This window comes from Hordeum vulgare, chromosome 2H (assembly GCF_904849725.1).
Source record: "Hordeum vulgare subsp. vulgare chromosome 2H, MorexV3_pseudomolecules_assembly, whole genome shotgun sequence".
NCBI lineage: Eukaryota > Viridiplantae > Streptophyta > Magnoliopsida > Poales > Poaceae > Hordeum > Hordeum vulgare.
The window spans coordinates 279,353,091-279,425,179 of NC_058519.1; the positions used below are offsets into that span (position 1 = coordinate 279,353,091).

At 44.0% G+C, this 72,089-nt stretch overlaps 1 protein-coding gene across 3 annotated transcripts; it reads right to left on the reverse strand.

Moving 5' to 3' along the window:
• Positions 1–37,463: 37,463 nt before the first annotated feature.
• On the reverse strand, positions 37,464–41,231 carry LOC123426084 (pentatricopeptide repeat-containing protein At5g03800). Of its 3 annotated transcripts, XR_006622007.1 has the most exons (4): positions 38,828–41,231; positions 38,232–38,260; positions 38,085–38,144; positions 37,464–37,726 (listed from the first exon to the last, which is right to left on the reverse strand). XR_006622007.1 is itself a non-coding variant. In XM_045109859.1 (1 exon), the coding sequence occupies exon 1, from the start codon at positions 41,191–41,193 to the stop codon at positions 38,608–38,610; it is 2,586 nt and encodes an 861-aa protein (XP_044965794.1). In that variant the 5' UTR covers positions 41,194–41,231; the 3' UTR covers positions 38,469–38,607. The 3 variants fall into 3 exon arrangements, 1 of the variants encoding a protein (XP_044965794.1); XR_006622006.1 differs by having other exon boundaries at positions 38,085–38,260; XM_045109859.1 differs by lacking the exons at positions 37,464–37,726; positions 38,085–38,144; positions 38,232–38,260 and having other exon boundaries at positions 38,469–41,231.
• Positions 41,232–72,089: the final 30,858 nt, after the last annotated feature.

Sequence of the window (72,089 nt, forward strand, 5' to 3'; positions counted from 1 at the left end):
ACTTCATGTTGAAGTTGTTTGACTATAGTGGTCAACTCAGTAACCTTCACATCCAGGTCATGAAACATTGTTTCCACGACTCTCTTAAGGCTTTTCTGACTTTGCAGTATCTCCTGGATGTTCTTCACCATGCCTAGAACAGAGCTAACTAGAAGTATCATTTGCTCAGCTTGAGTTTTGAGTTGTGGAACTGGTGATGGACTATTTCTAGCAGCCTCAGCTTTTGCTGCCTCTACTCTTATTCTTGCTGCAGCCGAGGTGGGATCATTGTCATCCATTACTACTTCATTGTCTTCAAACTCTGGCTGAAGAGGTAGATGGGGACGATCAAGTAGATACACATGCTTGCCTAGATTGGCATTGATAAGCATCTGAATGTAAGGGGCATATCCACATGATCTCTTCTGGTCAGCAGCAGTCCTATAGATAGTCTCTACTATCAAGTCCATCACGCTGAATCTAGTGTGGGTGTCCAAAAGGTGCAGCAGGTTGATGGAGTGTCCTCTGATCATCTTATCATCACCTGATTTAGGCATCAAGGTGTGTCTCGAAATAGTGTTAGTAGTGGGAATTCCTGCTTGCAAAAAGTACACTGAGCCCATCTTGTGACTAGCCGAATACTTGTGAGAAATTGGCTTGTACATATTGGCCATAGAGTTGTGGCTCTTCTTTGCTTCAGAATACACATCAACATCTCCATCTTCCTGCTTTGGGGCACCAATGATAGTGGCCCACTCATCAATCATAGACTCGTACCTGTGACCATCAGTCATCCAAACCAAAGAACCATCTCCATAGAAATGAACAGTTGCGTAAAATTGCATGATCAGCTCATCATTCCATGGGGTCATCTCCTTTCCAACAAACTTTTCAATGTCCACTAACCTGAAATTTTCTCGGACATGGGGAAAGAAGTCTTCTTTCTCCTTGATATATGCCCAGTCAACATACCTCATATCATTGATAGCTGGACTCTGGTCAAACAAGACAGTCTCAAAAAATCTTGTTGTTCTTTGGTGTGAAACCTTGGATCAACAGCAGTTCTTCTTCTGACAGCATATGGGTCAACAACTCTCCACTTGCCCAACCCGACATCCTTTCTCTTCTTCATATCCCCTGCTACTAGATGAGCATCATTGTGAATTGGCAAGGTTGGTCTAAGCTTCCTGAGAACTGGTGCATTCTCATCTTCCACCTCCTCCGCAGTAGGGGCACTGGATGCAGGGCCTTTCTCCTTGGAAGGTACAGGAATATCCTTTGTAATCTTTCTCCAATCTATAGCCTTCTTTGCCTTGGCAAGAGGCTTAGGAGCAGATTTCATGGCATCAACCATAAGCTTCTTCTTAGGAGGAGGAGCTGGGATCTCATCTTCACCAGCATATTCATCGGGGTCTTCAAACATGGAAGTCCTTCTCCCAACAAGATGAAATGTCCGCTTCCTCGGTCTCTTTACACCAGCCTTCTTGACAAGTTTGTCAGTGGACAGTGTTGTGCTCTACCTTGCAGATTCAGGTGCTCTCAGATCAACAGGTTTAGCGTACTCTTTCCTGATAGTCTTCCTTGGAGCCTTAGGAGGAGCTGAATTTCCTCTGACACAAAGTCTGAGTCCTCTTCATCAGAATTCAGTTTCTTCCTCTCCCTGGTGCCTGCCTTGGGAAAGCCATGGGAGTTGTAGGATCCAGGGTCAGAGTCAGACTTCTCTCGACTAGTGCCTGAGTCCATCTCAACACTTTGTTCTGCGAAATCATTTTGGCTATCATATGATCCAGACATCTTGACACACAGACAGAAACTCAGCAGCAGACAACAAAACCTGTGAAGTAGATATAGGAAATACAGAAGGGTTGATCATCACAAAATTCATATGTTTTTGAAAAATTTGAACAAAGAAATCCTTAGTTTTAGCTTTCTGCAGATCACATTTCGGGAGCACCTAGTTTGAACTTTCGGAGTCACCGAGACACATGAACTCCTTCACAGAAACTTGGTCGTCATTTTGATGGAACCAAAATTGACAACTTAGTTTCACTGAGTTCATTCTCAGGAACCCTAGGTTCAAAATCGGTGGAACCGACTTTTGCAAACCGGTGTCACCAAGATGAGGTATGCGGACAGCTAACCCTAAATATTTCCTCTATCTCTGATCTACAGGAGCATCTGGTGGATGGAGAGATTGCACACGGTGGCTTGTGGATGAATCTTCTAATGCGCACGAGATAGATTGGGGAGGCGCAAAAGAAAGGGGTTGATCTGTACCCTAACTTGGCGACCGTCTAGCTAAGACGATGATGGCGGTGAAGAATCCCTTAGCGACAGTGATTCCTAGTGGCGGAGATGCATGGGGAGTCAAGGGCGACGACTAGTGGTCTAGTGGGCAGTGTAGGGTTTGGGAAACGATGAATTTTATGATTCGAAATCAAAGATTCCGTCCGCTGGAATATATACTCGTTCGCTATCGGTGTCACGGAGATTATGAAATCGGTGTCACCGAGTTCCTCTACTATCAGTTGACAGGGAAACTTGTTGTAACCGAGATTGTGATTTTGGTGGTACTAAGATGGAAAACTAGATCAGGTTTGTAAATTCGGTAGAACCAATTTTAAGAAGTTGGTTTCACCGACATTATCAAAGAGGTTTTGGATGTCAGCCTTTGGCGATATGGAACTCCGAGTGCACCTTCACACAAAGGGATCGACAAGTGCTTGTTCAAGTTTTGTGACAAAGCATGAATATGACTTGAGATAGCATAGATAGCTACAAAAGGGTCCTAGACATTCTTGTCCATCCAATTGGCAAAAGATAAATTAAGAACTAAATAACAACAATTGGATGTTCTCAAATGATCAAATACATGCAGACTAACATGCTCACACAATAAGAATGACAGATAAAACAAGGTGAACATGCACAAACATCCTAGCAGCTATCAAGCACTTGGGCGATGACAAGTCATCTATATATGAGTATATTGACATAGGAGCCAAGTAAGAATACTTGATCATAGGTCAGACTCATCGTTAAGAACAAGTGGGGTTACCAATTTTACATAAGCATTAACGTGTTCATATCCTTAGGAGATGTTTATACTCAAGTCTTACAGTAAAGATTTGTAGGGGAATGTTGCATGTGAAACAAAAAAATGCATACGCACACGCAAAACCTATCATGGCGATGATAATCTACGAGAGGGGATATCGGATCCACATACCCTTATAGATTGCTAAGAGGGAAGCGTTAAGAAATGTGGTTCACGTAGTCGAACGTATTTGCAATCCGAATCACAGGCATCCCACGAACTCCATCCCGATCTAGCGTCGAACGGACGGCACCTCCCCGTTCAGCACACGTACAGCTCGAGGACGACCTACGCCTTCTTGATCCAACAAGAGGGGCGGAGAGGTTGACGAGTTTCCCGACAGCACGACGGCATGGTGGGGGTGGTGGTGAACTAATCCAGCAGGGCTTCGCCAAGCTATGCCGGACTAATCTGGACGAGGAAGACGATCTGTGGAGAAGAGGGCAACATGTGGCTTTTTCTGGTGTTGTTTGCCCTCAAAACCTCCACTATATATAGGAGGAACAAGAGGGATGGTTGCCTTGCCTCCTATTCAGAGTAGGAAGGCTTTGGTGGAGCCAACGGGAGGAGTCCTCCTCCAATTTGGTTTGGTGGAGGACTCCCTTCCCACTTGTCCACCTCCTTCCCTTTTTTCCTTTTCCTTTTATTTTTGCCTTTGGCCGAAATAGGTTATTGGGCTGGCCTCACTAGCCCACTAAGGGCTGGTGCGCCACCCATAGGCCTATTAGGTCCTCTCTCGGGTGAGTGGCCCCTCCCGATAAAACCACGGAACCCATTCGTCACTCCCGATACTTTATCGGTAATGCCCAAAATCTTTCCCGAAGACAAATGCAACATTCCTATATATCAATCTTTACCTCTGGACCATTCTGTAGCTCCTCATGATATTTGGGATCTCATCTGGGACTCCGAAGAACTTTCGGTCACCAACATACATCACTCAATACGACCGAAATGTCACCGAACCTTAAGTGCGCAGACCCTGCGGGTTCGAGAACTATGTAGACATGACTGAGACACTCTCCGGTTAATATCCAATAGCGGGACCTAGATGCCCATATTGGATCCTACATATTCTACGAAGATCTTATCGGTTGAACCTTTATGTCAAGGATTCAGTTAATCACGTATATCGGTCTCTTTGTCCTTCGGTATGTTACTTGCCCGATATTCGATCGTCGGTATCTCCATACCTATTTCAACCTCATTACCAGCAAGTCTCTTTACTTGTTTCGTAATACAAGATCCAGTGGCTAACTCTGTAGTCACATTGCTTGCGAGGCTTGTTTGTGATGCGTATTTACCGAGTGGGCCCCGAGATACCTCTCCGTCATATGGAGTGAAAAATCTCAGTCTTGATCCATGCTAACTCAACGGACACCCTTGGGGATACGTGTAGAGCATCTTTATAGTCACACAGTTACGTTGCGACGTTTGATACACGCAAGGCATTCCTCCGGTGTTAGTGAGTTACATGATCTCATGGTCATATAAATGTATGCTTGTCATGTAGAAAACAATAGCAACAAAATGACACGATCGCATGCTATGTTTATAGTTTGGGTCTTGTGCATCACATCATTATCCTAATGATATGATCTCGTTATCAACTGAAAACACTTGTCCATGGTCAGGAAACCTTAACCATCTTCGATCAACGAGCTAGTCAACTAGAGGCTCACTAGGGACATTGTTTTGTCTATATATCCACACATGCATTTGTGTTTCCATTCAATACAATTATAGCATGGATAATAAACAATTATCTTGAAATAGGAAATATAATAATAACTATTTTATTATTGCCTCTATGGCATATTTCCAACAAGATCTCCCTTGATATGACATCCCCACTAAGAGGGATCAACTAACCTTGGGTTTTGTTGTACAAGACTTCAAGTAAGTGAAGTATTGGATGCTCGAAGTTGATGAAGATTATCTTGAGTTGGGAGAAATCCTTGTTGTTTTCTTAGTCTTCTCACCTACATGGGTTAGTCCCAAAGCGCAAGGAACATATGCAAGAATATCTATGGACATGGAGTGAATCACATATGGGATAATGTCCAAAGATGCATTAATTACCTTGTCCCTTACTTACCTTTGAGGGAATGTGTGACTCCTTGAACTAATGCATATGGTTGAGGTTGTTTGCAAATAGTTCTTGCCAAAATAAATAAGAGTGAATTTCATTGGCGGAGTCACCCCTCAAGAACTTCCTAGTTCTTAATCTTGGGGATCCACACCAAATTGATGGGAATCCTTGGAGTTGTGGTAGTAGTAGTTGAGGTAGAGCTAGTAGTGTCCTTGGGAACCCACTTGACCTTGGCTTGGGTTTCTTCTTCAAATAGGTCAATGTCATCTTGAAGATTTCCCTTGGCTTTGTGGTCTTGTGGTAGAAGGCCATCTTGTGAGCTTCTTCCTTCGGGAGGAGTAGGATCATACTTCTCTTCTTGGGGAACAAACTTAGGAATGGGGTATGGACCTTTTTCCCAATCATCATCGTTGACGTTGAAGTAGCCAACACCTTGCTTCTTCCGATGTCCTCCTTGCTTGCGCACAATTTCATCAAATTGTTTACTTCCGGCAAGACTCTTGAAGACACCTCTCTCTATAATACCTTTCAATAGATCGTTTTCTTGTTCAAGTGTTACTTGGCTAAGAGAATCATTAGTGGAATCAATAGAGCTACTAGCAACAACATTATTGGATTTAGCTTTAGCATTGTTATTACTAGATGAAGAAACTTCCTTGCCTTTGTTACTAGTGTTCCTAGGTTTAACTCGTGGAACAAAATTAGACAAAAGTAATCGTTTAGCTAGATAAGAAGAACTCTTCTTTCGAAGATCATCATTGATCGCTTTTCAGAACGCATGCTCTAGCTTCAAGTTGAGCTTCTCGAAGCGTAGCTTCTCATGGGTTCTTGCAAGATCTTTATGATCTTCTAAAGTAGTCTCATGAACTAACTTAAGAGTTTTTAATTCTTGAGTTAGTCGTTCAATTTCTTTTTATTGTCATCACTCGATTTCTCTTGACTAGCATGATAATTAGCAAGTTCATTTTCATCGCAATCACTAGTTTTATAAAAGAGCAAGTCATCTTCTCCTAACAAGTGATCCTCATCACTATTGAAATCAAGATACTTGGGGTGCAATACCTTGGGGCCTTTAACCATGAAGCAGTTTCCGAACCCCTCATTTGGTGAGTCAAATAGGTCGTAGGAGTTTGAGGAAACAAGTGCAATGCCGGCAACACCTTCATCTTGACTATAGTCGAAGTTGGGATGATAGCTTCTCTAGGAGTGGTGATCAGATTTGGAGCCAGAAACCCATTCACCAACATGAGCTTGATGTCTTCTTCTTGAGCTGCTCTTGGTGTATTTGTCCTTCTTCTCCGATTCCTTGCCTCTCCATGAGTGTCTTCGTTCATAGCAATCTTCTCTACTCCTTCTATCTCTGTGAGGTGACTCATCTCTTGAGCTTCTTCTTCGAGGTGACTCTTCTCTTCTTTTTGTAGGGAGTCGAGCACTCATTGGAGTAGTGTCCGGGCTTCCCACAATTGTAGCAGTTTCGATCACGACTCGACGAACGCTTCTCATCATGTCTTGAGCTTGAGCTTCTCTCTTTGCCTCTACTCTTGTAGAACTTGTTGAATTTTCTGACCATGAGGCTTATCTCTTCATCAGTGAAAAGATTGTCCTTTGAAGTAGCGGGAGCATCACATGAAGCTTTGTAAGCACCGCTTGACTTGTTGTGCAGCTCATCTTTGTCCTTGAGTGACATCTCATGACCAACAATCCTACCAATGACTTTAGTTGGCTTGAGATCTTTGTAATTTGGCATTATTTGGATCAATGTGCACACTGTGTCATACTTGCCATCGAGAGTTCTAAGTATATTCTTGATGATGAAATTGTCGGTCATCTCTTCGCTTCCTAAGCCGGCAATCTCATTGGTGATGAGAGCTAGCCTAGAGTACATTTCAGCGACACCTTCACCATCCTTCATCTTGAACTTGTCAAGCTGAATTTGAAGCACATCCAACTTAGATTCTCTGACAGAGTCAGTACCTTCGTGCATATCAACCAAAGTATCCCAAATTTCTTTTGCGTTCTCAAGACGACTGATTTTGTTAAATTCTTCGAGGCATAGACAATTGAAGATGATGTCGCAGGCTTGAGCATTGAGTTGCAACATCTTCAGTTCATCAGGTGTCACATCACGATCAAGTTCATGTCCTTCTCCAAAGAAGTTACCTTGCACACCAGCACGAATAACAACCCAAACATGAGGATTAAAGCCAAGGATATGCATTTTCATCTTATGTTTCCAACTAGCAAAATTAGTGCCATCAAAATATGGACCTCTACGATGATAATTTCCCTCACTAGACGCCATACTCTCCTAGGTTGTTAAACCAATGAAATGCAGACCAAAGCTCTGATACCACTTGTAGGATCGAAAGTATGTCTAGAGGGGGTGATTAGACTACTTGACAAGATAAACTTTCGCCTTTTCCCAATTTTAGTTGAGAGGAAGCTATGGGAGTTATAGCAAGTCAAGTACACCCTACACATGCAGTTCTAAGAGTATAGCAATGGAATGTAAAACATGAAAGTGTAAAGTAGAGGAGTAAGGTAGGGAGATCAAACGCATGAGGTTAAGACGGTGATTTTTGGCATGGTTCCGATAGATGACGCTATCGTATGTCCATGTTAGTGGAGACTTCAACCCACGGAGGTAACAGATACGAGAGTCCATGGAGGGCTCCACACACAGAGGGTCCACAAAGAAGCGGCCTTGTCTATTCCACCACGGCTTCCGCCCGCGAAGGACTAGCCTTACTCACCGTAGATCTTCACGAAGTAGGCGGTCTCCTTGCCCTTACAAAGATCTTGGTTCAACTCCACAACACGAAGTAGGAGGCTCCCAAGCGACACCTAACCAATCTAGGAGGCACCACCCTCCAAAATGTAATAGATGTGGTAGATCAATGTGTTGGGGGACGTTGCATGGGAAACAAAAAATTTCCTATGCACATGAAGACCTATCATGGTGATGTTCATCTACGAGAGAGAGATCGGATCCACATACCCTTGTAGATCGTAAGCGGGAAGCATTAAGAAACGCGGTTGATGTAGTGGAACAGCTTCGTGATTCAAATCACCGTCGTCCCACGATCCGTCCCGATCTAACACCGAACGGACGGCACCTCCGCGTTCAGCACACGTACAGCTCGATGACGATCTCCGCCTTCTTGATCCAGCAAGAGAGACGGGGAAATAGATGAGTTCTCCGGAAGCGTGACGGCGTGCCGGTGATGGTGATGATCAATTCCTGCAGGGCTCCGCCCGAGATCCACAGAAAACCGATCTAGAGGAAGAACTACGAAGTAGAGGTTTAGGGTTGCACGTGGCTAAAGTTGTGTCTCAAAAACACTAAAACCTCTAGTATATATATAGGAGGAGGGGAGGGGCTAGCCTTGGGGCTCAAGAGAGCCCCTAGGGCGTCGGCCCAGTGGAGGAGGAGGGGACTCCAACTCCAATTCAGTTTGGGGAAGGAGTCCCTTCCTTCCCACCTCCCTCTTTTTTTTTCTCCTTGATTTTTTCCCTTAGCCAAAATAGTCCACTTGGGCGGGCCTCACTAGCCCACTAAGGGCTGGTGCGCCACCCATGGGCTACTAGGTTCACTCCCAGGGGGGTGGGCCCCTGATGTCCCACAAGCGTATGGGATCGCAACAGTTTTCGAGGGTAGAGTATTCAACCCAAATTTGTTGATTCGTCAAGACGGGAAGCGAAAGAATATTCTCAAGTATTAGCACATGAATGTGTTAGACTCAACCACACCTAAAAGAGTAGTGTCTGCAAGCAAAGTATCTGTAGCAAGGTAGTATGATAGCAACAGTGCCAGAAAAAGCCTTGTTGACGGGATGTTAGTGCCGCTTACCTAGCCTCCCCGGCAACGGCGCCAACAAAGTCTTGCAACAAGTAACAGCAGAGTAGTAAGGAATAGTAGTAGGAGCAGCAGCAAAGTAACAAGTAACAACAGTAGTGACAGCAGCAACAAAGTGGCCCAATCCCTTTGGTAGCAAGGGACAAGCCTAGGCAAAGTAACGTAGCGAGAACCAGTAGTAGAAGACTCGTAGGCAATGGATCGGTGATGGATGAGTGTGACGGATGTGATTCATCATGTAACAGCTATAACATGGAGATATATGTAACTAGCTCCCGTTCATCAATCTAATGTAGGCATGTATTCCGTATGTAGTCATACGTGCTTAGGGAAAAGAACCTGCATGCCATATATTGTCCATCCCACCCGTGGCAGCGGGGTCCTAATTGAAACTACGGGATATTAAGGTTCTCATTTTAATAAAGAACCAGATCAATGCATTAACACGCGGTGAATACATGAAATCCTCATACTATGGTCATCTCCGGGAGTGGTTCCGGCTATTGTCACTCCGGGGTTGACGGGTCATAACACATAGTAGGTGACTACAACTTGCAAGATAGGATCTAAAACACACATATATTGGCGACAACATAATAGGTTCAGATCTGAAATCATGGCACTCGGGCCCTAGTGCAAGCATTAAGCATAGCCAAGTAGTAGCATAATCAATCTAGAACATAGTGGATACTAGGGATCAATCCCCGTCAAGAACTAACTCGATTACATGATAGATCTCATCCAACTCAGCACCGTCCAGCAAGCCTACGATGAGATTACTCACGAACGATGAAGAGCATCATGGAATTGTCGATGGAGAAAGGTTGATGATGACGATGGCGACGATTTCCCCTCTCCGGAGCCCGAAACGGACTCCAGATCTGCCCTCCAGATGAAGAACATGATGTGGCGGCGCCTCCGTATCACAAAACGCGATGAAACCTTCTCTCTGATTTTTTTTCCAGGCGAAACGGAAGATATAGATCTGAGATTGGGGGCGGTGGTGCCACGTGGGCCCCACAAACCTGCATGGCGCGGCCATAGGGGGTGGCCGCGGCCTGTGGGCTTGTGGCCCACTGGCATGCCCCCTCCGGTGGATCTTTGCGCAGGTATTTTTCTTTTATTCCAGAAAAAATCTCCGTAAATTGTCAGGACGTTCCGAGAACTTTTATTTCTGCACGAAAACAACACCATGGCAGCTGTGCTGAAAACAGCGTCAGTCCGGGTTAGTTTCATTCAAATCATGCAAATTAGAGTCCAAAACAAGGGCAAAAGAGTTCGGAAAAGTAGATATGTCGGAGACGTATCAACTCACCCAAGCTTAAAGCCTTGCTTGTCCTCAAGCAACTCAGTTGACAAACTGAGAGAGACAAAACAAAAACTTTGACGAACTTTGTTTGATCTTATTGGTGCAACTATGTCTAACTCACAACCAGAATTTCAGCAAGATCACAATCCAACCACATAAGAAAATGACATCTAGGTCTCACGGTAAACTCATATCAATGGCATAATCAACTAGCAAGCAAATAATAATAAGTCTCAAACGTCAACACTTCAATCAAAACAACATGAAGCAGTACGAATAGATGGTATCTCGCTAGCTCTTTCTGAGACCACAAAACATAAATGCAGAGCACCTTTAAAGAACAAGGGCTGACTAAACATTGTAATTCATGGCAATGAAGATCCATTCATAGTCATACTCAACACAGTTAAAAGCAAAGCATAAAAATGACAGACGTGCTCTCTTATTGGTGCTTTTGTAAGAGGAGGATGACTCAACAGGAACATAAATAGACAGGCCCTTCACAGAGGGAAGCATTGATTTTCATAGGTGCCAGAGCTCAAGCTTTGAAAACAAAGATAATAATTTTGGGTGGCATGCTTTCATTGTCAACGCAATGACTAAGAGTTCTCAACATCTTCCACACTACACATGCTATAGGCGGTTCCCAAATAGAAAAGTAATGTTTTGACTCCCCCACCACCAATCAATCACACTCCACGGCTAGCCGAATCCTCGGATACCGTCCATACCAACAACAACCCTGGGGGAGTTTTCTTTGCAATTATCTTTTCGATTTGAGCATGGAACTGGGAATTCCAATTACCGGCCCCTTTCTCGTGAATGATAGTGAATAAACACATATCGAGGATAACATGCCTAGCATGGAAGATACCAATAGCCCCCTGTCACCACATGAGCGGTTCGGGCATGCAAAACAGATTATTTCTTGAAGATTTAGAGAGTGGCACATGCAAATTTACTTGGAACGGCAGGTAGATACCACACATAGGTAGGTATGGTGGACTCATATGGAACAACTTTGGGTTTATGGGAGTGGATGCACAAGCAGTATTCCCGCTTAGTACAAGTGAAGGCTAGCAAAAGACTGGAAAGCGACCAACTAGAGAGCGACAACAGTCATCAAAATGCATTGAGAGTAACTAACATTGAGTGCAAGCATGAGTAGGACATAAATCACCATGAACATGAACATCATAGGGGCTATGTTGATTTTGTTTCAACTACATGCGTGAACATGCGCCAAGTCAAGCCACTTGAAACATTCAAAGGAGGATACCATCCTATCATACTACATCATAGTCATCTCAACATTCATGTGGGCAACCAAGACAGACCATTATAAGCTCCTAGCTAAATAAGCATGGCATAAGCAACTATGATCTCTAAGTTGTCATTGCACACATGTTTCTCTCACAACAAAGCTGAATCAGGCATGATGAGCTAGTCATATTTACAAAAACAAAATAGATTGAGTTCATACCAGCTTTTCCAGGCTCAGTCACTTCATCATATATCATCATTATTGCCTTTCACTTGCACGACCGAACGATGTGAACAATAATAAGCATGCTCGTGCATTGGACTAAAGCTGGAATATACAGGCAAACACAAAGGAGAAGACAAAGTAATATGGCTCTTTGAAAGCTAAACAGGTATGCATGCAAGAGCCACTAAACATTGTAACCAATATCTTCTATCTTGACCCAAAGAAAAATAAAACTATCTACACGGGAAATCTCCCAACAAGCAAAAGAAGAAAAAGAAAATCTTTTTGGTTTTTCTCAAACTAGACAGACACACGAAAAGAAAACGAGAAAAAGAAAATAAACTAACATGGATGATACAGTGGCAAAGTGTGAACACCGGTTAACAAGGTGAAAGCATAAGCAAGAATATAAAGTCGGTGAGAACACGTACTCCCCCAAGCTTAGATTTTTGGCCTAACTTGGTCTACTCCCAAGGATGGTCCTGGCGAAACCCAAAATCATAATGGGGGTTATATGGGAGCGCTGCAGCCACTGCCTGAATAGCTGCCTCACGGAGACGAGCAGCCTTTGCCTCCCTCTCATACTCCTCTGCCTCTCCTCTGGTTATGTAGTATCTCTGTTTTACCTGAAAGTCAAAGAAGGCAGGAGCAGGAAGCGTAATATGGAAAACACGCTGCCGGTTAAATATCAATCGGTATAGGAGGGATTCATCATCCCTCTCAAGGAACTGGTAGCGTGTCAAAGCGACGCGGCCAAGGAAAGTTGTATGGAGCAGGGGATCTCCTTCGCGGATGGGTACTCCAAGGAAATTTGCTATGCGAGTGGCATAGATCCCACCAAAGAAATCCTCTTCAATAGCATTTTATTCAACCTCCTTGCTATAATAGCTCCCATGTTGAAGCTTTTGTCACCCGTCACTGCGCTCTTAAGGATACTAAGGTCGGGTGTGCAGAGGTGACAATGCTCAATCTTGCCATTGATGCATCTGCCTATGAAGAGAGCAAAATAATGCAAGGCAGGAAAATGAATACTCCCCATGATAGCTTGCGTAATGTCTCTAGTTTCTCCAACCGTAATACCAGCGCAAAAATCTCTAACCGAAGATATAGGAGGATCATTGAGGCTACCCCAAGTAGGTATTTTGCAAATTCTACTGAAATCCTCTAAATCCATGGTATACGATTTATCATACAGATCAAACAGTACGGATGGCTCACGGCCAGCTGAAAATTTGAATCTATGGACAAAAGAGGCAGTGAGAGCAACATATTGTTCACATTTATCGGAGATGAATTCTTCGAGTCCGACGTTGTGAACAAATGCATCAAACTCATCTTTGAAGCCTGCCTCAATCATAAATTCATCAGAAGGCCATTCACATAGTTGTACCTGCGCGTCCCTAGGTTGGTAAGGATCAGGCTCCCGAATCGCAAGACGGGGACCTCTCTTGCTTGAGGAACCACCATGAAAGTTTCTCCTGAACATCTTCCTTTTCTGAAATTTTTAGTGACCCAAAGGAAAGGTGAACAAGGTTCAACTAAACTAGTAGCAACTACTCCAACAAGTGCCTAGAGACCATATTACGCATCAAACTACTTGGAACCAGCTAAAATCAACATGCAAAGCTCAAGAACATGGTCACCAAGGCAGCAAAAATACGCGGAGTATAAGGCACTAGAGCAAAAACTAATTGGACCAATGGAGGAGTCACTTACGAAGGAGTAATTTACCCAAAACAGTTCAGAGAACGGTGATTTGAGCAAAGATATCGAAAATCCCAGCAAGAGGAGCAAGAACACGGGTTTGAGCTACGAAACGATTTTTTCTGGAGGTAGGAGAAGCAGATAGGAGCAAGAATGAGTGGAGGGGTGCCTGTGGGCCCCACAAGCCTGGGTGGCGCAGCCAGGGGGGTGCCCGCGCCCCTAGGGCTTGTGGCCCACTGGTGTGGCCCCCAGACAGACTCTTTTACCCAGTATTTTTCAAATATTCCAGAAAAAATCATACTAGATTTTCACAGCATTCCGAGAACTTTTATTTTCGGGGTATTTTTCCACCGGACGCTAAAACAGAAAATAGGGAAAACTAAACTAAATCTATCATTTTTCTTCTAAGCAACCTAAAGTGAAAGCTTGGAACAAAGGTTTGTGACTCCTCGATTCATCCATCTCATGGTCATCGAAAGAATTCCGTCAATGGGGTTGATCAAATCCTCTCGACAAAACTTTCTCGAATCGCAAAAGAGAACGGAGAATTTTCGAATAGTCACTAGGTCACCTCAATGGGGATGTGTATCTCCCCAACAAGCAAATCATACTTCATCTTGACACGAGGAATAGGGCATTCAAAGCTCCCAATGAGAGTCGATGAAGTTTTTTCGATAGCATTGATGCAATGTACTCGATATTGTTTCTTAGGAAAGTGCACCGTATGCTCATTACCGTTGGCATGGAAAGTGACATTGCCTTTGTTGCAATCTATAACAGCCCGTGCAGTGTTTAAATAGGGTCTTCCGAGGATGACTGCCATGGCATCGTCCTCGGGAATATCCAAGATAACAAAGTCTGTTAAGATAGTGGTGTTAGCAACCGCAACAGGCACATCCTCACAAATGCCGATAGGGAAAGCAGTTGATTTGTTGGCCATTTGCAGAGAGATTTCAGTGGGTGTCAATTTATCCAGTTCAAGCCTACGATAAAGAGAGAGAGGCATAACACTGACACCGGCTCCAAGGTCGCACAACGCAGTTCTAACGTAGTTGCCTTTAATGGAGCAAGGTATAGTGGGCACACCGGGATCACCTAGTTTCTTAGGAGTTCCTCCCCTGAAGGTGTAATTGGCAAGCATGGCGGAGATCTCAAGATCAGGTATCCTCCTCTTATTAGTCACAATATCTTTCATGTACTTAGCATACGGAGACATCTTGAGCATATCCGTCAAACACATCTGCAGAAAGACAGGTCTGATCATCTCAACGAAGCGCTCAAAATACTCATCATCCTTTTTCTTGGATGGTTTGGGAGGAAAGGTCATAGGTTTCTGAACCCATGGTTCCCTTTCTTTACCATGCTTCCTAGTAGAGAAGTCATTCTTATCGTATCTTCTATTCGTAGGCTGTGGGTTATCAAGATCAGGTTCAATTTCCACATCCTTTTCATTGCTAGGTTGAGCATCTGCATGAACATCACTATTGATATCATGATTAGGCTCATGTTCATCACCAGATTGTGTTTCAGCATAAGAGATAGAGGCGTCGTTTGGACTCTTAGGTGTAGCAGCAATAGGGTTGCTAGCGTGCAGGTTCCTATCATCTTTCTTCTGCTTTCTAGGATGACTAGGTGCATCAGTGCTAATTCCTTGAGAATCTTGTTCAATTCTCTTCGGATGACCCTCAGGATACAAAGGTTCCTGGGTCATTCTACCGCCTCTAGTGACGACTCTGATGGAATTGTCATTCAACTCATTAAGCAAGTCATTTTGAGCTTTAAGTACTTGTTCTACCTGAATAGTAACAATAAAGGCATGTTTACTCAGAAGCTTAAGATCATTGATGTTTCTGTCCACACAAGCACTTAAATGACAAAGCATACGAGCATTCTTTTCCAATTGTCTGCTAACATAATCATTGAAACTTTGTTGTTTGGCAACGAAGTTATCAAATTCATCGAAGCATAAGCTAGCAGGTTTATCAAAAGGAATATCACTCTCATCAAACCTACGCAGAGAATTTACTTCTACTACATGTATCGGGTTATCGAGACCATGGATCTCTTCGATAGGTGGTAGATTTTTGACATCTTCAGATTTAATGCCTTTCTCTCGCATAGATTCCTTGGCTGCTTGCATATCTTCAGGAATGAGGAATGGAATACCTATTTTCTTCGGAGTTGGCTTAGGAGGTGGTTCGGGAATAGTCCAAGCATTCTCATTGCACAAGATGTTATTCAACAGAATCTCAACTTGTTCTACGGTCCGTTCCCTTAAAACACTACCGACACAACTATCTAAGTGATCTTTAGAAGCATCGGTGAGTCCATTATAGAAGATATCAAGTATTTCATTCTTCTCAAGAGGGTGATCAGGCAAAGCATTCAGTAGCTGGATAAGCCTCCCCCAAGCTTGTGGGAGACTCTCTTCTTTAGCTTGAGCAAAGTTGTATATTTCCTGCAAGGCAGCTTGCTTCTTATGGGCAGGGAAATATTTTACACAGAAGTAGTAGACCATATCCTGGGGACTACGCACACAACCAGGAGCAATAGAATGGAACCGGGTCTTAGCATCATCCTTTAGTGAGAAAGGAAACAACTTGAGCATATAGTAGTGGCGGATCTTTTCCTCACTAGTGAATAGGGTGGCTATATCGTGCAGTTTGGTAACATGGGCTACAACCGTTTCAGACTCGTAACCGTGAAAGGGATCAGATTCGACAAGAGTGATTAACTCAAGGTCGATAGAGAATACATAATCCTTATCGGTCACAAAGATAGGCGAAGTAGCAAACTTCGGGTCGTATTTCATCCTAGCGTTCAGAGATTTTTCTTTCCACTTGCGCAGTTTCTCAACATCATAGCTATCCTTACACGCAAGAAAATCCTCAACTATCTCTCCCTGTATAACATAGCGCGTATCAGGCATAACAGGCATAGGAGAGCTAGTTCTAGCAGGCAAAATAGCATGCTCTACTTCAATAGTATCAGCAGTTTCAGAAGTATCATCACATCTAGCAGCAACTCTAGAAATATGTGCATCAAGGAATGCACCAAGTGGCAAAGCAGTATCAGGCATAGCATCATCAGGCATAGTATCAAGCATAGCATCATCAGGCATAGTATCAAGCATAGCATCATAAGCAGCAGAAGTAGCATCATCAAGCAGAGGCGACATATCAAGATTTCTAGCAAGAGGCGAAGTCGCAAACTTACTCAGAACTGAAGGTGAATCAAGTGCAGAGCTAGATGTCAGTTCCTTACCTCTCCTCGTAGTGGAAGGTAGGATTTTAGTTCTTGGATCTTTTGGATTCCTCATAGTGATCAGCAGACGTCAATCCCAAGTGACTCAGAGAATATAGCTGTGCTACCCCGGCAACGGCGCGAGAAAAAGCCTTGATGTGCCACAAGCGTATGGGATCGCAGCAGTTTTCGAGGGTAGAGTATTCAACCCAAATTTGTTGATTCACCAAGATTGGAAGCGAAAGAATATTCTCAAGTATTAGCAGCTGAATGTGTCAGATTCAACCACACCTGAAAGATTAGTGTGTGCAAGCAAAGTATCAGTAGCAAGATAGTATGATAGCAACGGTGCCAGAAAAAAGCCTTGCTGACGGGATGTTAGTGCCGCTTACCTAGCCTCCCCGGCAACGGAGCGAACAAAGTCTTGCAACAAGTAACAGCGGAGTAGTAAGGAATAGTAGTAGCAGCAGCAGCAAAGTAACAAGTAACAGCAGTAGTGACAGCAGCAGCAACGTGGCCCAATCCCTTTGGTAGCAAGGGACAAGCCTAGGCAAAGTAACGTAGCGAGAACCAGTAGTAAGAGACTCGTAGGCAATGGGTCGGTGATGGATGAGTGTGACAGATGTGATTCATCATGTAACAGCTATAACACGTAACTAGCTCCCGTTCATCAATCTAATGTAGGCATGTATTCCGTATGTAGTCATACGTGCTTAGGGAAAAAAACTTGCATGACATCTATTGTCCTTCCCTCCCGTGGCAGTGGGGTCCTAATGGAAACAACGGGATATTAAGTTTCTCCTTTTAATAAAGAACCGTACCAACGCATTAACACGGGTGAATACATGAACTCCTCATACTATGGTCATCTCCGGGAGTGGTTCCGGCTATTGTCACTCCGGGGTTGCCGGGTCATAACACATAGTAGGTGACTACAACTTGCAAGATAGGATCTAAAACACACATATATTGGCGACAACATAATAGGTTCAGATCTGAAATCATGGCACTCGGGCCCTAGTGACAAGCATTAAGCATAGCCAAGTAGTAGCAACATCAATCTAGAACATAGTGGATACTAGGGATCAATCCCCGTCAAGAACTAACTCGATTACATGATAGATCTCATCCAACTCATCACCGTCCAGCAAGCCTACGATGAGATTACTCCCGAACGATGAAGAGCATCATGGAATTGTCGATGGAGAAAGGTTGATGATGACGATGGCGACGATTTCCCCTCTCCGGAGCCCGAAACGGACTCCAGATCTGCCCTCCAGATGAAGAACAAGATGTGGCGGCGCCTCCGTATCGCAAGACGCGATGAAGCCTTCTCTCTGATTTTTTTCCAGCCAAAACAGAAGATATAGAGCTGAGATTGGGGGCGGTGGTGCCACGTGGGCCCCACAAGCCTGCATGGCGCGGCCATAGGGGGTGGCCGCGGCCTGTGGGCTTTTGGCCCACTCGCACGCCCCCTTCGGTGGTTCTTTGCGCACGTATTTTTCTTTTATTCCAGAAAAAATCTCCGTTAATTTTCAGGACGTTCCGAGATTTTTTTTCTGCACAAAAACAACACCATGGTAGTTCTGCTGAAAACAACGCCAGTCCGGGTTAGTTCCATTCAAATCATGCAAATTAGAGTCCAAAACAAGGGCAAAAGAGTTGGGAAAAGTAGATACGTCGGAGACATATCAACCCCTCCCGGTAAAAGCCCGGAACCCATTCGTCACTCCCGGTACACTGTCGGTAATGCCCGAAATCTTTCCGGAGGCCAAATGAAACAATCCTATATAAAAATCTTCATTTCTGAACCATTCCGGAAACCCTCGTGACGTCATTGATCTCATCCGGGACTCCGAATAACCTTTGTTCACCAACACCTATAACTCAACTATACCGAAACGTCACCGAACCTTAAGTGTGCAGACCCTGTGGGTTCGAGAACTATGCAGACATGACATGAGACACTCCCCGACCAATATCCAAGAGCGGGGCCTGGATGTCCATATTGGATCCTACATATTCTACGAAGATCTTATCGGTTGAACCTATGTGCCAAGGATTCATATAATCCCGTATATCATTCCCTATGTCCTTTGGTATGTTACTTGCCCGAGATTTGATCGTCGGTATTGTTGGGGAACATCGCATGGGAAACAAAAAATTTCCTACGCGCGCGAAGACCTATCGTGGTGATGTCCATCTACGAGAGGGGATGAGTGATCTACGTACCCTTGTAGACCGTACAGAACAAGCGTTAGTGAACGCGGTTGATGTAGTGGAACGTCCTCACGTCCCTCGATCCGCCCCGCGAACAATCCCGCGATCAGTCCCACGATCTAGTACCGAACGGACGGCACCTCCGCGTTCAGCACACGTATAGCTCGACGATGATCTCGGCCTTCTTGATCCAGCAAGAGAGACGGAGAGGTAGAAGAGTTCTCCGGCAGCGTGACGGCGCTCCCGAGGTTGGTGATGATCTCGTCTCAGCACGGCTCCGCCCGAACTTCGCAGAAACGCAATCTAGAGGAAAAACCGTGGAGGTATGTGGTCGGGCTGCCGTGGAAAAGTCGTCTCAAATCAGCCCTAAAACCTCCGTATATATAGGTGGGAGAGGGGGGGCCTTGCCTTGGGGCTCAAGGAGCCCCAAGGGGGTCGGCCGAGCCAAGGGGGGAAGGTCTCCCCCCCCCAAACCGAGTTGGACTTGGTTTGGTGGGTGGGAGTCCTTCCTTCCCTTCCCACCTCCTCCTTTTTTTTCTTTCTCTTTGATTTTTCTTCCAATGCGCATAGGGCCCTTTTGGGCTGTCCCACCAGCCCACTAAGGGCTAGTGCGCCACCCTCAAGGCCTATGGGCTTCCCCGGGGTGGGTTGCCGCCCCCCACCGGTGAACTCCCGGAACCCATTCGTCATTCCCGGTACATTCCTGGTAACTCCAAAAACCTTCCGGTAATCCAATGAGGTCATCCTATATATCAATCTTCGTTTCCGGACCATTCCGGAAACCCTCGTGACGTCTGTGATCTCATCCAGGACTCCGAACAACATTCGGTAACCAACCATATAACTCAAATAAGCATAAAACAACGTCGAACCTTAAGTGTGCAGACCCTGCGGGTTCGAGAACTATGTAGACATGACCCGAGAGACTCCTCGGTCAATATCCAATAGCGGGACCTGGATGCCCATATTGGATCCTACATATTCTACGAAGAACTTATCGTTTGAACCTCAGTGTCAAGGATTCATATAATCCCGTATGTCATTCCCTTTGTCCTTCGGTATGTTACTTGCCCGAGATTCGATCGTTAGTATCCGCATACCTATTTCAATCTCGTTTACCGGCAAGTCTCTTTACTCGTTCCGTAATACAAGATCCCGCAACTTACACCAAGTCACATTGCTTGCAAGGCTTGTGTGTGATGTTGTATTACCGAGTGGGCCCCGAGATACCTCTCCGTCACACGGAGTGACAAATCCCAGTCTTGATCCATACTAACTCAACTAACACCTTCGGAGATACCTGTAGAGCATCTTTATAGTCACCCAGTTACGTTGCGACGTTTGATACACACAAAGTATTCCTCCGGTGTCAGTGAGTTATATGATCTCATGGTCATAGGAACAAATACTTGACACGCAGAAAACAGTAGCAACAAAATGACACGATCAACATGCTACGTCTATTAGTTTGGGTCTAGTCCATCACGTGATTCTCCTAGTGACATGATCCAGTCATCAAGCAACAACACCTTGTTCATAATCAGAAGACACTGACTATCTTTGATCAACTGGCTAGCCAACTAGAGGCTTGCTAGGGACAGTGTTTTGTCTATGTATCCACACATGTAAATGAGTCTTCATTCAATACAATTATAGCATGGATAATAAACGATTACCTTGATACAGGAAATATAATAATAACTATATTTATTATTGCCTCTAGGGCATAATTCCAACAGTCTCCCACTTGCACTAGAGTCAATAATCTAGTCCTCACATCATCATGCGAATTACATTGTAATAAATCTAACACCAATACAGTTCTGGTGTTGATCATGCTTAGCCTGTGGAAGAGGTTTAGTCAGCGGGTCTGCTACGTTCAGATCTGTGTGCACTTTGCATATATTCACGTCCTCCCCTTCGTCGTAGTCGCGGATGAGGTTGAAGCGTCGTTTGATGTGTCTGGACTTCTTGTGAAACCGTGGTTCCTTTGCTAAGGCAATGGCACCGGTGTTGTCACAGAACAAGGTTATTGGATTCAGTGCCCTTGGCACCACTCCAAGATCCGTCATGAATTGCTTCATCCAGACACCCTCCTTAGCCGCCTCCGAGGTAGCCATGTACTCCGCTTCACATGTAGAATCTGCTACGACGCTTTGCTTAGAACTGCACCACCTTACCGCACCCCCATTAAGAATAAATACGTATCCGGTTTGCGACTTAGAGTCGTCCGGATCTGTGTCAAAGCTTGCATCGACGTAACCTTTTACGGCGAGCTCTTCGTCACCTCCATATACGAGAAACATCTCCTTAGTCCTTTTCAGGTACTTCAGGATATTCTTGACCGCCGTCCAGTGATCCACTCCTGGATTACTCTGGAACCTACCTGCCATACTTATGGCCAGGCTAACATCCGGTCTAGTGCACAACATTGCATACATGATAGAACCTATGGCTGAAGCATAGGGGACGGAGCGCATATGCTCTCTATCTTCATCAGTTGTTGGGCACTGAGTCTTACTCAATTTCGTACCTTGTAAAACTGGCAAGAACCCTTTCTTGGACTGTTCCATTTTGAACCTCTTCAAAACTTTATCAAGGTATGTGCTTTGTGAAAGTCCTATCAGGCGTTTTGATCTATCCCTATAGATCTTAATGCCTAGAATGTAAGCAGCTTCTCCTAGGTCCTTCATAGAGAAACTTTTATTGAACTAATCCTTTATGCTCTCCAAAAACTCCGCGTTGTTTCCAATCAGCAATATGTCATCCACATATAATATTAGAAACGCCACAGAGCTCCCACTCACTTTCTTGTAAATACAAGATTCTCCAACCACTTGTATAAACCCAAATGCTTTGATCACCTCATCAAAGCGTTTGTTCCAACTCCGAGATGCTTGCACCAGTCCATAAATGGATCGCTGGAGCTTCCACACCTTGTTAGCATTCTTAGGATCGACAAAACCTTCGGGTTGCATCATATACAATTCTTCCTTAAGGAAACCACTAAGGAACGCCGTTTTGACATCCATCTGCCAGATTTCATAATCCAAAAATGCAGATATTGCTAACATGATTCTGACGGACTTAAGCATCTCTACGGGTGAAAAATGTCTCATCGTAGTCAACTCCTTGAACTTGTGAAAAACCCTTTGCCACAAGTCGGGCTTTATAAACGGTCACATTGCCATCAGCGTCCGTCTTCCTCTTAAAGATCCATTTGTTCTGAATAGCCTTGCGGCCCTCAGGCAGTACCTCCAAAGTCCACACTTTGTTCTCATACATGGATCCTATCTCGGACTTCATGGCTTCTAGCCATTTGTTGGAATCCGGGCCCACCATTGCTTCTTCATAATTTGCAGGTTCATTGTTGTCCAACAACATGATTGATAACACGGGATTACCGTACCACTCTGGAGCAGCACGTGGTCTCGTCGACCTGCGTGGTTCGACAGAAACTTGAACCGGAGTTTCATGATCACCATCATTAACTTCCTCCTCAGCCGGCGTCGTAACGACAGAGGTTTCCCCTTGCCCTGCGCCACCCTCCAGAGGGATGAGAGGTTCGACAACCTCGTCAAGTTCTATCTTCCTCCCACTCAATTCTCGAGAGAGAAACTCCTTCTCGATAAAAGCTCCATTTTTAGAAACAAACACTTTGCCCTCGGATTTGAGATAGAAGGTGTACCCAACTGCCTCCTTTGGGTAACCTATGAAGACACACTTTTCCGCTTTGGGTTCTGGCTTTTCAGGCTGAAGCTTTTTGACATAAGCATCACATCCCCAAACTTTAAGAAACGACAACTTTGACCTTTTGCCATACCACAGTTCGTATGGTGTCGTCTCAACGGATTTTGATGGTGCCCTATTTAAAGTGAATGCAGCTGTTTCTAATGCATAACCCCAAAACGATAATGGCAAATCGGTAATAGACATCATAGATCGCACCATCTCTAATAAAGTACGATTACGACGTTCGGACACACCATTACGCTGTGGTGTTCCAGGCGGTGTCAACTGTGAAACAATTCCACATTGTCTTAAGTGAGCACCAAACTCGAAACTCAGATATTCACCCCCACGATCAGACCGTAGGAACTTGATCTTCTTGTTACGATGATTTTCAACTTCACTCTGAAATTGCTTGAACTTTTCAAATGTTTCAGACTTGTGCTTCATCAAGTAGACATAACCATATCTACTCAAATCGTCAGTGAAGGTGAGAAAATAACGATATCCGCCGCGTGCCTCCACGCTCATCGGACCACACACATCGGTATGTATGATTTCCAACAAGTCACTTGCACGCTCCATTGTTCCGGAGAACGGAGTCTTAGTCATCTTGCCCATGAGGCATGGTTCGCACGTGTCAAGTGAATCAAAGTCAAGTGACTCCAAAAGTCCATCAGCATGGAGTTTCTTCATGCGCTTTACACCAATATGACCTAAGCGGCAGTGCCACAAAAATATGGCGCTATCATTGTTAACTCTAACTCTTTTGGTCTCAATGTTATGTATGTGTGTATCGCTATCAAGATTCAATATGAACAATCCTCTCACATTGGGTGCATGACCATAAAAGATGTTACTCATAGAAATAGAACAACCATTATTCTCTGACTTAAAAGAGTAACCGTCTCGCAATAAACAAGATCCAGATATAATGTTCATGCTCAACGCAGGCACTAAATAACAATGATTTAAGTTCATAACTAATCCTGATGGTAACTAAAGTGAAACTGTGCCGACGGCGATTGCATCAACCTTGGAACCATTTCCTACGCGCATCGTCACTTCATCTTTTGCCAGCCTTCGTCTACTCCGCAGTTCCTGTTTCAAGTTGCAAATATGAGCAACAGAACCGGTATCGAATACCCAGGCACTACTACGAGAGCCGGTTAAGTACACATCAATAACTTTTATATCAAATATACCTGATTTTTCTTTGGCCGCCTTCTTATCTGCTAGATACTTGGGGCAATTGCGCTTCCAGTGACCCATACCCTTGCAATAGTAACACTCCGTTTCAGGCTTAGGTCCAGCTTTGGGTTTCTTCGTCGGATTGGCAACAGGCTTGCCGCTCTTCTTTGAATTACCCTTCTTGCCTTTGCCGTTTCTCTTGAAACTAGTGGTCTTATTCACCATCAACACTTGATGCTCTTTACGGAGTTTAGACTTTGCGACTTTTAGCATCGCAAACAACTCGCCGGGAGACTCGTTCATCCCTTGCATGTTGTAGTTCAACACAAAGCCTTTATAGCTTGGCGGCAGTGATTGAAGGATTCTGTCAGTGATAGCCTCTTGCGGGAGTTCAATCCCCAGCTCAGCTAGACGGTTTGAGTACCCAGACATTTTGAGCATATGTTCACTGACAGACGAGTTTTCCTCCATCTTGCAAGCATAGAATTTATCGGAGGTCTCATACCTCTCGATCCGGGCGTTCTTCTGAAAGATAAACTTCAACTCCTGGAACATCTCAAATGCTCCATGACGCTCAAAGCGACGTTGAAGTCCCGGTTCTAAGCCATACAAGACTGCACATTGAACTACTGAGTAGTCCTCCTTACGTGCTAACCAAGCGTTCTTAACATCCTGATCAGCCGTAGCGGGTGGTTCATCTCCTAGCGCAGCATTAAGGACATAATCCTTCTTCCCAGCTTGTAAGATTAGCTTAAGATTACGAGCCCAGTCTACAAAGTTGCTTCCATCATCTTTCAACTTAGCTTTCTCTAGGAACGTATTAAAATTCAGGGTGATTGTCGCGTGAGCCATGATCTACAACACAAATATATTCAAAGTGGACTTAGACTATGTTCAAGATAATTAGAGTTTAACTTAATCAAATTATTCGCTAAACTCCCACTCAAAAAGTACATCTCTCTAGTCATTTGAGTGGTTCATGATCCACTTACACTAGCTCAAGTCCGATCATCACGTGAGTTGAGTATAGTTTCAGTGGTAAGCATCCCTATGCTAATCATATCATCTATATGATTCATGATCGACCTTTCGGTCTCATGTGTTCCGAGGCCATGTCTGCACATGCTAGGCTCGTCAAGCTTAACCCGAGTGTTCCGCGTGCACAACTGTTTTGCACCCGTTGTATGTGAACGTTGAGTCTATCACACCCGATCATCACGTGGTGTCTCGAAACGACAAACTGTAGCAACGGTGCACAGTCGGGGAGAACACAATTTCGTCTTCAAATTTTAGTGAGAGATCACCTCATAATGCTACCGTCGTTCTAAGCAGAATAAGGTGCATAAAAGGATTAACATCGCATGCAATTCATAAGTGACATGATATGGCCATCATCACGTGCTTCTTGATCTCCATCACCAAAGCACCGGCACGATCTTCTTGTCACCGGCGCCGCACCATGATCTCCATCAACGTGTCGCCATCGGGGTTGTCGTGCTACTCATGCTATTACTACTAAAGCTACATCCTAGCAAAATAGTAAATGCATCTGCAAGCACAAACGTTAGTATAAAGACAACCCTATGGCTCCTGTCGGTTGCCGTACCATCGACGTGCAAGTCGATATTATCTATTACAACATGATCATCTCATACATCCAATATATCACATCACATCGTTGGCCATATCACATCACAAGCATACCCTGCAAAAACAAGTTAGACGTCCTCTAATTTTGTTGTTGCATGTTTTACGTGGTGACCACGGGTATCTAGTAGGATCGCATCTTACTTACGCAAACACCACAACGGAGATATATGAGTTGCTATTTAACCTCATCCAAGGACCTCCTCGGTCAAATCCGATTCAACTAAAGTTGGAGAAACCGACACTTGCGAGTCATCTTTGGGCAACGGGGTTACTCGTAGCGATGAAACCTGTCTCTCGTAAGCGTACGAGTAATGTCGGTCCAAGCCGCTTCAATCCAACAATACCGCGGAATCAAAAAAAGACTAAGGAGGGCAGCAAAACGCACATCACCGCCCACAAAAAACTTTTGTGTTCTACTCGAGAAGACATCTACGCATGAACCTAGCTCATGATGCCACTGTTGGGGAACATCGCATGGGAAACAAAAAATTTCCTACGCGCACGAAGACCTATCATGGTGATGTCCATCTACGAGAGGGGATGAGTGATCTACGTACCCTTGTAGACCGTACATCAGAAGCGTTAGTGAACGCGGTTGATGTAGTGGAACGTCCTCACGTCCCTCGATCCGCCCCGTGAATAATCCCGCGATTAGTCCCACGATCTAGTACCGAACGGACGGCACCTCCGCGTTCAGCACACGTACAGCTCGACGATGATCTCGGCCTTCTTGATCCAGCAAGAGAGACGGAGAGGTAGAAGAGTTCTCCGGCAGCGTGACGGCGCTCCGGAGGTTGGTGATGATCTCGTCTCAGCAAGGCTCCGCCCGAGCTCCGCAGAAACGCGATCTAGAGGAAAAACCGTGGAGGTATGTGGTCGGGCTGCCGTGGAAAAGTCGTCTCAAATCAGCCCTAAAACCTCCGTATATATAGGTGGGAGAGGGGGGGCCTTGCCTTGGGGCTCAAGGAGCCCCAAGGGGGTCGGCCGAGCCAAGGGGGGAAGGCCACCCTCAAGGCCTATGGGCTTCCCCGGGGTGGGTTGCCCCCCCCGGTGAACTCCCGAAACCCATTCGTCATTCCCGGTACATTCCCGGTAACTCCGAAAACCTTCCGGTAATCAAATGAGGTCATCCTATATATCAATCTTCGTTTCCGGACCATTCCGGAAACCCTCGTGACGTCCGTGATCTCATCTAGGACTCCGAACAACATTCGGTAACCAACCATATAACTCAAATACGCATAAAACAACGTCGAACCTTAAGTGTGCAGACCCTGCGGGTTCGAGAACTATGTAGACATGACCCGAGAGACTCCTCGGTCAATATCCAATAGCGGGACCTGGATGCCCATCTTGGATCCTACATATTCTACGAAGAACTTATCATTTGAACCTCAGTGTCAAGGATTCATATAATCCCGTATGTCATTCCCTTTGTCCTTCGGTATGTTACTTGCCCGAGATTCGATCGTTAGTATCCGCATACCTATTTCAATCTCGTTTATCGGCAAGTCTCTTTACTCGTTCCGTAATACAAGATCCCGCAACTTACACCAAGTCACATTGCTTGCAAGGCTTGTGTGTGATGTTGTATTACCGAGTGGGCCCCGAGATACCTCTCCGTCACACGGAGTGACAAATCCCAGTCTTGATCCATACTAACTCAACTAACACCTTCGGAGATACCTGTAGAGCATCTTTATAGTCACCCAGTTACGTTGCGATGTTTGATACACACAAAGTATTCCTCCGGTGTCAGTGAGTTATATGATCTCATGGTCATAGGAACAAATACTTGACACGCAGAAAACAGTAGCAACAAAATGACACGATCAACATGCTACGTCTATTAGTTTGGGTCTAGTCCATCACGTGATTCTCCTAATGGCGTGATCCAGTCATCAAGCAACAACACCTTGTTCATAATCAGAAGACACTGACTATCTTTGATCAACTGGCTAGCCAACTAGAGGCTTGCTAGGGACAGTGTTTTGTCTATGTATCCACACATGTAAATGAGTCTTCATTCAATACAATTATAGCATGGATAATAAACGATTATCTTGATACAGGAATTATAATAATAACTATATTTATTATTGCCTCTAGGGCATAATTCCAACAGGTATCCCGATACCTATTTCAATCTCGTTACCGGCAAGTCTATTTACTCGTTCCGTACTACAAGATCCCGTGACTAACACTTTAGTCACATTGCTTGCAAGGCTTATATGTGATGTTGTATTACCGAGTGGGCCGCGAGATACCTCTCCGTCACACGGAGTGACAAATCCTAGTCTTGATCCATGCTAACTCAACGGACACCTTCGGAGATACCTGTAGAGCACATTTATAGTCACCTGGTAACGATGCGACGTTTGATACACCCAAGGTATTCCTCCGGTGTTAGTGAGTTACATGATCTCATGGTCCTAGCAATGAATACTTGACACGCAGAAAACAATAGCAACAAAATGACATGATCGCATGCTACGTTTATAGTTTGGGTCTAGTCCATCACATCATTCTCCCAATGATGTGATCTAGTCATCAAGTGACAACACTTGCATATGGTCAGAAAACCTTAACCATCCTTGATCAACTAGCTAGTCAACTAGAGGCTTACTAGGGACATTGTTTTGTCTATATATCCACACATGCATTTATGTTTTCATTCAATACAATTATAGCATGGATAATAAACGATTATCTTGAAACAGGAAATATAATAATAACTATTTTATCGTTGCTTCTAGGGTATATTTTCAACAGTCTCCCACTTGCACTAGAGTCAATAATCTAGTCTCACATCGCTATGCGATTTACATTGGAATGAATCTAACACACAAACAGTTCTGGTGTTGATCATGCTTCACTATTGGAAGAGGTTTAGTCAGCGGATCTGCAACATTCACATCCGTGTGCACTTTGCAAATATTTACGTCCTCTGCTTCGACATAGTCGCAGATGAGCTTGAAGCGTCGTTTGATGTCTCTGGTCTTCTTGTGAAACCTTGGTTCTTTTGCTAAAGCAATGGCACCAGTGTTGTCACATAACAGAGTTATTGGATTTAGTGTGCTCGGCACAACTCCAAGATCCGTCATGAACTGCTTCATCCAGACACCCTCCTTAGTTGCCTCTGAGGCAGCCATGTACTCCTCTACACATGTAGAATCTGCTACGACGCTCTACTTGGAATTACACCAGCTTACCGCACCCCCATTGAGAATAAATACATATCCAGTTTGAGACTTAGAGTCGTCCGGATGACTGTCAAAGCTTGCATCGACGTAACCCTTTACGATGAGCTCTTCGTCACCTCCATAAACGAGAAACATTTCCTTAGTCCTTTTCAGGTACTTTAGAATATTCTTGACCGTCGCCAAGTGTTCCACTCCTGGATCACTTAGAAATCTGCCTGCCATACTTATGGCCAGGCTGACGTCCGGTCTTGTGCACAACATTGCATACATGATAGACCCTATGGTTGAAGCATATGGGACGATACTCATCTTTTCTCTATCTTCCGCAGTTACTCGACACTGAGTCTTACTCAACTTTATACCTTGTAACACTGGCAAGAATCCCTTCTTGGATTGCTCCATTTTGAACTTCTTCAAAACTTTATCAAGGTATGTGCGTTGTGAAAGTCCTATTAGGCGCCTCGATCTATCTCTATAGATCTTAATACCTAATATGTAAGCAACTTCTCCTAGGTCTTTCATTGAAATACATTTGTTCAAGTAATCCTTTACGCTCTCTAAAAACTCCACATTGTTCCCAATCAGCAATATGTCATCCACATATAGTATTAGAAACGCTACAAAGCTCCCACTCACTTTTTTGTATATACAAGATTCTCCAACAACTTGTATAAACCCAAACGCCTTGATCACCTCATCAAAGCGCTTATTCCAACTCTGAGATGCTTGCACCAGTCCATAAATGGATCGTTGGAGCTTGCATACTTTGTTAGCATTCTTTGGATTGACAAAACCTTCGGGTTGCATCATATACAACTTTTTCTTAAGAAAACCATTAAGGAACGCCGTTTTGACATCCATCTGTCGGATTTCATAATCGAAAAATGCAGCTATTGCTAACATGGTTCGGACGGACTTAAGCATCGCTACCGGTGCGAATGTCTCATCGTAGTCAACTCCTTGAACTTGTGAAAAACCCTTTGCCATAAGTCGAGCTTTATAAATGGTCACATTACCATCCGCGTCCGTCTTCTTCTTAAAAATCCATTTGTTCTGAATAGCCTTGCGACCCTCAGGTAATACTTCCAAAGTCCATACTTTGTTTTCATACATAGATCCTATCTCGGACTTCATGGCCTCTAACCATTTATTGGAATCCGGACCCACCATTGCTTCTTCATAATTCCCAGGCTCATTGTTGTCTAACAACATGATAGATAAGACAGGATTCCCATACCACTCGGGAGCAGTACGTGATCTTGTCGACCTGTGAGGTCCGATAATAACTTGATCCAAAGCTTCATGATCATCATCATTATCTTCCTCCTCAACTGGTGTTGCCTCAACAGAGATTTCTCTCTGTAATGCGCCACCATCCTGTTGGAGCAGAGGTTCCACAACCTCATCAAGTTCTATCTTCCTCCCACTCAATTCTTTCGAGAGAAGCTCCTTCTCAAGAAAAGCTCTGTTCTTAGCAACAAACACTTTGCCCTTAGATCTGAGATAGAAGGTGTACCCAACTGTCTCTTTTGGGTAACCTATGAAGACGCACTTTTCCGCTTTGGGTTCCAGCTTTTCAGGCTGAAGCTTTTTGACATAAGCATCGCATCCCCAAACTTTAAGAAACGAGAACTTTGGCTTCTTGCCATGCCATAGCTCATATGGTGTCGTCTCAACGGATTTTGATGGTGCCCTATTTAAAGTGAATGCGGCTATCTCTAATGCATAACCCCAAAACGATAATGGCAAATCGATAAGAGACATCATAGATCGCACCATATCTAACAAAGTACGATTACGACGTTCGGACACACCATTACGTTGTGGTGTTCAAGGCGGTGTCAACTGTGAAACGATTCCACATTGTCTTAAATGAGCACCAAACTCGAAAATCAGATATTCGCCCCCTCGATCAGATCGTAGGAACTTGATCTTCTTGTTACGATGATTTTCAACTTCACTCTGAAATTTCTTGAACTTTTTAAACGTTTCAGACTTGTGCTTCATCAAGTATATATATCCATACCTACTCAAATCATCAGTGAAGGTGAGAAAATAACGATATCTGCCGCGCGCCTCCACACTCATTGGACCGCACACATCAGTATGTATGATCTCCAACAAGTCACTTGCACGCTCCATTGTTCCGGAGAAAGGAGTCTTAGTCATCTTGCCCATGAGGCATGGTTCGCACGTGTCAAGTGATTCGAAATCAAGTGACTCCAAAAGCCCATCGGCATGGAGTTTCTTCATGCGCTTTACACCAATATGACCTAAGCGGCAGTGCCACAAAAAGGTGGCACTATCATTGTTAACTCTACATCTTTTGGTCTCAATGTTATGTATATGTGTGTCATCACAATCAAGATTCAATATGAACAAACCCCTCACATAGGGTGCATGACCATAAAAGATATTACTATAAAAATAGAAGAACCATTATTCTCTGACTTAAATGAGTAGCCGTCTCACAATAAACAAGATCCAGATATAATGTTCATGCTTAACGCACGCACTAAATAACAATTATTTAATTTCATAACTAATCCTGATGGTAACTGAAGTGAGACTGTGCCGACGGCGATTGCATCAACCTTGGAACCATTTCCCACGTGCATCGTCACTTCATCCTTCAGCAGCCTTCGTTTATTCCGCAGTTCCTGCTTCAAGTTGCAAATGTGAGCAACAGAACTGGTATCAAATACCCAGGCACTACTACGAGAGTTGGTTAGGTACACATCAATAACATGTATATCACATATACCTGGTTTGGCGTTGGCCGCCTTCTTATCAGCCAAATACTTGGGGCAGTTGCGCTTCTAGTGATCCATCCCCTTGCAATAATAGCACTATGTTTCTGGCTTAGGTCCATCCTTGGGTTTCTTCGTCGGAGTGGCAACAGTTTTGCCGCTCTTCTTGGAGTTACCCTTCTTGCCTTTGTCGTTTCTTTTGAAACCAGTGGTCTTGTTGACCATCAACACTTAATGTTCTTTCCGAAGTTCTGACTGCGCGACTTTCAGTATCGCGAATAACTCGTCGAGTGACTTGTTCATCCCTTGGATGTTATAGTTCAACACAAAGCTCTTGTAGCTAGGTGGCAGTGATTGAAGAATTTTGTCAGTGATAGCCTCTTGCGAAAGTTCAACTCCCAGCTCAGCTGGACGGTTTGAGTACCCAGACATTTTGAGCACATGTTCACTGACAGACTAATTCTCCTCCATTTTACAATCATAAAATTTATCGGAGGTCTCATACCTCTCGATCGGGGCATTCTTCTGAAAGATAAACTTCAACTCCTGGAACATCTCATATGCTCCATGACGTTCAAAGCGTAGTTGAAATCCCGGTTCTAAGCCATACAAGATTGCACATTGAACTACTGAGTAGTCCTCCTTACGTGCTTGTCAAGCGTTCAAAACATCTTGATCAGACGTAGCTGGTGGTTCATCTCCTAGCACTGCATCAAGGACATAATTCTTTTCCCCAGCTTGTAGGATGAGCCTTAGATTACGAGCCCAGTCTACAAAGTTGCTACAATCATCTTTCAGCTTAGCTTTCTCTAGGAACGTATTGAAATTCAGGGTTGCTACTGCGTGAGCCATTGATCTACAACATAAAATATTGCAAAGTGGACTTAGACTATGTTCAAGACAATTAGAGTTTAGGTAATCAAATTACTAATAAACTCCCACTCAAATAGACATCCCTCTAGTTACTTGAGTGTGGCATGATCCAAATTCACTAACTCAAGTCCGATCATCACGTGAGTTGAGTGTAATTTCAGTGGTAAACATCTCTATGTTAATCATATCAACTATACGATTCATGCTCAACCTTTCGGTCTCTTGTGTTCCGAGGCCATGTCTGCACATGCTAGGCTCGTCAAGTTTAACCCGAGTGTTTCGCGTGTGCAACTGTTTTGCACCCGTTGTATGTGAACGTTGAGTCTATCACACCTGATCATCACGTGGTGTCTCGAAACGATGAACTGTCGCAATAGAACACAATTTTATCTTGAAATTTAGTGAGGGATCACCTCATAATGCTACCGTCGTTCTAAGCAAGATAAGGTGCATAAAAGGATTAACATCACATGTGATTCATAAGTGACATGATATGGTCATGATCTTGTGCTTCTTGATCTCTATCACCAAAGCACCGGCACGATCTTCATCGTCACCGGCGCCACACCATGATCTCCATCATCATGATCTCCATCATCGTGCCGCCATCGAGGTTGTCGTGCTATCTATGCTATTACTACTAAAGCTACAACCTAGCAATATAGTAAACGCATATGCAAACACAAACATTAGTTTAAAGACAACCCTATGGCTCCTGTTGGTTGTCGTAGCATCGACGTGCAAGTCGATATTTAACTATTACAACGTGATCATCTCATACATCCAATATATCACATCATGTCTTTGGCCATATCACATCACATGCATACCCTGCAAAAACAAGTTAGACGTCCTCTAATTTGTTGTTGCATGTTTTACGTGGCTGCTATGGGTATCTAGTATGATCGCATCTTACTTACGCAAAACCACAACGGAGATGTGCAAATTGCTATTTAACCTCTCTCCAAGGACCGCCTCGGTTAAATCCAATTCAACTAAAGTTGAAGAAACTGACACCCGCCAGTCATCTTTATGCAACGAGTTGCATGTTAGTCGATGAAATCGGTCTCTCGTAAGCGTACGAATAATGTTGGTCCGGGCCGGTTCAATCCAACAATACCGCAGAATCGACAAAAGACTAAGGACGGCAGCAAATCGAACATCAACGCCCACAAAAACTTTTGTGTTCTACTCAAGATTACATCTACGCATGAACCTAGCTCATGATGCCACTGTTGGGGAACGTTGCATGGGAAACAAAAAAATTCCTACGCACACGAAGACCTATCATGGTGATGTTCATCTACGAGAGGGAGATCGGATCCACATACCCTTATAGACCGCTAAGCGAGAAGCGTTAAGAAACGCGGTTGATGTAGTGGAACAGCTTCGTGATTCAAATCACCGTCGTCCCACGATCCGTCCTGATCTAGCACCGAACGGACGGCACCTCCGCGTTCTGCGCACGTACAGCTCGATGACGACCTCCGCCTTCTTGATCCAGCAACAAAGACGAGGAAGTAGATGAGTTCTCCGGCAGCGTGACGTCGCATCGGTGATGGTGATGTCTATTCCTGCAGGGCTCTGCCCGAGCTCCGCAGAAAACCATCTAGAGGAAGAACTACGAAGTAGAGGTTTAGGGTTGCACGTGGCTAAAGTTGTGTCTAAAAAACCCTAAAACCTCTAGTATATATAAGAGGAGGGGAGGGTCTAGCCTTGGGGCTCAAGAGAGCCCCTAGGGCGTCGGCCGAGTGGAGGAGGAGGGGACTCCAACTCCAATTCAGTTTGGGGAAGGAGGAGTCCCTTCCTTCCTTCCCACCTCCCTCTTTTTTTTCTCCTTGATTTTTTTCCTTAGCCGAAATAGTCCACTTGGGCTGGCCTCACCAGCCGACTAAGGGCTGGTGCGCCACCCATGGGCTATTAGGTTCACTCCCGGGTGGGTGGGCCCCTCCCGGTAAAAACCCGGAACCCATTCGTCACTCCCAGTACACTGCCGGTAATGCCCGAAATCTTTCCGCAGGCCAAATGAAACAATCCTATGTATCAATCTTCGTTTTCGGACCATTCCGGAAACCCTCGCGACGTCCGTGATCTCATCCGGGACTCCGAACAACCTTCGGTCACCAACACCTATAACTCAACTATACAGAAACGTCACTGAACCTTAAGTGTGCAGACCCTGCGGGTTCGAGAACTATGCAGACATGACCTGAGACACTCCTGGGTCAATATCCAACAGTGGGACCTGGATGTCCATATTGGATTATACATATTCTACGAAGATCTTATCGTTTGAACCCATGTGCCAAGGATTCATATAATCCCGTATATCATTCCCTTTGTCCTTCGGTATGTTACTTGCCTGAGATTTGATCGTCGGTATCCCTATACCTATTTCAATCTCGTTACCGGCAAGTCTCTTTACTCGTTTCGTAATAGAAGATCACATGACTAACACTTTAGTCACATTGCTTGCAAGGCTTATATGTGATGTTGTATTACCGAGTGGGCCCCGAGATACCTCTCTGTCACACGGAGTGACAAATCCCAGTCTTGATCCATGCTAACTCAACTGAGACCTTCAGAGATACCTCTAGAGCACCTTTATAGTCACCCAATAACATTGCGACGTTTGATACACGCAAGGTATTCCTCCGGTGTCAGTGAGTTACATGATCTCATGGTCATAGCAATGAATACTTGACACGCAGAAAACAATAGCAACAAAATGACACGATCACATGCTACATTTATAGTTTGGGTCTAGTCCATCACATAATTCTCCCAATGATGTGATCCAGTCATCAAGTGACAACACTTGCATATGGTCAGAAAACCTTAAACATCCTTGATCAACTCGCTAGTCAACTAGAGGCTTACTAGGGACATTTTTTTGTCTATATATCCACACATGCATTTATGTTTTCATTTAATACAATTATAGCATGGATAATAAACGATTATCTTGAAACAGGAAATATAATAATAACTATTTTATCATTGCCTCTAGGGCATATTTCTAACACAACGAACTCCTTGCTCTTGTGTTTCTAAAGATAGTCTCATCAACACAAAATCACTCTCTCACAGAATATGCATGGGTAGGAGAGGTTGATTTGGTGGAAAGCTGTTTGGGAGGCTAGACATCAACTTTCAAATTATTGGATTGGAATGTCTTGGTCTCAACACATGAGTAGGTGGTTCTCTCCCAGAAAATAGATTTGACAATGAAGTGTGTGTTCTGAGTGCTTCTCCCATGAATGAGAGGTGGGTGAAGGGGTATATATAGGCAGCACACAAAATACAACCGTTACACACAAAGTGGAAAACTCGGTGACACCAAAGTGAAAAACTCGGTGGTACCGATTAGCACAAAGGTAGCAACTTTGAATCTCGATGAGACTGATATATGAAACTCGGTGGCACCGAAAAGGTGGCTCACGGTCAGATGGCCAAACTCGATGGCACCGACTCAAACTCGAAAATTACGATTTTGTGTACCGAGGCACCCAAAAGTTGGTCACCAAACTTGGTAGCACCGATATGGATTCGGTTGCCCCCATTTGGTGGGAATGGTTAGGGTTTCTGTCTGAGGTCAAACTCAATGTGTTCGATATGTGAAAGTTGGTGACAAAGAATTTATGTATTGTAAATTTGACAGAGTGGATATGTGGGAGAAATGACTGGGTATTTTGGTGGCTAACTTTGAGCATTTTGAGCAATCAGTTCATTTTACTACCTCACCTCCTTTTAATAGTATTAGCTTTCCTATGGACTCAAAAGTGGTTTCTCACAAATATAAAATAAAGAGTCTTCTAGCTTGAAGCTTGAGCCAATATTATTCCTTTCTTTCATCAAGGGGCATCTCCACATAAGCCTTTAGCCATGGCATCTTTTGAACTTTTCAGAAATATACTTGAAAAGCATATTAGTTCAATGATGCCTATGTTGTGATCAATTATCAAAATCACCCTAGGGAGCAATTCTGCTTTCAGCCGCCTGGGTTGACCAATCCAGATGCCATTGTTTCTCAAGCTAGGAAACTGCGCATGCTACTGAGCTGGCTCATCTTAATTTGCTAGATAAATTAACAACACACAAATCATCATGAGTGACACATGGGCGAAAAACATCAGTTCTGAAGCCAGAGAGAGGCCCTGTTTGTTTCATGCAGTAGGAGTGAAGAGAGACCCATGTTTCATTGTATTCTGAAACTGAAAAATCTGAATTATGAAACTGTATCTTATCAATCTTCACACTAGCATTTGAATTCACATGTCCAAACAATGAAGTGTGATATGGTATTGTTGTTCATGGCGGCCATAGACACACAGATGCCAACCTCAGTTTCTCACGCAATGCAGTTTCTCAAACAACAACAGTTTCAGGTAGCAATAAACGGTAAACGGTAACTTCAGGTAGCAGTTTCTTCAATACTTTCTTCAGGTACAGACGGGTAGGGAGCAACAGTACCACGGGCAGAGCAGAGGAGCAGCAACTCCAGCAAAGGAGCAGCAGCAGCTCAGACATACGACCAGCAGCAATACGTGCAGAGGAGCTCCACCGGCGGCAGGGGATAAGCATACGCACCGGCGACAAGGGAGAAGGAGCAGCACAGGTTTCGGCGACGCCCGTAGGGGATCGTGGCCGGGAGGAATCGTCGCGGTGCACGCACGTGAGCTCGAGGAGGATGCGCATGAGCTTGGGGAGGATGCGCGAGAGCTCGAGGATAATGCATGGGAGCCGAAGGAGGAAGTGGCGGAAGGTTCCGACGCCGGCAGGAGCTCGAGGACGATGTCGGCAGGTAACTGCAGATGGAAGGGATCCGGCGGCGCAGATCTGGGATGTGGTGACGGAGGAGGTAATTGGCGGCGGCGAACCAATTATTTGGCGACGGCGACGGACCAATTATTTGGCGACGGCGGCGGAGCACTTCTAGCTCGGCGGTGGAGTACAATCGTTGTGCGGCGCGGAGGTGCTTGTTTGAGACAATTTTGTAGATATGAGGGTTTTTTTTTTTGCAAAATTGCCAGTGAACTACACGACTCGACATTGATTTCGGGATGGAGGGAGTATAATTTATATTATATTATATTATATTATTTGAATTTCTAGTTTAGATGGTCAAATTAGACCATAACGCATACAAAAATACAAAGACCAAAATCGTACATTAACACAAAAAATTACAACTTCCACAAACATAGATAATACCGTCCAACAGAAGCAAATAGAACTAAAATCTGCTAATTATTCTCCAGTTATAGGTGGCTTCTTGTCTACCATAGTCTTATACTCCCTCCGTCACGATTTAGAAGGCGTGTTTGCAATTCTCTGAAACCTAAATGGTTATTGATTGGCTGTGAGATGAGCTGAAAAATAGCATTCACACTGCACATGCATATAGAAGTAGTACAACGAAATACTAATTAGCTGCTAGAAGTAAATGCAATGCGCCCTAAACCTTGTCTATTGTGGAAATGCATGTAAATTTAAATGTGTCTTCTAAACTATGACGGAGGTAGTAGATGAAATGCGTAAAACGTCCTGCAGTTCTTCTATATCTTACAAGCATAGTGTAGTCTGTATCTTTACTGTGAGAAACCCTGCTGGGATTTTACTTAAACAAGTACAAATTTTATAATAAGTGAACGACAATTATTTTGGGATGGAGGGAGTATTGAAAAAGTGGGAGTTACCTCTGAGGGTGTGATGTAGACCAGGGAACAAAATAATAGTTGCTGGAAGTTTAGCGCTAACTGTAAGTACACAGCTAGGTTAGGGCACTAGAATATCTCTACCCCATTGTCTTAATCTTCCTATATTTTGTGAAGGTTGAAACTCACATTTTGTGAAGGTCGTAACTCAAAAGTAACTGCAAACAGGTTAAGAACATAGAGTTAAATTCGAGGTAACGTGTGCTAACTGCAAACAGGAAATTTGAAGACCACTGAGTAAGTGATCTGTAATGTTCAATTTTCACAAATTGTTTATGGTACAAGTCAATTATCCAACTGAGAGTTTCTCAAAAAATATTCAACTAAGTGTTTGGAGCAAAAGAAAATACTTGTCTGAGTATGATGTCAACTGAACAGCTATTGGCATAAATGCTTCTGAAGAAACTTATAGCAATGTACATGACCTCAAAACAAGGATATCTTCTATAGTTTCTACAGTGCTACAAAGACACTGCAAAGAAGTCAAAATTGCTATGGTACCAGTCTATTCTCTACAAGAACAAATCCCTGCTCTAAAAATATGAAACCCATTCGAGTCTCTGACTGAAATCTCTTTTCCGGTAGCAGCAGAGGCGTGCTCCAGAAATGAGTGGCAGTCACCACACATGCGGATGTTCTTCACGACACGGATAATTTTCCCAGAGCCTGCCATTAGGAGGCCATATGTAGCTGCTAGTTTTGCACTGTGGTACATTAGGAAATACCTCTTTTGATATTCCTCGACATCATGTAGGACAAAGGTGGTGTCTGGTTCATACCCGGCCTTCATGCACTCAAGAGTTAGCACGTCCAGACCAGCATAGATGTCTTTGGACTGAGGATGTGATCTATCTCGAGCGAAAAATGAGTGAATAGCATTGTCATCAAATGTCCAGCTCCTTGCTGGAATCTTATGGATACCCTTTTCCCGCATCTCCAGCCTCGTGTTCTCTGAGCAATGCCACTTTGCTGATTCAGAGTACAGATTAGATGCCAGAACATATGTGGACGGGTCTTGTGGTTCCAGGGCAAGTAGATGATTCATAGCTCGCCTTCGCAGTGTCATATTGGACTGCTTGCTACAAGTTTCCAGCAAAGATCGCCAAACTATTGCACTAGGCTTGAATGGCATACTAGCTATAAACTGCTCAGCCTCATCAAAATGACCCCAGCGGCCAAGGACGTTCACAACTGCTGCAAAGTGCTCCATAGCAGGTTCAGTGTTGTATTTGCTTGACATAGAATGAAACAGTTCCATACATGCATCTGCAGAATCTGAGTTTGTACAACTGCAAGCTGATATGATCAGAAGAAAGGTCACGGAGTCAGGCTTGATGACTAATCTCTCCATTTCAGACCATGTGTCCCATATTTCATCTCCCTGGCGATGGAGAAGATGAGCAGTGATCAGCGCATTCCAAGACACAAGGTCTCGATGAGGCATTCGCTGAAAGAAAGTGACTGCATTTTCTAACTGTCCGCACTTGCCATACATACTGACAATTGCATTACCAACTCCACAAGCACGCAAAAGCCCAGATTTCGCAGCGAGCAAATGCATTTGTTTTCCAAGTTCCATAAAACCCAAAGCACCACAAACTCCAAGAACATTAGTCAACAAGAACTCATCAATGAACTGAATATCACTGTTTCTAAACATTTGAAGGAAGGTAGAAAACGCTTTCTCATACTCTCCATCTCTAAAGCTAGAAAGCAGTAAAGAGCTCCAAGCAATGTGAAAACTTTCCTGGTGGCGCCAATGCTCAAACAACAGACGTGCATCTCCAGACCTACCACATTTAATGCACATGTCTATCAATGCAGCGTCAATCCAAGGACTTGAACCGCAGCCACACTTAATCACAAATGTGTGAACCTGCTCACTAATCTTTCTATCCGCAGCAATAGCACAAGCATTCAGGACACCAGTAACAGTAACGTCTGACATCTCCAACCCATTCTCGAGCATCTGCCTAAACAACCCGAGCCCCTGCAGCCCAGCCTTCCTAGCAAAAGTGACTCGCGCACTTTCCTTGTTCCTACAAAACCCGGTCAGAACTGCATTATATGTAACAAAATTCCTCTCAGGCATCCGATAAAACACACCCAGAGCATTGTCAACTAAACCAAATTCCATGTATCCATTGAGTAACCCAGTCCACGAAATTACGTCCTTCACTGGCATCCTCTGAAACACACCAACCATATCCTCGACAGAATCACCATGCTCAGCATAAAATCCAATGAGCGCATTGCCCACACTCAAATCCACCTCCAGCCCGGACTTGAGAGACAGAGCGTGAACCGCTGCCCCGTGGGGCAGGCAGAACCCTTCGGTAGCCGCGGCCAAAAGCGCTGACAGAGAAAACCGGTCGACCGCAACATCGCTCGTCCGCATATCCCCAAACAGCTCAAACGCCTCCTCGTACCTCCCCAGCTCGACCAGGCCGGACAGTACCGTGTTCCACGAGGACACGTCACGCTCCTCCATCCCGTGGAACATCCTGAGAGCGTCCTCTAAGCGACCGCACTTGACATACATGCCAAGGAGCGCGTTGGCGACGAGGAGCGAGCCACCGATGTACCGTCCCTTGGCGGCGAGCGCATGGACCTGGGTCCCGAGCCGCGGATTGCCCCTGCGGATGCAGGCAGTGAGGAGGCCCACGAATGTGTACTTTGTGGGGGCGAGTCCCGCGAGGCGCATGCTGCGGAAAAGCGCCTCGGCAGCAGATACGGGTGAACCCAGCCGGGCGTGGCCCGAAATGAGCGCGCTGTAGGAGGCAGCGTCACGGGCGGTCATCCGGTCGAACACCTCAAGCGCGTCGGTGAGGCGGCCCGCGCGGATGTAGCCGCACATGACGGCGTTCGCCAGGCGCGCGTCCAACTGGGCGGCGGTACCAGACTTGGTCGCGACGGCGTGCGCTGCGCGGGGGTCGGCCGCGTTGGGGAGGAGGCGGAGGCGGGGTGCGGTGCCATGGATGGCAGTGCTGGTGGTAGTAGCGGGAGGAGGAGGGGGTGGAAAGGAGAGGAGCGAACGAGGCGGGAGTAGGGGTGCGAGGGGGCCAGGGGAGGATGAGATGGAAGTGGCCATTCATTCCACGCCAAGGTCGATGAAGCTAGAGGCGTATCTAGCTATGACGCTTTCGGTGCCCTGCCGTTTCAAACACCCGGACAATAAGTTCGATTATTGATCAGACACGAAATTTTGATTTAATTAAATCTTTTCCTTCTATAAAAATAAAACAGCTACTGTTTCTGGGACATTTTTGCAAAAAAAGCCTTTTTGATTGTGGGTATTCAATCCGCAGTCCTCGTATTAAATCAATTTGAACCGGTACGTGGGACAAAAAAAACAGCCGCATCCTGCCTCCTCATCCAATCTAGAACTCCAGCCGGCCGCCGTCGACCGGTTTTCTTCTCCGGCCATCCACCTCTAATCTTCTCCCGTGCTATTCGTAGCCTCCTTGATCTTCAACCTCCTGCTCCCGTGACATGGTCCTTCGATGCATGCTCTCTGATTTGGATTGAAGTTAGGGGAGGGGGCAGCGGGTTGTTCAGGCATCGGTCAGGGGAAAAAAGAAGACGACGTGGTGGGGGACGAGCTCGCCCCTACGGAGGCACGCCGGATCCGCCAGTCCAACCCCCGCTCCTCGTCCGCCCTGACCTCCATCGAAAGCATTGGAGAGGGTGGAGGCGCGCAGGTGTTGCTCGGCTGCCACTCGGTCGGAATTAATGGAGATGGGGGATGATGGTGGGCATGTGGAACGGGGCGGTGTGGTGCAACATTGGGCAGCACGCACATCAAGCGTAGCGCCGCCAAAGCTTCTGGGAGGATTTACTTCCCCACCACGGGCAGCTGCCTGATCCCCTTCATGCCGCCACTCCGGACGGACTTGGAATATTTCCACGGGATCCAGATGGCCATGGGTCTGGACGTTGGGGAGTGACTACGGAGGACAAGGTAAACACTGAGGCTATGTGCTGGTTGATTCTGTCGTTGCTAATTTTTTAGGTTCTGCTATACTGCTATTGCATATATAGACAGGTCAGAGCGGAGAGCAGCAGCTGCTGCGATTTTGTTCATGTCGTTGCTTGCTTTGTGCTACACATCTGTACAGAGAAGGCGGATGATTGCTCATTACAATTGCTTCATTATATGTACATATCCTCATGTGTATACTGTTGCTATGTACTCGTGAACATAGTGACATGGAATCAGTGCTACAGTGAAAGGCGTCTCTTGGCCTTGCAATGGCAACTCTAGCCAGTCATGGTGAGAAGACTTTGATCTTCATATGTAAGCAACATACGTTAGACAAGTTAACAGGTGAGCTTTATCCATCTCTACTCTGTGACACAAATTGGATCTGCATGATGCATTCTTTTTTTTTATTAAGTTGATTTAAGAGAATATATAGAAACAAGAACAAGTTATTGGTGTGGTTCATGTGTGAAATTCAGTACTTTGCTTTAGAGAATGAAATAAAGAGAAGAAATTTCCATGATGGATTTTAAACTTATCGTCAGCTTGATCAGGGAGCCTTAATTTGACGCCTCATTTGTTAGATGTGCATAATCAGCTAGCAATTGGTTGCAACCTTCATCTCTAGAATTAAATAATAATACAACACTTTGGTTATTTAGTCCCCTTAGGATACAATTACTTTCAAATCATTCAACTCCAACTACACTTGTCAAAAATTAAGAACAATACCAGACTACTAAGTTGGAACTTACGCCTATTTGATTAATTCCGCTACCACTACATAATTAATTAGCCTTAATTGTCTTAGTGCCGGTTCGTTTTAGCAAATTAATGATTTGTATAGTTTTAGAAATTGATGAGATATTGGATTTACTGATCTGGAAATTGTCTATTTGAAATTTCTATGTTAGTAGATTACTAGCGATAGCAAGGCACGGTGATGGCCGGTGGTGGAGGAGAGATTCAGCCTTTTTATCTATGCAGTCGACCACCGAGTATTGGCTGTCATAACTTCAGGTTACTTTGATAAACTGATTTATACACAATGGTACTGGTTGTGAAATGTGCTCGACGTAGAGTCCTGTTTTCCATGTTGTTGCATAGGAGTACTATCAATGCGAGCTTCGGTTACAATGGGAACATATGACCAAATGTCCATTTATCAAAATATATGTTATAGCTGATATCAAGAGTCACTGTCCAATATTTTTTGCTGTATATTTTGATGTATGATCAAAAAATTTGTTGTGGGCAACAACACAACAACGCTACTGGTTGGGCTGAAGGAACTGACGAAGGTGTTTAATGGTGATATCATTGTGGAGTTGGACTGTCTGTCGCTGGTGCAGGCACTTGAACCTGAAACGGTTAATAAGTCCAGGTTGATCTCTGTTACTTGTGACATCAAGGAGGCTTTGAAGCACTTCAAACTCCATCAGATTAATTGGGTCTATAGGAACCAAGACAAGTTTGCTCACTGTCTTGCCGATTGGGCCAATAGATAAGGTGTTTTCTTTATATAGTCTAGCAGTCCCACGTGAGTTCAGATAGCTTTTACAAGTTGAATGTAATCCAGGTGTATAGTCACCTTAAATGATCATTGTTCAAAAAAATGTGTTGTGGGCAGATGGAACTAATGATATATTTCACTCACGAGATGCATAGTTGATAGAATTATGTACATGCAACTTTTTATGGTAGACTAGCATATCAGGCGCAAAGTTGGCGTTGCATCAAAGTACGCGGTGATAGCGGGCCTCCCGCCGAGCTTGATGAGATTGTTTATTAATTTTTAAACATTTCTTTACGCTAGCGCGGCTCAATGCCATGTGTGTGATGTGGTGTCGAATTCATCTCTTTGAGATTGATTATGTCTGGATGCGTTGTGGATTTGTGATTACGTGAACATTACGACCACCATTGGCAAGGGTCGGAAGTAGGATAAGCAACGACATTAATGGGATGCCATGTTAAAATGGAATACATTGTGCGGGGAGGGGTTTGAGCCTGTTGGCATGGGTGTTTTTTCTTCCGTTGCGACACACGTTTTTTTTGCTAGTAACACAAAAAGACTTTAAATACCCGTACTGACCGACACTCTTTATATTTAGCCTACATATGGAATGGATCTGGGATGTTCAGGCGTGTCCGACACGCCCGCCACATCGCTTTGGCCCGCGCTTCGACCCCACATATATTGTTTATATTCGTTCGTCGTATCAAACCCTAGCCACATTATTCCACTCCCATCCGCCACCTAAGCTCATCCTCGACGATCTTCGTCCTTCTGCGGCATGGCGGACAACGGATCCGAGTTCTTCACCTCGAGAACTGTCGACCACAAGCTCATCCCATGCGGCCCCGAGGAGGAGATGGTCGTGAGGCTTGCGCTTCGCCGCTCCCGGTAGGCGGCCACCTGACGACAACACTCGGACTCGCAGCGTTGGCAGAACTGATGCTCGAATCTGGCATCGCTATCTTACCGGAGGCGGTGATGTCCGTTTGGTGTTCAAACGTCGTGGCGGACGCGCAACCCCTTCGTTGGCGTGCCGAGGGCGCACCATGGACGTACTTGGACGCTAACATGAGTGGCGTGCCCTCCGTGCAAGGCAGCGGGCGGGGGAGGCGGCAGAGGCCCTTGCGGTGGTTGTAACAACCCAAGATTGATGCTCCAGATACCTTCCACTTATTTCAAGTTTTGCCGTGTGTTTTATTTGTTTATCGCATTCATCATCACATCATTCGCATTGTATCGGCACTCCGTCGCCATCGTTTTCCAAAACTTGCATCCATCCATAGTCGTTGGTTCTTCCCGTTCTCATCGTTGACCATTTCGAGTCCAAACACACTCACACGCGCCCGCGACATCTCTAAAATATTGTTTTAAAGTGGGAATTAAATGTTTCCGGAATGGGTTCATAGTTGACGTGCGGTCTTGCAATATTGTAGGTATACCGCGTGCAAAATTCCGCCATATTCGGAGGTCATTTGATACTCCAATCGTTAAACATATAGCGGAACTATAGGTGGTAAAATGACAAACATTTCGGTGTTTTGAAACTTGTTGCCGGCTGATACGTCCATTTTGCATCATGCTTTTATATCAATATTTATTGCATTATGGGCTTTTAATACACATTGTGGTACAATACATATGCTTTTTCCCTCTCATTTTACAAGGTTTACATGAAGAGGGAGAATGCCGACAGCTGGAATTCTGGACCGAAAAAGGAGCAAATATGAGAGACCTATTCTTCACAACTCCAAAAGTCCTAAAAACTTACAGAGAATTATTTTGGAATATATAAAAAATATTGGACAAAAAAAATACATCAGGGGACCCACCAGGTGGCCACAAGCCATGGGGCGCGCCTACCCCCCTAGGCGCGCCCTACGGGCTTGTGGGCCCCCTGGCAGGTCTGAGGTGCCTATCTTTTGCTATGTGAGGAGTTTTGACCTGGAAAAAATCATATCATAACTTTCGGGTCGAAGCGCCGCCGTCTCGAGGCGGAACTTCAGCAGAACCAATCTAGAGCTCCGACAGAGCTATTCTGCTGGGGAAACTTCCCTCCTGAAGGGGGAAATCAGAGCCATCGTCATCACCAATGATCCTCTCATCGAGAGAGGGTCAATCTCCATCAACACCTTCATCAGCACCATCTCCTCTCCCAACCCTATTTCATCTCTTGTATTTGATCTTTGTCTCAAAACCTCAGATTGGTACCTGGGGGATGCTAGTAGTGTTGATTACTCCTTGTAGTTGATGCTAGTTGGTTTACTTGGTGGAAGATCATATGTTCAGATACTTAATGATTATTAATACTCCTCTGATTATGAACATGAATATGCTTTGTGAGTAATTACGTTTGTTCCTGAGGACATGGGATAAGTCTTGCTATAAGTAATCATGTGAATTTGGTATTCGTTCGATATTTTGATGAGATGTATGTTGTCTCTCCTCTAGTGGTGTCATGTGAATGTCGACTACATGACACTTCGCCATTATTTGGGCCTAGGGGAAGGCATTGGGAAGTAATAAGTAGATTATGGGTTACTAGAGTGACACAAGCTTAAACCCTAGTTTATGCGTTGCTTCGTAAGGGGCTGATTTGGATCCATATGTTTCATGCTATGGTTAGATTTATCTTAATTTTTCTTTCATAGTTGCGGATGCTTGCGAGAGAGGTTAATCATATGTGGGAGGTTTGTCCAAGTAAGGGCAGCACCCAAGCACCGGTCCACCCACATATCATATTATCAAAGTAATGAACGTGAATCATATGAGCATGATGAAGACTAGCTTGACAGAAATTCCCATGTGTCCTCGGGAGCGCTTTGCTTTATATAAGAGTTTGTCCAGGCTTGTCCTTTGATACAAAAAGGATTGGGCCACCTTGTTGCACCTTTGTTACATTTGTTACTTGCTACCCATTACGAATTACCTTATCACAAAACTATCTATTACCGATAATTTCAGTGCTTGCAGAGAATACCTTACTGAAAACCGCTTGTCATTTCCTTCTGCTCCTCGTTGGGTTTGACACACTTACTTATCCAAAGGACTGCGATAGATCCCCTATACTTGTGGGTCATCAAGACTCTTTTCTAGCGTCGTTGCCTAGGAGTGAAATGGCTTTGGTGAGTGGAACTTGGTAAGGAAAAATTTATAGATTATGCTGAAATTTACTATCACTTGTCACTATGGAAAATAATCCTTTGAGGGTCTTGTTCGGGGTATCTTCACTCCAACCGGAAGCACAAAGAGATACTCCTCAACCTGCTGCACCTACTGAAAATATTTATTATGAAATTCCTTTGGGTATGATAGAAAAACTGCTAGCTAATCCTTATGCAGGAGATGGAACACTACATCATGATTTGCATCTAATTTATGTGGATGAAGTTTGTGGATTATTTTAAATTGCAGGTCTGCCCGAGGATGATGTCAATAAGAAGGTCTGTCCTTTATCTTTGAAGGAGAAGGCATTGATGTGGTATAGGCTATGTGATTATATTGGATCATGGAACTACAACCGACTGAAATTGGAATTTCATCAGAAGTTTTATCCTATGCATCTAGTTCATCGTGATTGGAATTGTATTTATAATTTTTGGCCTAATGAAGGAGAAAGAATCGCTCAAGCTTGGGGGAGTCTTAAGTCAATGTTATATTCATGCCCTGATCATGAGCTCCCGAGATAAATCATTATTCAGAATTTTTATGCTCGGCTCTCTCGTAATGATCAATCCATGCTCGATACTTCTTGTGTTGGTTCCCTTATGAAGAAAGATATTGAATTCAAATGGGACTTATTGGAAAGAATTAAATGCAACTCTGAAGATTGGGAACTCGATGAAGGTAATGAGTCAGGTATAAACCTTAAGTTTGATTGTGTTAAAACCTTTATAGACATCGATGCTTTTTGTGATTTTATCACTAAATATGGACTTGACTCTGAGGTAGAAGCTTCATTCTGTGAATATTTTGCTACTCATGTTGATCTCCCAAGGAGAAGTGGTTTAAATATGATCCTCCCATTGAAGTTAAAGTGGTTGAATCTATTAAAGTTCAAGAAGACACTATTATTTATAATGTTGATCCTGTTATTCCTACTCTTATATTGAGAAACCACCCTTTCCTGTTAGGATAAAGGAGCATGCTAAAGCTTCAACCGTGATTCATAAGAGTTGTAATAGGACACCTATACCTCATGAACAAATTGAATTTGAACCTAATATTACTATGGTTAAATATCTCTTGGTTGATAATTTTGATGGGCATGTCATTCATTTCTGTGATGAAGCTGCTAGAATTGCTAGACCTGATACTAAAGGTAAACATAGACCTATCGTTGGCATGCCTGTTGTTTCTGTTAAAATAGGAGATCATTGTTACCATGGCTTATGAGATGTGGATGCTAGTGTGAGTGCAATTCCCTGTACCTTATACCAAGAAATTATGAATGATATTGCACCAGATGAATTAGAAGAAATTGATGTTACCATCAAGCTTTCTAATAGAGATACTATTGCACCAATTGGATCGTTAGAGATGTTGAAGTCTTGTGTGGGAAAATAAAGCATCCTACTAATTTTCTTGTTATTGGTTCCCCACAAGATGCTTTTTGTCCCATTATATTTGGTAGACCCTTCTTGAATACTGTTAATGCTAAGATTGATTGTGAGAAAAAACGGTTACTGTAAGTTTTGGGGATGTGTCTCATGAGTTCAATTTCTCTAAATTTCGTAGACAACCCGATGACAAAGGATTGCCTAGTAAAGATGAAATTATTGGCCCCGCTTCTATCGTTGTGCTTCCTACTGATCCCTTAGAACAATATTTGCTAGACCATGAAAATGATATGCATATGAATGAAAGAAATGAAATAGATAAGATTTTCTTTGATCTGTTGCCTATTTTAAAACACAACCTACATGTTCAAATACTTGGGGATCCTCCTCCACCTAAGGGCAATCCCGTGTTTGAGATTAAACAATTACCTAATACTCTGAAGTATGCATATCTTGATGAAAAGGAGATATATCATGTTATTATTAGTGCTAACCTTTCAGAGCATGAAGAAACGAGTTATTGAAAACTTTGAGGAAGCACCGAGCCGCTATTGGATATACTCTTGATGATCTTAAGGGCATTAGTCCCACTCTATGTCAGCACAAAATCAATATGGAGCTGGATGCTAAACTAGTTGTTGATCACCAACGACGATTAAATCGAAAATGAAGGAAGTGGTAAGGAATGAAATACTAAAGCTTCTGGAGGCGGGTATAGTTTATCCTATTGGTGATAGTAGATGGGTTAGTCCCGTTCATTGTGTCTCTAAAAAGGGAGGTATTACCATTGTTCCCAATGATAAAAATGAATTGGTCCCACAAAGAATTGTTATAGAATATAGAATGGTAATTCGTTATAGGAAATTAAATAAAGCTACTAGGAAAGATCATTACCCGCTACCTTTTATTAATCAAATGCTAGAAAGACTATCCAAACATACACATTTTTGCTTTCTAGACGGTTATTCTGGTTTCTCTCAAGTACCTATGTCAAAAGAGGATCAAGAGAATACGACTTTTACTTGCCCTTTCGGTACCTTTGCTTATAGACGCATGCCTTTTAGTTTATGCGATGCACCTGCTACCTTTCAAAGATGTATGATGGATATATTCTCTAACTTTTGTGAAAAGATTGTGGAGGTTTTCATGGATGATTTTTTCGTTTACTGAACTTCTTTTGATGATTGCTTGAGAAACCTTGGTCGAGTTTTGCAGTGATGTGAAGAAACTAATATTGTCTTGAATTGGGAGAGGTGCAACTTTATGGTTAACGAAGGCATTGTCTTGGGACACAAAATCTCCAAAAGAGGTATTGAAGTTGATAAAGCTAAAGTTGATGCTATGGAGAAAATGTCGTGTCCAACATATATCAATGGTATAAGAAGTTTCCTTAGTCATGTTGGTTTCTATCGGAGATTTATTAAAGACTTCTCTAAGATTTCTAAGCCTCTCACTAATATTTTGCAAAAGGACGTTCCATTCATTTTTCATGATGATTGTGTAGAAGCATTTGAAATTCTTAAGAGAGCCTTGATCACTACACATGTTGTTCAACCACTTGATTGGAACCTACCTTTTGAAATTATGTGTGATGCCAGTGATTATGCTGTTGATGTCAAGGATGGTTGAGGTTTCCTAGCCATAGACAAGTGTTGTCACTTGATGACAGGATCACGTCATTAGGAGAATGATGTGATGGACAAGACCTAAACTATAAACGTAGCATATAATCGTGTCATTTTGTTGCTATTGTTTTATGCATGTCAAGTATTCATTACTATGACCATGAGATCATGTAACTCACTGACACCGGAGGAATTCCTTGTGTGAATCAAACGTCGCAACATTACTGGGTGACTATAAAGGTACTCTACAGGCATCTCCGAAGGTGTCTATTGAGTTAGCATGGATCAAGACTGGGATTTATCACTCCGTGTGACGGAGAGGTATCTCGGGGCCCACTCGATAATACAACATCACAAACAAGCCTTGCAAGCAATGTGACTCAAGAGTTAGTCAAGGGATCTTGTATTACAGAACGAGTAAAGAGACTTGCCGGTAACGAGATTAAATAGGTATGGGGATACCGACGATCGAATCTCGGGCAAGTAACATACCGAAGGAAAAAAGGGAATGATATACGGGATTGTGTGAATCCTTGACATAGAGGTTCAACCGATAAGATCTTCATAGAATATGTAGGATCCAATATGTACGTCAAGGTCTCGCTATTGGATATTGGCCAGAGAGTGTCTCAGTCATGTCTACATAGTTCTCGAACCCGCAGGGTCTGCACACTTAAGGTTCGGTGACATTTTTAGTATAGTTGAATTATTGATGTTGGTAACGGAATATTGTTCGGAGTCTCGGATGAGACCCCGGACGTCACGAGTGTCTCCGGAATGGTCCCGAGACGAAGATGGGAAAGAATAAAGGAAAAGAAATAAAAAAAAGAGAGGAGGTGGGCAAGAAGGAAAGGACTCATCCTCCAAACCAAATTAGAGGAGGAAACCTTCCTCCTTGGCTCGACTGACCCCTCCTACTTGGTGTAGGAGGCAAGGCAGACACCCCTTGGTTCCTCCTATATATAGTGGATGTTTGAGAGGGTTTTTGCACCTCAAGCCTTTGTGCAAACCTCTCTCCCTCTACTACTTCGTCACACGTCGTAGCTAGATCGGTTCTGCACGGTGAAGCCCTGCCGGAGTAGCTCCACCATCATCACCGCCACGCCGTCGTGCTGTCGGAGAATTCAGCTACCTCTTCGTCTCTCTTGTTGGATCAAGAAGGCGGAGGTCGTCATCGAGCTGTACGTGTGCTGAATGCGGAGGTGCTGTCCGTTCGGTGCTAGAGATCGTGGGACGGCGGCGATTTGGATCGCGAAGACGTTCCACTACATCAACCACATTTCTTAATGCTTCCCACTTAGTGATCTACAATGGTATGTAGATCCGATCTCCCTCTCATAGATGATCATCACCATGATAGGTCTTCGTGTGCGTAGGAATTTTTTTGTTTCCCATGCAACGTTCCCCAACAGGTTCTTCTGCTACAAGAATTTGATCTGCATATTATTGATAGGAAGGGCGCTGATAACCCCGTAGCAGATAACTTGTCTAGATTAGAGAATGTTCTTGATGACCCACTACCTATTGATGATAGCTTCCCTCATGAACAATTAGCTGTCATAAATGCTTCACGCAGGGCTCCTTGATATGCTAATTGTGCTAACTACATTGTTGCTAAATTTGTACCGCCTAGTTTCACATACCAACAAAAGAAAAAGTTCTTCTATGATTTAAGACATTACTTTTGGGACGATCCGCACCTTTATATAGGAGTATATGGTATTATTAGACGTTGTGTACCTGGGCATGAGCAGGTACATATCCTACACAAGTGTCACTCCGAGGCCGACGGAGGACATCACGCTGGAGATAGAACTGCACACAAGGTATTACAATCTGGTTTTTACTGGCCTACTCTCTTCAAGGATGCTCGTAAGTTTGTCTTGTCTTGTGACGAATGTCAAAGAATTGGTAATATTAGTAGAAGTCAGGAAATGCCTATGAATTACTCTATTTTTATAGAACCATTTGATGTTCGGGTTTTTGATTATATGGGACCTTTTCCAAAGTCCAATGGGTATACTCATATTCTAGTTGTTGTTGATTATGTTACTAAGTGGGTAGAAGCTATTCCAACTAGTAGTGTTGATCATAACACTTCTATTAAAATGCTGAAATAAGTTATTTTCCCTAGATTTGGAGTCCCTAGATATTTAATGACTGATGGTGGTTCACACTTTATTCATGGTGCTTTCCGTAAATTTCTTGCTAGGTATGATGTTAATCATAGAATTGCATCTTCTTATAATCCCTAGTCTAGTGGTCAAGTAGAATTGAGTAATAGAGAAATTAAATTGATGTTGCAAAAGACCGTTAATAGATCTAGAAAGAATTGGTCTAAGAAACTTGACGATGCATTATGGGCTTATAGAACCGCTTACAAAAACCCTATGGGTATGTCTCCGTATAAAATGGTTTATGGTAAAGCATGTCATTTACCTATAGAGCTAGAACATAAAGCTTATTGGGCAATTAAGGAGCTTAACTATGATTTCAAACTTGCTAGTGAGAAGAGGTTATTTGACATTAGCTCGCTTGATGAATGGAGAACCCAAGCCTATGAAAATGCTAAGTTGTTCAAAGAAAAGGTTAAGAAATGGCATGATAGAAGGCTACAAAAGTGTGAATTCAATGTAGGTGATCATGTCTTGCTATACAACTATGATTTAAGATTTTTTGCAGGAAAACTTCTCTCGAAATGGGAAGGGCCTTACATTATCGAGGAAGTATATCGTTCCGGTGCCATCAAGATCAACAGCGCCAAAGGCACACATCCGAAGGTGGTAAATGGGCAAAAAATCAAACATTATATCTCAGGCACTCCCACAAATGTTGAAACCAATATTATCAACACCATAACTCCAGAGTAGTACATAAGGGAGACCTATGAGAACGTTTCAGACTCCGAAAAGGAATAGCTATGTGTTAGGGTAAGCAAACCGACTCCAAAACTTTTCCAATGGCATTTTTATCAGTTTTGGACTTTTTAAAAATTTAGGAAAATTTAAAGTAGTTCAAAAAGTGCACAAGGAGGCGACAAGCCAGGGGCGGCGCGGCCTACCCCCCTAGCGTGCCCTGCAGGCTTGTGGCCACCCCGTGTACCCTCCGGACTCTGTTTTCTTGTGGTATACTCTTTCGGGTCGGTAAAAATTCATTATATAATCTCCCGAAGGTTTTGACCTTCGTATCACGACAATATGTCATGTTTTTGTTTTGAGTTGTTTGTGCGGCAGATTTAGAGTAAGATGTCATCCCAAGATTCCGATGGGGAGAGCTATGTATCGCATCATCTTGCCAATCCCAAGCTCTAACGGGACTTAGATCCTTATGGACTATTCTCGGAGGAGGGACTGGAGATATGCAAGTATGCGGAAGAAAGATCGGACGAAGAGGAGATTCCCCTGCCTTGACCCGAAGATATGCATGTGGAGTTCAGGAAGTCAAGCCTCCCAAATACAAGGAGAAAACCCAAGGTTGTATTTATCCCATCTCGTCTTCTGCATGAGATCAAGGATGAATTATGTCAAAAGATATTGAGGCTCGAGCAGGAAGTAGACGATCTGAGGGAACAAAATTTCATGCTTAAGAGGAAACTTGATAAGCTCTCAACCTCACCAACAACTCCAACATCTCCACCTCCGAAGAAAGACAACTAAACACATGGGTATGGGCACTCCCCTTGGCTTGTGCCAAGCTTGGGGGAGGTGCCCCAGTATCGTATCACCATCAACACCTTTTACTTTCTTCGTTTTTCCTCGTTTGATGCTTTTGGTTATATCTTGATCTAGTAGAATAAAGTTTTAGTGTCATCTAGTCTTGAGTTTTGCTTTATGTTCCCCCTATGTAAGCAAGTCCGAGAGTTATATAATAAAGAGTAGTTTTGAGTTGAGGGCTTTGCTTGCTTGCTATAATCTTGAGAAATAGAAATAGAAAGAAGTATAGAATAAAAGCAAAGAGTATATATAATGATCTTATGGGGAGTGATGACTTCACATATAAAAAGTATGTCGATTGAAATTTGTTGTGAGTTGACAAACAAAGCTACTGGTCATTGTTAAAATTAAAAGGAAGTAATAAAGAAAGAGAGGTTCACATATAAATATATTAGCTTAGTCATATTTTGTTATTCTGAGCACTCATTAAAATATTATATGTTAAGAAGTTGATGTTGGACAAGGAAGACACCATAATGAGTTATGTTTGCTTATTTCTGAATAAAAGTTATATGGTTATAGATCCTTCAACATGTGTCGCTTGCTTTCACCCCATATCAGACAAAAACTTCCACACCAAGTAGAGATGCTACTTGTGCATCCAAACACCTTTAACCTAGTTTTGCCTTGAGAGTCCACCACACCTACCTATGGATTGAGTAAGATCACTCAAGTAAGTTGTCATCGGTGCAAGCAATAAAAATTTCTCTTCAAATGAGTGTGATTTATTAGTGTGAGGAAAATAAACTTTATACGAACTTGTGATATAGAAGAAATAAAATCAACATACTGCATAATAAAGTTCTTTATCCCAAGGGGCAATATAAAGTTACGTTCTTTTGCATTAAGGGATTGCGCATCCAACTATAAAAGCGCATGACAACCTCTGCTTCCCTTTGTGAAGGGCCTATCTGTTACCTTTACTTTCTAGTACTTACCTTTATGTAAGAGTCGTGGTGATTTTCACCATTTCCTTTATTTCACCTTTATCTTTTGACAAGCGTAATGTGTTGGGGAATGATCTAGACAAATATATCCACTCAGATGTGGGTGATCATGAGTTATTATTGTTGATATTACCCTTGAGGTAAATAGTTGGGAGGTAAAACTATAAGCCCCTATCTTTCTTTGTGTCCGATTAAAGCTTTGACCTCATAGGTACCGCACGAGTGTTAGCAATTATGAAATACTATAAAATAATTGAGTATGTGGATTTGCTTTACAAGCTCTTATATTGACTCTTTCCTACGTTGCGATAAATTGGAATTGCTTCAATGACTGAAATCATAGTTTGTTAGTTCTCAATAGAGTTCTTGATTCATATTTTACCTTGTGAATGAATTGTTACTTTAGCATAAGAAATTATATGTCAATATGTGTTGTTGTTCTAAAGAAAACCATGATGCCTTCATGTCCGTATTTTATTTTTGACACCTCTATCTCTAAACATGTGGGCATATTTATCGATCTCGGTTTTCGCTTGAGGACAAGCGAGATCTAAGCTTGGGGAGTTGATACGTCCATTTTTCGTCATGATTTTATATCAATATTTATTGCATTATGGGCTGCTAATACACATTATGGTACAATACTTATGCCTTTTCTCTCTTATTTTACAAGGTTTACAGGAAGATGGAGAATGCCGGCAGCTGGAATTCTGGACAAGAAAAGGAGCAAGACCTATTCTGCACAACTCCAAAAGTCCTGAAAACTTATGGAGAATTATTTTGGAATATATAAAAAATATTGAGCGAAAGAAATACATCAGGGGACCCACCAGGTGGCCACAAGCCAGAGGGCGCGACCTACCCCGTTGGGCGCGCCATGCAGGCTTGTGGGCCCCCTAGCAGGCCTCCGGTGCCTATCTTCTGCTATTTGAAAGGTTTTGACGTGGAAAAAATCATATCAGAACTTTCGGCACGAAGCGCCGCCGTCTCGAGGCGGAACTTCGGCAGAACCAATCTAGAGCTCTCACAGAGCTATTCTACTGGGGAAACTTCCCTCCTAGAGGGGGAAATCAAAGCCATCATCATCACCAATGATCCTCTCATCGAGAGGGGGTCAATCTCCATCAACATCTTCATCAGCATCATCTCCTCTCCAAACCCTAGTTCATCTCTTGTATCCGATCTTTGTGTCAAAACCTTAGATTGGAACCTGGTGGTTGCTAGTAGTGTTGATTACTCCTTGTAGTTGATGCTAGTTGGTTTGCTTGGTGGAGGATCATATGTTCAGTTCCTTAATGATTACCAATACTCCTCTGATTATGAACATGAATATGCTCTGTGAGTAATTACATTTGTTCCTGAGGACATGTGATAAGTCTTGCTATAAGTAATCATGTGAATTTGGTTTTCGTTCGATATTTTGATGAGATGTATGTTGTCTCTCCTCTAATGGAGTCATGTGAACGTCGACTTCATGACACTTAACCATTCATTGGTCCTAGGGGAGGCATTGGGAAGTAATAAGTAAATGTTGGGTTGCTAGAGTGACAGAAGCTTAAACCCTAGTTTATGTGTTGCTTCGTAAGGGGCTGATTTGGATCCATATGTTTCATGCAATGGTTAGATTTATCTTAATTCTTCTTTTATAGTTGTGGACGCTTGCGAGAGAGGTTAATCATAAGTGGGAGGTTTTTCCAAGTAAGGGAAACACCCAAGCACCAGTCCACCCACATATCAAATTATCAAAGTAACGAACCCGAATCATATGAGCATGATGAAAACTAGCTTGACAAAAATTTCCGTGTGTCCTCGGGAGTGCTTTGCTTTATATAAGAGTTTGTCCAGGCTTGTCCTTTGCTACAAAAAGGATTGGGCCACCTCGCTGCACCTTTGTTACAATCGTTACTTGCTACCCGTTATGAATTACCTTATCACCGGCCTACCCGTCTTCCCTCTCTTCTCAGCCCTAGACTCTCTAAACAACCCAACTAGCCCATCTAAGATCTAGCTATCTTCGGAGTCATTGAATCGTAATTCGATGTCCAAAAACTGTGTGGAAACCCCCTAACCTATTTTATCTCAACCGTCTGATCTCAATCGAAGGGTCCAATTAGCCCCATAGTCATCACTCTGCGCTATTTAAGCAATGCAATATGAGACGAGTCCCTAATTTCTAGGGATCCTCCTAGCCTCCGCCACCCACGAGTCATTCCCACCTCAGGTTCAACATCCCACCAACCACATCGTCCTCATTTTCCATCCCGATCAGATGTCGCAAGTCTCCTCGTGCAGCACCTCCTTTGCCCCGCCCACCCAATTTGAAGGAGAGGAGCTCCTCCTCTGCCATGACTAGCAGTTGCCCATGTTCAGCCAGCACCACCAGGAGCCCGACCTCTATGCAAAGGCAAGCACATGCCACCAAGCGCTGCTCCCCACCTTCCCGAGCTCCTCGAGCGCCCGCACGCGGGAAACAACTCGTCCCCAACCTCTCACCTCCGACGAGCCGGCCGTCGACAACCACCGACACCTTATGACTCCCGTGTGCCTTGTCCTTCCTTCCTTCCTCCTTTATTTTTCTTGCTCCCTCTCTCTCTCCCATTTTCTCTATGCCCATGGAACTTTGATGCTACCGTTTTCCTCTGCTTCGACCTGTATCGAGCCAGATCCGGTCAAACTAACCACCACCTCGTTGTTCTGCCACACTTCCCGCTAATCTTAGTGACGCCGAGATCTACCACGAGCGCCACCGTCTTTTGGATCGATCGAGCCTGGGTGCATCGCCTAGATTCCCGCTCGCGTTGACTGCATCGATCACATGGGACGCAACCACCCGTAAGGCACCAACGCTAGCTTGGGGCGCAATCGCGCCAAACCAAGGTACCCGGCCTCTCTCCAAGTGGGTCAAAGCCCATGAGGTGAGCGCTCCATCCCAGCTCACCTTCTGTGTTAGATGCCCATGGTCATTGTATAATATTTTGTGCACATGCTATGGATTTGCTAATTATCCACATGAACAACAAATTTGCGGAAAAAATCCCACCCTTCATACATATCATAACTCACCAACCGTGCATCATATGTAAAAACTTTATACATGTAAAATGTGTAGAATTTCATGTAGTTTCGCAATATGCAACTACATATGTAACTTGACTAGAAAAACATGTACAATAACACGGTGCACTTTTTCCTGTTTAATGAATATAAAATTTGGTTTAGAGCAGAACAATACCAATTTCGAAAATTACATATGGGTATTTTCCGGAATTGTTATTTGTTGTTTCCAACCTCATTTAACATGCCTAGATAGATATTTTATTTATGATTCACCTCTTGCTATGATAAAAACATTTAATCTTGTCGATTACCTAACGAAAGTGTATTAAATAATTCGAATGTGGAGTTTCATGAATATGCATCTCGTTGCATATTAAACTTCACTTAATGTGTAGAAGTGATTGTTTTACTTTGCCATGCCATGCATAATTAAATGGACATTCATCTTATTTGATCGTGGTGTCATTTGTTTGTTTCCAGAATTGCTTCTCCTTGCTAGAGATCCAAAATCATTTCGGAGTGTGAGGATTCGTTCCACTACGCTCGTTCGTCTACTTCACGGATTCATCCTTCTTCCAAGCAGGATTCCAGGCAAGATGATCATTACCTTAGATACCACTACTATCATCTCCTTGCTAGTTGTCTCATTTCTATCGCTATGTATCTCTAACTCACACTTGTTTGTCACGTCTCCCAAAATTCCATGATAAGCCTCTAACCTTCCACCTTCTGAGCATACCGTTGTTTGGCTATGTTACCCCTTGCTCAACCCATCTTATAGCATTGCTAGTTGTAGGTAGAGGTTGTTAATTTTGATAACATAGGTATTTTTGGAATATACATTATTCTTGCCATTTAATTAATGCATCCATTCACTTGGTAAAGGGTGCAAGGCTCGACATTTTGCATGATGTTTTGTTCCATCCTTGCCGCCTTAGTTTCTAAGTACCGTTGTTATGTTCCATATTGAGCGCTCCTAACATGCTCAGGGTTATTATGGGGACCCCCTTGATTATTCATTTTGGGATAAAACTCTTCTAGCAAGGCCCTACATTGTTACTATATTTTCTTAACATCTAATAAAATTTGCACGGGGCATGATGTAACAGCCCAAGTGCAATCCTTGCCATCTTTGTAATATATTTCATGTGGGAACCTTCCATGTATGCCATCATGTGGTTTGATTTAATAATTTGCTTCATATAATTCTTTTGCATCATGGCATCATGTCATCATTCCATAATCATTCTTTTGCATCACATGCTATGTGGTGTGAATGTGTGTGGTGGTGTTGATGTGCTTGCATGAGGTGGAGTGCTCTAGTAGATTGCCTTCATTAGAATTCATTTGCTTGCCACCTCCACCTCTCTTTTATTCAATTCTATGATTAGTGGTATTTTTTGCTTTCCCTATTACACTCACATAAATGTTGCAAATTTTCCTAAGATTTTGTGGAGTACTTGGCCATGTGTTGCTATTTTCCTTTTGTATCTTTTTGCAAAACAATATCAATGGTAATAAATAGGTGGTTTTATTATTTTCTCAATATTTCCCTATGCCAATTTTATCAAATTATAGATTTTCCCAGTTCTCCAAAACTATTTTTGTTTCACTCCATTTCCTTCCCAAACTTCCATGGCATTTTATCTTGTTTGTTGTCTTGTTAAAAAGGAAAATCATTTTGTTTTCTCTGAAAGAGAGAGCGCAACACCCCAACTTTTCCTCTTTGCCTTCGTGGCGCAGTAGCAGCCAGCAATGCCCATAGGCCAGCGCAGCACGAGCCCAGCAGCTCCCCCTCAGCCGACCATCGCGTGTCGTCTCCCTCCTATGTATGACAACAAATCTACTAGAGCCACGTCGGCCTCCTGATCGATTTTACGGCCGGAGAGAGCCTTGTCTCCCTATATAGCCATGTCCTAGCCCTAGCCCCGAGAACCGTCGACCCATTCCTCCCCTCTTCTCTGCTCGCCGCCGCCAGGTAAGCCCCTCCAAGCTCTCGCCGTCACCACGCCCGCGATGCTCTGGCCGAGTGTCAGTGAAGGTTCGACATCTATGGGGGCCTCAACGGTCCCTTTTTTGCTTGTTTGGCGGGGAGAGGGGTCGCGGCAAGAGCAGAACCAACAGTCAAGGCCCAACAAGATCTTTTTACCCAGGTTCGGGCCGCGTGGTGCGTAAAACCTAACTCCTGCATGCATTTAGTTATTCGTTTTGGGTTACTGTAGATCTGTCCCGCTTTACAGCCTTTCGATTGGTCAAAAAGCAAAAATCCACTACTATTGAGCCTCGTGCCTCCTTTTATAGGCGAAGGGGTCACCACAGTGGCTCAGTGGGTGATCAGTGGGTTCACGAGTGAAACAACGCCGACCGACAGTTACAGTGTTACTGCCTTGTCAGAGGTGCACTAAATGCTTCGTCAGGGGGGTTGGAGACGTACCCACACGTGGTAACTCCGGGGTGTTGCGCTGGCGTGAGGGTGGACGCGTGGTTCATGCATCGTCGGTGGAGGTGTTCACAGGTCGCGGGGGCGCCGTGGGCCAGCTCCTCTCCTCGGGCCTTCTCTTCCTTCCCGGCAGGGTTACCTTGTCGGGGCTCTTCTTGTTCCTCTTGACAGGGAGGTGATGGCCTGCCAAGGCCTTGTTAGCCTTCCAGGCAAGGGTGGCTTGCCAGGGTCAGTCCTTCTTCCTCGGTGGGAGGGTCTCGCCGTGGCAATGTCTATCTCCCCGGCAGGGAGCTCCTGCCGGGGTCTCTTCTTCCTTTCCAGCAAGCAAGTGCTTGCCGGGGCTTGCGATCAGCACTTGGTGGTTTCTGAGTCTTGCTTTCACCCTAAGCCCCAGCGACGCGTCTTGCCGCTGTGCAGGGGCTACCGGTGTCCGCGCACTAGTCTAGGGCACTTGAGACCCCAGTCTTTAGTGCACCAATAGGAGCCCCCGGGCGTGGGCCACACACGCATGCGAGGCGTTGTTGGGCCAGGCCCAAAGCAGTGCACAGACTCGCGGGCTCCGGGCTTATCGGGATCGAGCCGTTACAGGCTTTCTTTCCCCACGTCGCGCATTGAACGCGCGATGTGGGAGGGTGTGCGGCGTGTGCGTGGAGGCCTCTTTATTCCCGAAAACGCCTCTGCCACGTGTAGGACATGCGCAGGGCGGTCGAGCAAGTGGCGATCATGGCCACAAAAGCCGCGGGCGTGAGTGGGCCCGCCCCTGCATGCATTGGTGCATCACGGCGGTTCCATGTTCCGCTCGTGACTTGAGGGCGATTGGGCAAGAGGGGCGGTGGCTTCTGGAGCGAGGAGGGTGACCTCCGAGCTTTGCCTGTAAATTAGGGCGTTTGCACGGAGGTTTTGCCCATCCATCTCACTCTCGAAACGTTCAACGCCTGTCGCCTGGCCTTATCTTGTTTCTTTTAGCTTTGCCGGTGGCACCCGCCCCTAACCATGGTTAGGGGACGGGGCCGGCCTTCGTCGGCCGCCAGGGCGGCAAGGGGACCCCGCTCGGATCATGCCACAGCTTCAGGAGCCACAGCCAGCGGCAGCCCCGTCGACCGTGGCGGGAGAGGCTCGAGGGGCCGAGGACGCCAGGGTCGTGGCCGAGGGAGGCGGAGCGCTACTCGAGCGTCTCCGTCTTCTCCTGGGCTTGGCAGGCACTCGGACGGGACGACGCTCGAGTTCGTCGTGGAGCTGCACGGCGTCCTACGGGGCCATTTTCATCTCCCCTGCCCTTTCGCTACGGCGATGGAGGCTGCGAGGCCCCCTGTCTTGTGGTTGCGGGCGCACGGTTGCTCCCACGACGCTATGCAGGAGCACGTGGAGTACCCGAAGCGCCACTCCATGTTGGTCGGGCAGGGCTGAAAGCCTTCGCCCGCGCCCACAACCTGGAGGATGGGCATATCCTCCGCCTTAAGCTAGCGGAGGAATATATCCTATCCGTCAAGTTTTACGGGCGCACAACTGTGCATCTCAGCTACTGTGAAGAGAGCTCGAGCGACGCCGAGTGTCCCTTCTCGAGCGATAGCGACGAGGGGGACAACGACAGCAGTGGCGCTCTTGGCAGGCCACGATCTTGGGGGGTCAAGTCGGAGTACGACTCCCCGAGCTCCGACTGACTGCTGGCCCTGCCGCTGAGGCCCGCTCACGCCTTTCCCCCGCCTAGCAGGGGTATCTTGCCGGAGCCTACATCGACACCTCGTCTTTGAGGGGGCGTGACCATTGGCTCCGACCCCTTCATCTCCTCCGGTCGCCCTGTCCTCCGGCGCTGTTCTCCACTGTGCAATGCTCGTTCAGGAGGAGCCAACCTGGGTTGCGCCGGGGGCTGACTCGCTTTTTGTCTTCTTGAAGTTCACTTTCCTCGCATAGGTCACCCCTCATTAACACACATAGTCTTTACGTTAGGACAAAAATGCTTTGTAAGTGGAATCGAATGTACCCAGACAAATGAATGAATAGTTCCATCCTTTATTCGACTCTCATTTTGTATATTATTCCTTTGCACTTTCCGGATGCTTGCCGGTTTGACTTATCCTGCCGCGAGCACTTAGAGGAGCGGATCCTCACAAAAGTCGGCAGAGGAGGTCGTCAACGGCAAGACTCCTTGTCGCACTCAGTGCAACCATGTAAATCTTCGAACGCGGCTCGAGGAGAAATAAGGTGCTACGTAGCCGTCCGAAACGTTGAGCGAGTTCGAAATGAGATAAGGGCGCTCGGTGGCCGCTCAAGTCGTTGAGCAGGCTTGAAACAGAGTCAGAGTGCACTGATCCTAGCAGGGTCCATCTGCGCGCGGGGTTCTCATACAAAAGTCAATGCTTCAAAAAGATACAACTAATCTACCAAGAGTCTGGCAAGAGGTTTGGCCGAACATTGGTTCTATATTTGCTCAACATAATAATACTAAACACCGCTAGTAAAGCATAGGGTGCCATGAACCCGAGAATTAATTTAACATAATATAGGGGGCGAGTTCGGATGGTGCCGGTCCCAAATAGAGCTACTTGCAGGGCCACCTCGGGGCAACTCGGGGGATTCCTATCATACCACTTTACGTACTGATCATCCGGTAGTGCCCTGAGAAAGAGATATGCGTGGCTCCTATTGGGATCTGGCTTGCCGGGCAGTCTTGCTGGATTTGTTTTACTCTTAGAGGATGTCTTGTGCACCACAATGCCCGATGTCGGCCGCCACAAGTCTCCTTGTCTTGAACCACAATAAATGTGATTGCCTTGTTCGTCACGACGCTCGACCCGGGCGAGTTCACCTCCAGAGCACCCTATCCGATGGCCCAGGAGCGCTAAGAACCATCCACGCCGCATTTCGCTGCCCCCCAACCGAGCTCCTACAACCGTTGCACCAACTGGGCCGAAGCCCATGCTGAGCCTCCCGCTAAACTCCGTCCAATGCTCATAGCGTGATTTGCGATCTTGCGCCCATGCGATAATTTGGCCCAACTTCTAGATTCGGCCTATGTTACATTTTTTCCGTGAAACTAATCTGTGTATGGTTCCAAGACATTAATAATTACAGAAAATTCCATGATTTTAAAATGTTATTAATTAATTAAGTGTGCATCTAATTGAAACATGTCATATATGTAAAATGATCAGAATTTCATGTACTTTCACAAGAACCAACATTCATCCGTGTTAAAAACGTTTAAACTTGTTGTTTGCATTAATCTAAATAAATGACATGTTAAAACGATTTATTCCACAACTAAATATCTGTAGCTCTCAATTAAATGAACTGTATATGTAACTTGATTAGAAAAATGTGTAGAATAATATGATCACTTTGTCTTTCTGGTTAACAAGAATAAAATTATGTTTAGGGAAGAGCAGTACCAAATTGGAAAATTACATATGGGGTTGTTTTGGAATTACTATATTTTTTTTCCGACTACATGTAAAATGCCTAGATAGTGTAGTTTCAATATCCTTCACCTCTTGCCTGGATAAAAAACATTTAAACATGCCAAGCACCTAAATGAGATTGAACTAAATAATTTGAATGTGAAGTTTAATCAATATGCAACCCGTTGGAAACTTAACTTCACTTTGTGTGTAGTAGTTGATTGTTGTGCTTTGGCATGTCATGCATAATTAAATGGACATGCATCATATTTCATTGTGCATCTTGTCATCCATATGTTGTGGTGTTTACCGTGACATATGTTTGTTTTCGGATTTGCTTTTCCTCGCTAGAGTTCCAAAAACATTTTTGAATGTGAGGATTCATTTAACTACACTTGTTCGACTACTTCACGGATTCATTCTTATTCCAAGTGTGATTTCAGGCAAGATAACCATTACCTTGGATACCACTACTATGTTTGCTATGCTAGGTGTCTCGTCTCTATCGCTATGTTTCTCTACCTACCACTTGTTTGTAAAGCCTCTCAAAATGTCATGATAAGACTCTAACCTCCAACTTCCCAACAAACCTTGGTTTGACTATATTACCACTTACTCAGCCCCTCTTGCAGCGTTGCTAGTTGCGAGTGCAGTTTGTTCCATGTTGGGTGCTACTTGTGAGTTGCGTTGGGATTTTCCCAAAGAGGAGGGGATGATGCAATACATTAGAGATAAGTATTTCCCTCTCTTACGAAACCAAGGTTATCAATCCAATAAGAGAACCAAGCAACATTACGGAAACATCACCTGCACACAAACAACAAATACTTGCAACTGAACACGTAGAGGGGTTGTCAATCTCTCAATGGTATTGAGATAGATTAAATTGTATAGGATTTGATAAATATATCTAATTAAAACACAAAATAAAATAAATAAAATAAAACTACAGCAAGGTATTTTTCATTTTAATATATGATAGGAAATAGATTCGGGGCCATAGTTTTCACTAGAGGCTTCTCTTGAGAAAATAGCATACAATGGGTAAACAAATTACTATTGGGAAATTGATAGAAAAGTGAATAATCATGACGATATCCAAGGCAGTGATCATGTATATAGGCATCATGTCAAAGATTAGTATACCGATTCTTGCATGCATCTACTACTGTTACTCCACACGTCGACCGCTATCCAACATGCATCTAATATATTAAGTTCATGGAAAAATGAGTAATGCATTAAAAATGATGACATGATGTAGAGAAGATAAACTCATGTATGAATAAACCCCTTCTTTTTACCCTTAATAGCAATGATACATGCGTGTCATGTCTCTTTCCGTCACTGAGATTGAGTACCGCAAGATCAAACCCATCACAAATCACCTCTTCTCATGGCAGGATAAATCAATCTAGTTGGCCAAACCAAACCAATACATCGGAGAAGAAGTACGCGGCTATAACAGTCATGCATAAAATAGTTCAAAGAAGACTCAAATAATATTGGTAGATCAAATCATAAACTTACAATTCATCGGATCCCAACCAACACATCGCAAAAAGAGTTACATCAAACAGATCTCCTAGACCATCGAGGAGAACATTGTATTGAAGATCAAAAAGAGAGAAGAATCCATCTAGCTACTATCTATGGACCCGTAGGTTTGTGGTAAACTACTCATGCATCATCGGAGGGCCAACAAGGATGACAAAGAACCCCTCCATGATTGTTGACCCTCCCGCAAAGTGCCGAAAATGTCCACTAGATTGTGTTGGGGAACGTTGCATGGGAAAAAAGAGTTCCTAAGCACATGCGATACCTATCCATGGTGATGATGATCTACGAGAGGGGAGAGTGAATCTACATACCCTTGTAGATTGCTAAGTGGAAGCATATATAACACGGTTGATATAGTGGAAAATCTTCGCAATCAAAATCGCAGCCCGTCCCGCGAGCTCATCACGATCCGTCCCGTGATCCCATCACGATCCATGCCGATCTATTGCCCTTACTGACATCACCTCCGCATTCAGGACACGTACAGCTCGATGACGTTCACCACCTCCTTGATTTAGCAAGAGGGGCGAAGGGGTAGATGAGTTATCCAGCATGGTAGCGTGGTGGTGGTGGTGGTGAATTAATCGAGTAGGGCTTCGCCAAGCTTCTGCGGAACTAATCTAGAGGAGTAAACGATCTAGAGGGAGAGATGGATGCGCCTTTGCTTGGGGTGCAAAATGCCTCTCTATCCTCTAGTATATATAGGATGGAGGGAGGGGAGGAGGCAGCCCAAAGGCTCCTCCTTGGCTCGGTCGAATAGGTGGAGGTGGAAGAGTCCACCTCCAATCCTACTCCAAGTAGGACTCCTTCTACTTGGAAACCTCCTCTCCTTTGGGTTTTTTTCGCTTCTTTTGCTCCTTGGCCGAAATAGCCTTATTGGGATGGCCGCTCCAGCTCACTAAGGGCTGGTGCACCAAATTTAGGCCTATTAGGTTTTCTCTAGGGTGGGTAGCCCCTCCCGGTAAAACCCCGAAACCCATTCATCACTCCTGGTACTTCACCGGTAATGCCCGAAAACTTTCCGGAAGCCAAATGCAACTTCCCTAGATATCAATCTTTACCTCCAGACCATTCCAGAGCTCCTTGTGACATATGGAATCTCATCCGGGACTCCGAACAACTTTAGGTTACCAAACACACATAACTCAAAAATAATGAAACGTCACCGTACCTTAAGTGTGCACACCCTGCGGGTTGGAGAACTATGCAGACATGACCTGAGACACTCCCCGGTCAATAACCAATAGCAGGACCTGGATGTCCATATTGGCTCCTACATATTCTACAAAGATCTCTATCAGTTGAACCTCTATGTCAAGGATTCAATTAATCACGTATGTTGTTCCCTTTGTCCTTCGGTATGTTACTTGCCCGAGATTCGATCGTCGGTATCTCTATACCTAGTTCAATCTCGTTATCGGCAAGTTTCTTTACTCATTCCGTAATACAAGATCCCATGAATAACTCCTTAGTCACATTGCTTCCAAGGCTTATTGTGATGTTGTATTACCGAGTGGGCCCCGAGATACCTCTCTGTCATACAGAGTGACAAATCCCAGTCTCGATTCACGCCAACCGAACAGACACCTTCGAAGATACCTGTAGAGCACATTTATAGTCACCCAGTTATGTTGCGACGTTAGATACACACAAGGTATTCCTCCGGTGTCCGGGAGTTGTATGATCTCATGGTCATAGGAATAGATACATTGACATGCAAAAAACAGTAGCAATAAGCTGACACGATCATATGCTATGTTCATAGTTTGGGTCTTGTCCATCACATCATTCTCCTAAAGATGTGATCCTGTTATCAAGTGACAACACTTGTCTATGGCTAGGAAACCTTAACCATCTTTGATCAACGAGCTAGTCAACTAGAGGCTCACTAGGGACAATGTGTTGTCTATGCATCCACACATGTATTTGAGTTTCCAATCAATACAATTCTAGCATGGATAATAAACGATTATCATGGACAAGAAAATATAATAATAACCAATTTATTATTGCCTCTAGGGCATATTTCCAACAGTCTCCCACTTGAACTAGAGTCAATAAGCTAGTTCACATCACTATGTGATTGAAATGAATCTAACACCCATAGAGTTCTAGGGTTCGATCATGTCTTGCTTGTGAGAGAGGTTTTTAGTCAACGGGTCTTAACCTTGCAGATCCGTGTGTGCTTTACAAATATCTATGTCATCCTATAGATTTTGCTACCATTCGCCATTTGGAAGTATTCCAAATGACTGCTCCACAATACGAATCTGGTTTACTACTCAGAGTTATCCGTATTAGTGTCAAAGCTTGCATCGACGTACCCTTTACGACGAACTCTTTTAGCACCTCCATAATCGTGAAAAATTCCTTAGTCCACTAGTTACTAATGATAACTTTGACCGTTGTCCAGTGATCCATTCCTGGATCACTCTAGTACCCCTTGACAGATACATGGCAAGGCACATATCAGGTGTGGTATGCAGCATATCATACTATAGAGCCTTCCGCTAATGCATAGGGGACGACATTCGTCCTTTCTCTTTCTTCTGCCATGGTCAGGTTTTGAATCTTACTCAATACTCACATCTTATAACACAACCAAGGACTCTTTCTTTAATTGGTCTATTTTGAACTCCTTCAAAATCATGTTACGGTATGTATTCATTTGAAAGTTCTATTAAGCATTTGATCTATCTCTGTAGATCTTGACGCTCAATGTTCAAGTAGCTCAATCAAGGTTTTCCTTTGAAAAACTCCTTTCAAAACAACCCTTTATGCTTTTCAGAAATTCTACATCATTTACGATCAACAATATGTCAACCACATATATTAATCAGAAACTCTATAGTGCTCCCACTCACTTGTTTGGAAATACAAGTTTCTCATAAACCTTGTATAAACCCAAATGCTTTGATAATCTCATCAAAGCGTATATTGCAACTCCGAGATGCTTGCTCCAGTCCATAGAAGGATCGCTGGAGCTTTCATACTTGTTAGCATCCTTAGGATCGACAAAACCTTCTGGTTGTATCACATACAACCTTTCCTCAAGGAAACCGTCGAGGAAACAATGTTTTGACATCCTATCTGCAAGATTTCATAAATAATGCAGCAACTGCTAACATAATTCCAACAGACTTTTAGCATCTCTACGCGTGAGAAAGTCTCATCGTAATGAACCTTTTGAACTTGTCGGAAACATCTTTGCGACAAGTTGAGCTTTCTTAATGGTGAATTTTCACCATCATCGTTTGTCTTCCTTTTAAAGATCCATTTGTACTTCACAGTATTACAACCATCAAGTAGTTCTTCCAAAGTCCACACTTTGTTTTCATACATGGATACTCTCTTGGATTTCATGGCCTCCAGCCATTTGTTGGAATCCGGGCCCACCATCGCTTCTCTATAGCTCATAGGTTCATTGTTGACCCACATGATGACCTCCAAGACAGGGTTACTGTACCACTATGGAGCAATACGTGACCTTGTCGACCTAGCTATGAGGTTTGTAGTAACTTGATCTGAAGCTTCATGATCACTATCATCAGCTTCCACTTCAATTAGTGTAGGCGCCACAGGAACAACTTCTTGCGCCCTGCTACACACTGGTTGAAGTGACAGTTCAATAACCTCATCAAGTTTCCACCATCCCCCCACTCAATTCTTTTGAGAGGAACTTTTTCTCGAGAAAGGACCCATTTCTAGAAACAAACACTTTGCTTTCAAATATGAGATAGGAGGTATTCCCAACTGTTTTGGGTATCCTATGAAGATGAATTTATCCGCTTTGGGTTCGAGCTTATCAGGCTGCAACTTTTTCACATAAGCATCGCAGCCCCAAACTTTTAAGAAATGACAACTTAGGTTTATCCAAACCATAGTTCATACGGTGTCATCTCAATGGAATTACGTGGTTCCCTATTTAAAGTAAATGCAGCTGTCTATAATGCCTAACCCAAAAATGATAGTGGTAATTCTATAAGAGACATCATAGTATGCACCACATCCAATAGGGCACGACTATGATGTTCGGACACACCATCACACTATGGTGTTCCAAGTGGCATTAGTTGTGGAAAAAATTCCACACTGTCTTAATTGTGTACCAAACTCGCAACTCAGATATTCATATCTACGATCATATCATAGACATTTTACCCTCTTGTCACGACGATCTTCAATTCACTCTGAAATTACTTGAACCATTCAATAATTCATACGTGTGTCTCATCAAATAAATATACTAGTATCAACTCAAATATTCTATGAAGTAAGAACATAACGATATCCACTCCGTGCCTCAGCACTCATTGGACTTCATACATAAAAAATGTATTACTTCCAATAAGTTACTTTCTCATTCCATCTCACTGAAAAACGAGGCTTTCAGTCATCTTGCCCATGTGGCATTTTTTGCATGTATCAAGTGATTCAAAATCAAGTGAGTCCAAATGATCCATCTGCATGGAGTTTCTTCATGCGTTTACACCAATAGGCATGGTTCACATGTCTCAAACGATTCAAAAACAAGTGAGTCCAAAGATCCATTAGTATGGAGCCTTTTCATGTGTTTTACACCAATATGACTCAAGAGACAGTGCCGCAAGTAAGTGGAACTATCATTACTACTTTGTATCTTTTGGCGCCAATATCATGAACATGTGTATCACTACAATCGAGATTCAATAAACCATTGAAGGTATTTATTCAAGCAAATAGAACAAACATTATTATCTTTAAATTAATAATCGTATTGCAATAAACATGATCTAATCATGTTCATGCTCAACGCAAACACCAAATAACATTTATTTAGGTTCAACACTAATCCTGATGGTAGAGGGAGCGTGCGATGGTGATCACATCAACTTTCGAAACACTTCCAACTCACACCGTCACCTCGCTTTTAGCTAGTCTCCGTTTATTTCGTAGCTTTTAGTTCGAGTTAATAACGCTTAGCAACCGAACCGGTATCGAATACGCCGGTGCTACTAGGAGTACTAGTAAGGTACACATCAACATCATGTATATCTAATATACTTTTGTCGACTTTGCCAACATTCTCATCTACCAAGTAACTAGGGTAGTTCCGCTCCAGTGATCGTTCCCCTCATAATAGAAGCACTTAGTCTTGGGTTTGGGTTTAACCTTGGGTTTCTTCACTAGAGAGGCAACTAGTTTGCCTTTCATGAAGTATCCCTTCTTACCCTTGCCCTTCTCGAAACTAGTGGTTTTACTAACCATCAACACTTAATGCTCCTACTTGATTTCTACTTTCGCAGTGTAAAACATCGCGAACAACTCAGGGATCATGATCTCTATCCCTGACATGTTATAGTTCATCACGAAGCTCAACAACTTGGTGGCAGTGACTTTGGAGAACTATGTAAATCACTATCTTATCAGGAAGATCAACTTCCACTCGATTCAAGTAATTGTAGTACTCAGACAGTCTGAGCACATGCTCAATGATTGAGCTTTTCTCTCTTACTTAGTAGACAAAAAAAACTTGTCGGAGGTCTCATACCTCTCAACATGGGCACGATCGTGAAATCCCAATTTCATCTCTTGGAACATCTCGTATGTCCCGTGACGTTTGAAACGTCTTCAACGCCTCAATTCTAAGCCGTTTAAGCATTATGCACTGAACTATCATGTAGTTGATGTCTACTACGCAACCTTCTCCTTGTAGACGTTGTTGGGCCTCCAACCGCAGAGGTTTGTAGGACAGTAGCAATTTTCCCTCAAGTGAGTGACCTAAGGTTTATCAATCCGCGGGAGGCGTAGGATGAAGATGGTCTCTCTGAAGCAACCCTGCAACCAAATAACAAAGAGTGTCTTGTGTCCCCAACACACTCAATACAATGGTAGGCTGTATAGGTGCATTAGTTCGGCGAAGAGATGGTGAGACAAGTGCAATAAGGATGGTAGATAAAGGTTTTTGTAATCTGAAATTACAAAAACAGAAAGGTAACAGAAGGTAAAAGTGAGCACGAACGGTATTGCAATGCGAGGAAACAAGGCCTAGGGTTCATACTTTCACTAGCGAAGTTCTCCCAACAATGATAACATAATTGGATCATATAACTAGCCCTCAACATGCAACAAAGAGTCACTCCAAAGTCACTAATAGCGGAGAACAAACGAAGAGATTATTGTTGGGAACGAAACGACCACAAAGTTATTCTTTCTGATCGATCTATTCAAGAGTCCGTAGTAAAATAATACGAAGCTATTATTTCTGTTCGATCCATCATAGAGATCGTACTAGAATAACACCTTAAGGTACATATCAACCAAGACACTAATGTTACCTAGATACTCCATTGTCACCTCAAGTATCCGTGGGCATGATTATACGATATGCATCACATAATCTCAGAATCATCTATTCAACCAACACATAGAACTTCAAAGAGTGCCCCAAAGTTTCTACCGAAGAGTCAAAACGTGTGCCAACCCCTATGCATAGGTTCTCAATGTCACGAACCCGCAAGTTGATCACCAAAACATACATCAAGTACTCACATGAATCAAACGTGTGCCAACCCATATGCATAGGTTCCCAATTGTCACAAACCCGCAAGTTGATCACAGCAGATAGACACGTGCAAGACATACATCAAGTGTTCTCAAAGACTCAATCCGATAAGATAACTCCAAAGGGGAAACTCAATTCATTACTAGAGGGAGAGGGGGAAGAACATCATAAGATCCAACTATAGTAGCAAAGCCCATGGTACATCGAGATCAATACATCTCAAGAACACGAGAAAGAGAGATCAAATTCATAGCTACTGGTACATACCCTCACCCCCGAGGGAGAACTACTCCCTCCTCATCATGGAGATCGCCGGGATGCCGAAGATGGCCACCGGAGATGGATTCCCCCTCCGTCAGGGTGCCGGAACGGGCTCCAGATTGGTTTTTGGTGGCTATAGAGGCTTGCGGCGGCGGAACTCCTGATCTAGGTTTCTTTCTGGGGGTTTCTGAATTTATAGGAATTTATAGCGGTGGAATTGCGTCATTTGGGCCCACGAGGAGGTCACAAGCCTGGTCGCCAGTACCGGGGGGGGGGGGGGGTGGCGGCGTCAGGGCTTGTGACTGCCTCGTGGCTCTTCTGGCCTTCTTCCAAAGCTTCGGGGGTCTCTTTTGGTCCCAAAAAATGTCGGGACCCCGATCCTAAG

Coding starts and splice junctions, on each gene's coding strand:
- LOC123426084 (XM_045109859.1), bottom strand. CDS start 41,193: ATGGCCACTTCCATCTCATCCTCCCCTGGCCCCCTCGCACCCCTACTC.